Raw genomic sequence first — 66,266 nt, forward strand, 5'->3', positions numbered from 1 at the left:
GCGCTGTCAGAGGGACCAGGGGTTGAATTGGGTAAAAATGAGTTCAAAATTGACTTTCACTGTCTCATAGGGAGATAGAGGTTTAGTCACGGAACTCTCAATCAAAAATCATCATGTATGGTACCCATATTAGGGCAGCCTCAGTCTCAGCAGGATGTCCTACTATGGACACCGTAATGCCTAGAGCTACATTTTGAGGGAATTTGCAACACTTATAATCAATGTAATCCCTTAATTGTAATAGAGCACTTAAGTCCCAGTCCTTCATCAAACATATAGTAAAAGGAAATGGTTTAATCAGACATATACTGTTGTTGGTCATCAATGTTGGACAACTGCTGCAATTTTGCCTTCTGCAACCTCTTAAAGGGATATATTTAGTCCACATATGACACATGCAAGTGAGTAAGTCTATGATGTCCTTGAAGGGTCAGGGGGACTAAATGATGAAACACACTGTACCAACAAACAATTAAATGCTGTGGGTGTTCGTCCTATTGCTTCTGACCAGAACATCGGCCATCATTTTCTGTTCATTCATTGACGATTCTACATGTTGAGTAGCACCCTGCATGTGGACACTTTACAAAGAGTCATCCTGCCACCTGTAATCGGACCCTCAAACTTAACTGTTACACTCAAATTGTTACCTATACACCCATAATGATTAGGTGCACGTTAGGACACGTCTGCCAACACCTCTTGTAGTTAAACCCAGACAGCACGGGCCTCCTAAAATGGCCTCCATTAACTAACGACTAACCAGTCAAATAGTGGACTGTCTCTCAGTATCTGATGCTGCTCCCTCATTTGGAAAAGTCCACAAAGTGCCTGTCTTCCTCTGCACAGCAATACCATTAACTCATTGTCAGGGTGGACCTTTACAGCACCTTTCAGATTGAGGCGTAGTCTCGTCTACAGTACAACCATGCATTATCACTAATGCAATTTGGCTTGAGTCTACTTACTGTAGTCTAGCCTCCTATTATAACCAATCACCTGTTCTCACTATTCTTGATGACTGATCAAGTTTTCTAGCACTGGCCAGTGGAGGCTGGTGGAGGGAGAAATTGGGAGGAGGTGCTCCCTAATTTTCCCCTCCCCCAGCCTCCACTGGAGTAGGAATGGTACAACACTTTTGAATTTTATTTATTAAAGGTGCAACATGCAGAAATCGCTCCGCCATTTCGTGGTTGCTAAAATTCTAATAGTTTTCTTAATTTCATTTTATGTGACAAAACAAGCAGTCATTGTGTAGAGAATCATTGTACCATCTATACCGCTGTGAAATATATTTTCCTAATTCGAATCCCCGAGCTGACAAGGTGAAAAATCTGTTGATCTGCCCTTGAGGAAAGCACTTAATCCTAAATGCTCCAGGATCGCTGATCACTGGCCGTGAACCCACTCAGGGAGAATTGGATATGCAAAAAAAAAAACATTTTTTATGTCATGTCTCACACCCGTACAGGTTACCTGCTTGTACATGCAGTAAAGCAGGACAAATATAAGCACTACCCTATTTGACCATTGAGGTCACAAGCGAGACCTGGCCAAAATGGGTAGCTCAATGGATGATCCATGATGTGTGTGTCATTCAATGAAAAAGAGGGTGCTATTTCTCACTGTCTGTCAAACATGTTAACAAAGCAGGACTGAAGCCTTGTGATAAAAAAGAGCCAGTGCTGTCGTCCGTATACATGGGATCCTACACGGAGCTCACTGAGCCCATTGAGTCATTCTAACACGCCGGCTTTTTTTGAAACTTTTATGGCGTTCATAAAAGACTTGAACATCCACCTCCATGGGTATCCGTGGGTATTGCCTGTTTTGTTCCCACCAGCCACTGCATCAATTTGTTATCAGCGGTGGAGGATGGGGTGCGCATTAAAGTTTCAGATAGACTTAATCAGTAAGGTGAGGTATGACCTTTTTGGTGACAATGAAGCGAAGGCATAAATTATTGAACCATTGCCTGTGAGGCAAGCAAGGACTGTATAGGTTGTGTCAGAGTCGGACCAAGTCTCTACAGACCTACGTTCAGGCCTAATGCATTGTGTCAAGTCCAGGGCCTGTGTGTGCTCGGTAGACCAACTTATCCCATCCCATCTCGTAAATTTTATTTATTTATTTATTTTATTTCACCTTTATTTAACCAGGTAGGCAAATTGAGAACACGTTCTCATTTACAATTGCGACCTGGCCAAGATAAAGCAAAGCAGTTCGACACATACAACAACACATAGTTACACATGGAGTAAAACAAACATACAGTCAATAATACAGTGAAAAATAAGTCTATATACAATGTGAGCAAGTGAGGTGAGATAAGGGAGGTGAAGGCAAACAAAATATATATATAAATAAATAATAATATTAAAAAGGCCATGGTGGCGAAGTAAATACAATATAGCAAGTAAAAAAAAAACACTGGAATGGTTGGTTTGCAGTGGAAGAAAGTGCAAAGTAGAGATAGAAATAATGGGGTGCAAAGGAGCAAAATAAATAAATAAATACAGTAGGTAAAGAGGTAGTTGTTTGGGCTAAATTATAGATGGGCTATGTACAGGTGCAGTAATCTATGAGCTGCTCTGACAGCTGGTGCTTAAAGCTAGTGAGGGAGATAAGTGTTTCCAGTTTCAGAGATTTTTGTAGTTCGTTCCAGTCATTGGCAGCAGAGAACTGGAAGGAGAGGCGGCCAAAGGAAGAATTGGTTTTGGGGGTGACCAGAGAGATATACCTGCTGGAGCGCGTGCTACAGGTAGGTGCTGCTATGGTGACCAGCGAGCTGAGATAAGGGGGGACTTTACCTAGCAGGGTTTTGTAGATGACCTGGAGCCAGTGGGTTTGGCGACGAGTATGAAGCGAGGGCCAGCCAACGAGAGTGTACAGGTCGCAGTGGTGGGTAGTATATGGGGCTTTGGTGACAAAACGGATGGCACTGTGATAGACTGCATCCAATTTATTGAGTAGGGTTTTGGAGGCTATTTTGTAAATGACATCACCGAAGTCGAGGATTGGTAGGATGGTCAGTTTTACAAGGGTATGTTTGGCAGCATGAGTGAAGGATGCTTTGTTGCGGAATAGGAAGCCAATTCTAGATTTAACTTTGGATTGGAGATGTTTGATGTGAGTCTGGAAGGAGAGTTTACAGTCTAACCAGACCCCTAGGTATTTGTAGTTGTCCACATATTCTAAGTCAGAGCTGTCCAGAGTAGTGATGTTGGACAGGCGGGCAGGAGCAGGCAGCGATCGGTTGAAGAGCATGCATTTAGTTTTACTTGTATTTAAGAGCAATTGGAGGCCACGGAAGGAGAGTTGTATGGCATTGAAGCTCACCTGGAGGGTTGTTAACACAGTGTCAAAAGAAGGCCCAGAAGTATACAGAATAGTGTCGTCTGCGTAGAGGTGGATCAGAGACTCACCAGCAGCAAGAGCGACATCATTGATGTATACAGAGAAGAGAGTCGGTCCAAGAATTGAACCCTGTGGCACCCCCATAGAGACTGCCAGAGGTCCAGACAACAGACCCTCCGATTTGACACACTGAACTCGATCAGAGAAGTAGTTGGTGAACCAGGCGAGGCAATCATTAGAGAAACCAAGGCTGTCGAGTCTGCCAATGAGGATGTGGTGATTGACAGAGTCAAAAGCCTTGGCCAGGTCAATGAATACGGCTGCACAGTATTGTTTCCTATCGATGGCGGTTAAGATATCGTTTATGACCTTGAGCGTGGCTGAGGTGCACCCATGACCAGCTCTGAAACCAGATTGCATAGCGGAGAAGGTATGGTGGGATTCGAAATGGTCGGTAATCTGTTTGTTGACTTGGCTTTCGAAGACCTTAGAAAGGCAGGGTAGGATAGATATAGGTCTGTAGCTGTTTGGGTCAAGAGTGTCCCCCCCTTTGAAGAGGGGGATACCCGCAGCTGCTTTCCAATCTTTGGGAATCTCAGACGACACGAAAGAGAGGTTGAAAAGGCTAGTAATAGGGGTGGCAACAATTTCAGCAGATAGTTTTAGAAAGAAAGTAGCAGCAGAGGGGAGGGCAGTGCTGTTGACCGGGGTAGGGGTAGCCAGGTGGAAAGCATGGCCAGCCGTAGAAAAATGCTTATTGAAATTCTCAATTATAGTGGATTTGTCGGTGGTGACAGTGTTTCCTATCTTCAGTGCAGTTGGAAGCTGGGAGGAGGTGTTCTTATTCTCCATGGACTTTACAGTGTCCCAGAACTTTTTTGAGTTTGTGTTGCAGGAAGCAAATTTCTGCTTGAAAAAGCTAGCCTTGGCTTTTCTAACTGCCTGTGTATATTGGTTTCTAGCTTCCCTGAAAAGTTGCATATCACGGGGGCTGTTCGATGCTAATGCAGAACGCCATAGGATGTTTTTCTGTTGGTTAAGGGCAGTCAGGTCAGGAGAGAACCAAGGGCTATATCTGTTCCTGGTTCTAAATTTCTTGAATGGGGCATGCTTATTCAAGATGGTGAGGAAGGCATTTTAAAAAAATATCCAGGCATCCTCTACTGACGGGATGAGATCAATATCCTTCCAGGATACCTCGGCCAGGTCGATTAGAAAGGCCTGCTCGCTGAAGTGTTTCAGGGAGCGTTTGACAGTGATGAGTGGAGGTCGTTTGACCGCTGACCCATTACGGATGCAGGCAATGAGGCAGTGATCGCTGAGATCTTGGTTGAAAACAGCAGAGGTGTATTTGGAGGGCAAGTTGGTTAGGATGATATCTATGAGGGTACCCGTGTTTACGGAATTGGGGTGGTACCTGGTAGGTTCCTTGATAATTTGTGTGAGATTGAGGGCATCAAGCTTAGATTGTAGGATGGCTGGGGTGTTAAGCATGTTCGTTCCAATTTAGGTCGCCTAGCAGCACGAGCTCTGAAGATAGATGGGGGGCAATCAGTTCACATATGGTGTCCAGAGCACAGCTGGGGGCAGAGGGTGGTCTATAGCAGGCGGCAACGGTGAGAGACTTGTTTTTAGAGAGGTGGATTTTTAAAAGTAGAAGTTCAAATTGTTTGGGAACAGACCTGGATAGTAAAACAGAACTCTGCAGGCAATCTTTGCAGTAGATTGCAACACCGCCCCCTTTGGCCGTTCTATCTTGTCTGAAAATCTTGTAGTTAGGGATGAAAATGTCAGAATTTTTGGTGGTCTTCCTAAGCCAGGATTCAGACACAGCTAAAACATCCGGGTTGGCAGAGTGTGCTAAAGCAGTGAACAAAACAAACTTAGGGAGGAGGCTTCTAATGTTAACATGCATGAAACCAAGGCTATTACGGTTACAGAAGTCATCAAAAGAGAGCGCCTGGGGAATAGGAGTGGAGCTAGGTACTGCAGGGCCTGGATTCACCTCTACATCACCAGAGGAACAGAGGAGGAGTAGGATAAGGGTACGGCTAAAAGCTATGAGAATTGGTCGTCTAGAACGTCTAGAACAGAGAGTAAAAGGAAGTTTCTGGGGGCGATAAAATAGCTTCAAGGAATAATGTACAGACAAAGGTATGGTAGGATGTGAATACAGTGGAGGTAAACCTAGGTATTGAGTGATGATGAGAGAGATATTGTCTCTAGAAACATCATTGAAACCAGGTGATGTCATCGCATATGTGGGTGGTGGAACTGAAAGGTTGGATATGGTATAGTGAGCAGGGCTAGAGGCTCTACAGTGAAATAAGCCAATAAACACTAACCAGAACAGCAATGGACAAGGCATATTTACATTAAGGAGAGGCATGCTTAATCGAGTGATCATAAGGGTCCAGTGAGTAGAGGTTGGTTGGGGTCACGGCGATCCAGACAGCTGGCCGGGTAGCTGGCTATCGGTAGCAAGATAGCATAGGATGGAGGTCTATTTTTTTTAGTCACCTCGTGCGTTTCCGTCGGTAGATTAGTGGGGTTCCGTGTGGTAGAGGGGATCAATCCAATTGGCAAAATAGATATAGTGACCCAAGAAAAATTGTCCGATATACTTATTCAGATAGCAGCCGATAAGACAGCTAACGATTAGCGGGCCCCAGATGAGCGTTCAGGTAACGTCGCGACGGAGGTGCCAGTTGGATAACTCCCTCGGGCAGATAACGTCGGTAGTCAGTCGTGAAGGCCCGGTGGGGCTCCGCATTTGTAGTAAAAAAAAACGGGTCCGGATAGGTGATTGTAGCCCAGGAATGGCTGGTGGAACTCTTCAGCTGGCTAGCTCCGGAATAATTTAAGTTTGCTCCGGGATCGACGTAAGCCAATAGTCACACGGTTTGCAGCTAGCTAGCTGCGAAATCAAGGTGTAAATGTCCAGAGCTTGCGGTTGAAATCCGGGGATATTGAGAAAAAATAGGTCCGGTATGTTCTGGTCTGAGTCGCGTTGTACAAAAGTGCCGATAGATTATCGAGCTAAAGGAATAGTTGATGACCACAAAACGTGGGTAGCTGAAATACTAACGTTAACCAGTAAACCGGCTAACTTCTGGGTAGTTTCAGGTTAGCTTCTGGCTAGTTTCTGGTTAGCTTCTGGCTAGCTTCTGGTTAGCTTCTGGCTAGCTTCTGGTTAGCTTCTGGCTAGCTTCTGGTTAGCTTCTGGCTAGCTTCTGGTTAGCTTCAGGCTAGCTTCTGGCTAGCTTCTGGTTAGCTTCTGGCTAGCTTCTGGCTAGCTTCTGGCTAGCTTCAATTGTGAATTTTCAGATTTGAGGTAAATAATACTTTTTTTTCTGTAATTGGTGAGGCGGGTTGCAGGAAAGCTTTTTGTAGTTGAGTTCTTGGATAATAAAATATATAAAAGATATGCGAAGAAAGGTGTAAATATATATATATACAGGACACGACAATACGAGGGCAAAATGACGTCTGAACTGCTATGCCATCTAGAAGAAAAGAATGTATTGTAAATGTATGTATTAAATGTATTTTGGTCAACATTAACCTACATTTCCCAGCATCATTGGAGAAGCCAGTCACATCTCCCTGGAGGGCAGGCTCTAGTTTCAACCTACTAACTCTAGACAGGGAATCAGGCACATGGATCGTAGGGGTCAGGACAGATGAATGCTGTTTGGTAGTGTTGCTTTTCAGATTCACAACTTTCAGGTAGAAATTATATCATTTGATATTGTGCCTCATAACCCTACAATAATATAGATCGCATCACAATATCAAATGATACATTTTCTTTAAAGTTCCCCTTTAACTTGAAGCACATAGAAACGTGTAACTTCAAATCAGTAACCTGAACCAATTAAACATTTCAGCTGTAAAAGCTGCATGTGCAGCAGACACAATTCAAACTTGGCCGTTTTCAAAAGTTTCAGTCTCTGTTTTTATGGGGGAATTGAAAGCATCTTTCAGCCTATAAATACACATACAACTCAAGACTTCATTCCCCTTTATAAACCATATTTCTTGGATCTTCACAGAAATCCCCTCAGTGCTGCTATGTGATCCAAGGGCCTTCAAAAACGGGGCTGCCGCCAGTTGCCCATCCCTGGCCTAGATTTAGCCAAAATTACGTTATCTAAGAAACAAACAATAATCTAGTTGCTGTTTTAATACTGTACAACTGAACACATGTAGGATATGTGTAGATTACCCTTTTCTTTCATTTGTCTCTGCAAAATATTGTAGGAAAGGCCCAGTGTAAACTGAATACACTAAAGTCCAAATAACATTTCATGTCATGATTTTGAATCTAAAGTCAAACAAACATCGTTCAGTGAGCCACATCCATCCACCTTTGTATCAGCAAAGGATCTTGTTTGCTGACTGACATTTTCTCCACATTTGCACTGTGTCTACGTAGTCCTGGGCATTATCTCACCATCACAGTTGCCTCTCTCTCTCCCTCCCGCTGCCCTTGAGCCATGATAATCGGCAGAGGATGGGGTGCACATTAAAGTTTCAGACAGACTTAATCAGTAAGGTGAGCCTGACACTCTTTTCTTGGTATGAAATTTTGGTGACAATGAAGCGAAGGCATCAATTATTGAACTGTTCCCTGTGAGGCAAGCAAGGACTGTATAGGCTGAGTCAGAGACGGACCAGGCCTCTTCAGTCCTAGGTCCAGGCCTAATGCATGGTGTCAAGTCCCCGGGACTATATGTGTCCTCCCAGTAGACCCACTTATCTCATCTCCTAAATGTCTTTTGGTCAACAACATTAGCCTACATTTCCCAGCATCATTGGAGGAGCCAGACACATCTCCCTGGAGGGCAGACTTTGAGTTTCAACCTACTAACCCTTGACAGGGGGCTTGTTCAACATTGCAGCTGACAGTGCAGGTGACTGCCGACTGACTAATCTACAAATCCCCAATTGCATCATAAATAACTAGTCATTATTATTTGTAGATCAGTCAGTCACCATTTACCCACAATGCATTATGGATTTGATGCTCTCGAACACGGCCACTGTCTTTTGGTCAACATTAACCTACATTTCACAGCATCATTGGAGAAGCCAGTCAAATCTCCCTGGAGGGCAGGCTCTAGTTTCAACCTACTAACTCTAGACAGGGAATCAGGCACATGGATCGTAGGGGTCAGGACAGATGAATGCTGTTTGGTAGTGTTGCTTTTCAGATTCACAACTTTCAGGTAGAAATTATATCATTTGATATTGTGCCTCATAACCCTACAATAATATAGATCGCATCAGAATATCAAATGATACATTTTCTTTAAAGTTCCCCTTTAACTTGAAGCACATTGAAATCTGTAACTTCAAGTTAGTAACTTGAACCAATGAAACATTTCAGCTGTAAAAGCTGCATGTGCAGCAGACACAATTCAAACTTGGCCGTTTTCAAGCGCTTCAGTTCGTCTGTGCTTTTATACGGGAATTGATATCATCTTTCACAGCCAATGAAGATGAATAAAACTCAAGGGTTCATAACCTTTTGTTAACCATATTGCTTGGATCTTCACAGAAATCCCCTCAGTGATGCTACAAGTGGCTTTAACCTATTAGCCTTTTGGTGCGTTGTATTGAATACTTAAAGAGATACTTCAGGATTTTGGCAATGAGGCCCAATGACCACTTCCACAGAGTCAGATACCATAACAAAATCCCAAAGTATCCCTTTAAATCTGTCCTTACAGTGTGTGCACACATACAGACACAAAACCCCCTCTTTAGCCTGTCATAATCACAGACTACTGACCAAAATGTGTACCTGGAACAAAAACATGAATGAATCCTAGGTCAGTGTTTTACATAAACATTTTTGGCCTCGGCCAGTGAGAGAGTCTACAGTCTTCTATAATGTAGGACAGAGGGCTATACTTTTGTTGAAGATATTTAAGAATGATTACCCTAGATTTAACCACAATTACATTATCTGAGAACAAACAATAATCTAATTGCTGTGTTAATACAACTAAAGGTGCGTAGGACATGATCCAACTACATGTGTGGATTAGCCTTTTATGTCATTTGTCTCCGCAATATATTGTAGAAAATATATTTATTGTCATGCTTTTGAATCTAAAGTCAAACAACCATCGTTCAGTGAGCCACATCCATCACCCTTTGTATCAGCAAAGGATCTTGTTTGCTGACTGACATTTCCCCCACATTTTTCACTGTCTGTGTCTACTGAGTATTATCTCACCATCACAGTTGCCTCTCTCTCTCTCTCTCTCTCTCTCTCTCTCTCTCTCTCTCTCTCTCTCTCTCTCTCTCTCTCTCTCTCTCTCTCTCTCTCTCTCCCGCTGCCCTTGAGCCAGGATCATCTGCCTGTCACATGATCTTGTTCCCCTGTCCCCATGCAGCAGGCAGAGCAGGTCTAGGTCCTGTTCATTGTGGCATGCAAAGGAAAACATTTTTGCAACGGAAAAGGGAACGAAGCATTTACCATTGGGCAGGTTCAGTCTGTTTTCTTCTGTTTGGTGATTAATGACCATGACCCTGTTGTGTTCCATTTCCTTTCTGTTTATCAGTCATGGCTGCTGACCCAACATGGGTCACCGCTCGGGTCCATTGTGTTCCCCACCCGGCAGCTTGTGTTACCCACTGGCTTCCCCAACCTTGTCCCCCTCCCCCCGACCTGCAATTCCCCGGGACTTACAGTATAGGGTCGCAGATTGAAAGGCAAGTCACAGAAGATGACTCTATTGCTGTCTCTCTTTCTTTCTTTCACACTGCACGCTTGTATGCACACACACACACACACACACACACACACACACACACACACACACACACACACACACACACACACACACACACACACACACACACACACACACACACACACCATTCTTTTCTTCTCTGTGTGCGTCTCCTGTGGTCCTGGAGAGCAGATTCCCTCTGATAAGGTGGTGTGATCTTCTGAAATAAAGAGTACAGCTCACTGTCCTACTGTAAGTGATGTACTGTATGTCATAGACTGTTCTCTCTGTTACCGCATGGCAAGCGGTACCGGAGAGCACCAAGTCTAGGTCCAAAAGGCTTCTTAACAGCTTCTACCCCCAAGCCATAAGACTCATGGACAGCTAATCAAAGTGCCCCCTCTTTTATGCTGCTGCTACTCTCTGTGTATTATCTATGCATAGTCACTTCAACTCTACCTACATGTACATATTGCCTCAATTACCTCCACTAACCGGTACCCTCGCACCTTAACTCTGTACCCCCTGTATATAGCCTCGTTATTGTTATTTTATTGCTGCTGTTTAATCATTTGTTACTTTTTTTCTTAAAACTTCTTAAAGCATTGTTAGTTAAGGGCTTGTAAGTAGGCATTTCACTGTAAGGTCTACACCTGTTCTATTCGCCGCATGTGACAAATAAAATGTTATTTGATTCAATTTTTTATTTGATTTGATGTTTGGACTGATTGACATGTATCAGGCTTATATACTGTAGTTGTAGTAGTAACTTCCTGGTCAAATCTAGCCTACAACTAGAAATGTCTGGCTTGGTCCCATTGCTGCACTCTAATTACAGTACAGTGTAGTGGCATGCCCATAATTTCATTAGAGATTAAATACAGTTTGAGAGGGCAGCAGCTGGCGAATGAGTAGCCAGGTGTGGGTTTGTAGGGTTTGGTGTTATGGTGCTCCCGTGTCCTTAGAAGCCAATCAAAACAGACTGCTGGGAACAGGACAGGGATGGGATGGGCAGACAACACAGAAACAGACTGTTGGGAACAGGTCAGGAATGGGATGGGTAGAGAACACAGAGACAGACTGTTGGGAACAGGTCAGGAATGGGATGGGTAGAGAACACAGAGACAGACTGTTGAGAACAGGTCAGGAATGGGATGGGTAGAGAACACAGAGACAGACTGTTGGGAACAGGTCAGGAATGGGATGGGTAGAGAACACAGAGACAGACTGTTGGGAACAGGTCAGGAATGGGATGGGTAGAGAACACAGAGACAGACTGTTGAGAACAGGTCATGAATGGGATGGGTAGAGAACACGTGTGTTATAACATGATGTGGTAGTACTCTCTTTTCCTGAAGGTTCTTTATTATTTTACTGTACAAGTTATTGTTATTATTATTTTATGCCATTCTACAGTCTACCAGAACATTGTGAGTTATTTTAATATTACTGTATTTGAGATAAGATCCATAAATTATCCATTATTACCACATACTGTACTTTTGTATATATCAGGCAAATTACAGGACTGAAAAAGCATTAACCATGTTTTCTTGCATCTGCGAATTAGTTATATGTACAGTCACAGGATCTAACAGATACTCCCCGTATAAAGCAGGTTCCCAGCAGGTAATGGGAGCATGGTTGGAATGCCAAGGCAAATTGCCAGCAGGAATGAAGTCTGATGAAGCATGGTGCCCAAGCCAGTGTCTGTTGTAGCCCACATGCAGAATACCACGGCGTGTCTGGCACTGGCTCTCTAATGGTCTGGTACTCTGGTTGTCTCAGTACAAGGGTGTGAACTATGTTCGGTCAACGGCTGCTCTCTATAATGGCCAGGTTCTTGCCTCAATGTTTAGGTTTCTGAGCAAAAAGGTGTCATTTAATGGCGAGGCTCTAGTATTTGGGTGTCTGCTTTACTGTCATACAGGGTGTTGCTTCTTTGTGGTTACTAGTTCTAATCCAATGTGCCTCTTAAATGCAGAGATTAAGTTAAATGCATGCAGGTGCACAGAGCAGTGACAAGTTCTCACAAGTAATAATTTATCTTTGAGTGTCAACACTGCTTGTAGGTACAAACCTAATCAAAGAGCGTCTCATGCCTACTGTATCTGTTAAGCAAATGATACACAATAACATAGAATTGAACTGTCTCACACCGTGTCAATACAATTTTGGGCCAAATCCTAACAATTCAACACAAATCATGTATTGAGGTCAGGGGGAGATTGACGTGAAGCCTGTGCACATACAGGATCTTCAAGGATTCGGTCCTGTGTGCATTGCCCTCCTATCTGTGGCCCTACAAATCAAATCAAATCAAATCACATTTTATTGGTCACATACACATGGTTAGCAGATGTTATTGCGAGTGTAGCAAAATGCTTGTGCTTCTAGTTCCAACTGTTCAGCAATATCTAACATTTAATCTAACAATTCCACAACAACGACCTAATACACACAATCTAAGTAAAGGGATGGAGTAAGAAAATATACATATAAATATATTGATGAGCAATGACCGAGCGGCATAGGCAAGAAGCGGTAGATGGTATAAAATGCAGTATATACATATGAGATGAGTAATGCATATATACCATTCTATTACACTAAGTATGTCAGACAGCTTTATCACAAAGCTTAGGTCAGGTGTCACACGATCCTGCCATGGTGACCCTCAGGTGTCTATCAAGGTCACCTCCTCAGGTTTCCCCCCTTAATCACACACACACACACACACACACACACACACACACACACACACACACACACACACACACACACACACACACACACACACACACACACACACACACACACACACACACACACACACACACACACACACACACACAGTCCCACTTCTCCTCACATCTGACACCAACTTGTCTGTCAATCAACCCACTGCTGATTGTTACTGAATTAGATAAGGTGAAGAGAAGCCTAAATGAAATGTTTTAGACAGGTGTCATGACGTTGCCCTGTTGGGTGAGGTTTATGACCCGTCAGACACGACACAGGTAAGGATGTTGCTCAGATGGCTTACCAAGAGGAACGATTTGCTGTGTGCAAGATTAAAATCAGTATGTGAATTTACATTTCAAAATGTTCCCACTGAGATTTTAACTTGGGAACACCCATCCTAAGGATTCCCCCCAATTCTAGCGCCAGTCTGTTTGTATTATCATACCAGCTTCGTGTCACCTACTGTGATGCCAAACCGTTTGGCTTGACAAGGACAGAAATGGAGTAGGCAACAGCACAAATAGATCTGGGACCAGGCTACCATAATTCCACCTGTGATTATGCTGTCATTGGCTATTGTTACACTTTCTCACTGAGATCCAATTCAATCTTATATTTCAAGAGCTTCTGTTAGGCAGGAATTATGTTTTGTATAGATATAATGAAATGCTTTGAGGCTGTGAACTTAAGTAAAATAATAAATAATTATTATATTTTATATAAGTTCACAATCTCAAGGCATTTCATTACATCTGTACAAAACAAGAGACACTGAGACTGAAACCACCCTTGCCGAGACTGTCCTAATATGGACACTGTACTGTACAATACTGTGCACACTGTCCAATAGGGTTATCACTTTGTATGGCATTTTATAGCAACACTGTGTGGCATTATTTCTGGACAATTCATAGTTGAGTAACAAGTCAATAACCAAGGAGGAGATTTTAGAATGCATTTTATTATTTTATTTTCTCAGTAATTTGGTAAGTGATACATTTTGGGCAATAATATAATGACCTGTCTAAAACATATGCAAAAAGCAAAAATAAAAATCGGTGAGTTGTAGGTAGTCTGAACCGGAGGCTTGCAAAAAAAGAATAAATGTTTCCAAATAGATTGACAGATGGAAAACTAAAGTTATAAATCCTAGCGCTGGAGTGGGGCGAGGAGAAAGAGGTATGGAGGGTGTTGTACAGGTATTCAGGATAGGACCATGGCCTGGAACTCTGTGGGGAGAAAGGAAAGACAGGAAGATAAATAATTAGCCAGAACATGAGAGAGAAAAGACACGTTAGGTTTGGCTCTTTGGTTTGGGACATAGTGACATCTCAACTAACTCAATGAATTTGGGACATAGTGACATCTCAACTAACTCAATGAATTTGGGACATAGTGACATCTCAACTAACTCAATGAATTTGGGACATAGTGACATCTCAACTAACTCAATGAATTTGGGACATAGTGACATCTCAACTAACTCAATGAATTTGGGACATAGTGACATCTCAACTAACTCAATGAATTTAGGACATAGTGACATCTCAACTAACTCAATGAATTTGGGACATAGTGACATCTCAACTAACTCAATGAATTTGGGACATAGTGACATCTCAACTAACTCAATGAATTTGGGACATAGTGACATCTCAACTAACTCAATGAATTTGGGACATAGTGACATCTCAACTAACTCAATGAATTTGGGACATAGTGACATCTCAACCAACTCAATGAATCATTGCAAGGATGCACATTTGAGAATATTTTACCAAGATACTACACTATATATTGTAATTGAGACTGCAATTGACAGAGGAGGTTCAATGTAGAACTGTAAAAAGTATTTATATTATCCATTGGCAATTACCATTCTGTAATCTGCTTACTATCATAATGCAACCAGATTCAGACCTGTATAATCTCAACTGATTTGGTATCGAATGAGATCACTCCTTCAAACTTCCATCGAAATAATCAAACATCACTCTCTTCCACCTCTTCATCGCCGTCATCATCAACAACAACAACAACATCATTGTGATCATCACCATCGTTATAATTTTCATTATCATCATCACCAAACTAGTGTAAGATACACACCATCTGCTCCAATCATGCCGTCGCTGTCATCATCAGCAGCAGACATGAAGGCCTTGGTCTCTTTTTCAGTCAGGACACGGGCCCCGGGGTTGAACCTCTGGAGGAAGAATCTGAGACGCACACACACACACCGAGACCACTAACATACCGTGCTTACTTTGACGGGGCTATTCTACACAGTTGCCATGACCGGCAACTCTGCAGCAGAACCCTTCAGATATTGAGGAAGTAGTATTGTCTGGGTAACAAAGAAAAACCAATCAGACATTAATGATGAATGGACGAATGGATATTGTTTTATCCATATATCTTAGACAGACTATGGTGATCACCCTTTTAAAATAGGATTTTAACCTCAAAAAAGAACAAATAAAACAACTTTAGGAGTTGTAGAGGACATGCTTACTGAAAGCAGGCTTAATATGCCATCATTACAGTGCAAAAGGCTATGACCTATGACCCCCAGGACTCATGAATGAACAAAATAATGACAATTGACCATCTCTTGATGGGGGCGCACTAGTAAAGATGTGCTAGTTTACAAAGCCTATCTTCAAGAAGTACCCTACTTTCGAGCAAAGTTAGGTTGACGTTTATTGGGATAAGTCCTTGAGGCAGAACTGAGCAATTTCCGCTAGATGGGCCAGCTGCAAAGTCAAAATTGTCTATATTGTAAAAATGCATAAAAACAAATATTTGCTTTTAGGGCCTCCCAAGTGGCGCAGCGGTCTAAGGCACTGCATCGCAGTGCTAGCTGCATTACTACAGATCCTGGATCGATACCGGGCTGTGTCGCAGCCGGTCGCAACCGGGAGACCCATGAGGGCGACGCACAATTGGCCCAGCGTCATCCGGTTAGGGGAAGGTTTGGCCGGCCGGGATGTCCTTGTCCCATCTCGCTCTAGTGACTCCTGTGGTGGGCCGGGTGCATGCACGCTGACACGGTCGCCAGGTGTACGGTGTTTCCTCCGACACATTGGTGTGGCTGGCCTCTGAGTTAAGCGTGCATTGTGTCAAGAAACAGTGCGGCTTGACAGCTCTTGACCTTTGCCTCTCGCAAGTCCGTACGGGAGTTGCAGCAATCTGACAAGACTTTAACTACCAATTGAATATGACGAAATTGGGGAGAAAAAGGGGTAAAAAATAATAATAATAAAGAAAAAGAAAAATGAATTGATTTTTGTCTTGATTTAAGGTTAGGGTTAGGCATTAGGGTTAGCAGTGTGGTAGGGTAAAGGTTAGAGTTAGGTTTAAAATCCGATTTTATGACTTTGTGGCTGTGCAAGCTAGTGACCACTGCAGAGCTGTCTCCAGAACAAGATTCGTGACAAAAAACACTAACCTGTGCAAAATGACAGGTAGCCTAACACGTTTAGTGCCTACAGAGGATACATTTTGATTTAGGCCTTTGCGGCATCAAGAACAATATATAGGCTATTTTCTTTAGGCCTAAATATTGTAGTAGAAAAAACACAAAGATTGTAGTTTATCACTAACTAAAAGTCCAACAATTGTAGCCGACTCACTTGAGTTCCTCCTCCTCAATGAAGCCGCTGGCGTCGTTGTCCAGGATCCCGAAGACTTTCTTCACCTCCGCGGGACTCTTTTTGGTCAAGCCACACTGCTGGAAGAACTTCTTGCAGTTGAAGGAGTCCGGTGCTGATGGGGAAAGGATGACATGAGAAAACATTAATAGGCGTGTTCGGCCTTAGCTCTGGTACAGGTCGTTAACGAGGAAGTGGGGGTAGGAAGTGGAGGTAGAGCTTGTGGAAGAACGCGGACACCAACCCTAACCTTTACCCCTTTTAGCCACCTATCCACCTAGCTAGAATTCATTACATATCATATGTTTTGCGAATTCGTAACATATTGTACATTTTGCAAGTTCGTAACATAATGCACGTTTTGCAAATTCATAACATATAACATGAATTGCAATTAGTAACATATCATATGAAATAGTTGATGGACATCCACAAATGAATGCATACAAAACGAAACGTAACACATCACTCTAAATGGAGTCTCAGATTTACACACAGAATAATATGAAATGCTCTGAGACCATGTTGCAGCTGATTCAAATAACCAACTCATCTGTTTAGTCTAGTTCACTCATAGGCACATCACATTTTGATTTATTCAAAAACTCAATTTAAATTAAGACAATTGTTTGCATTATAATTCCTCCTGATACATTTAGGGACAAAAAAAACTGACAGAGACAACTGCTATCTATTCTGTCCTAAATGCTTTTGCAGGGTTTCGTGTGAGTCTACGTAGCCTAAATGCGTTTTCTCTAAAATAGGCCTCATTTTGATCCTATACTTCTGTTTTTTGTTTGACATCAACAATGGACTACCTTATTTTACTTGATTTAGTATAGTGGATCTGCCCATCGCCTAGGCTACCACTAATGCGGTGAAGGAATCTAATGAAGAAAGCAATAATGATATGAGTGGAAGATGATACCTTGGCAGTCCTTCATAGCAGCGTCTATGGCATCAGCGGAAAGGATAGATGAGAGCGACATTTTAATCCTGTCGAATGAACAAAAGTGGTGAATTATTAACACATTTAGTCAGGTAGGCTAAACAGCAATGCATGCTTCTTCTTTGAAGACAAGGCGTTGGTTTGACTGGTGCAGAATATTATAATTATTTAGATAGCATATTTTAAGCACAGTTTCAGAGGCCTATAAAACATAGCCAATAATTGTGACACGCATATAGCCTAAGGTCTATTGATTCAGCTCATGCACATAACAGTTGTGTTGACATAATTTCTCAGTAATTTCCCTGAGCCCATTGCTTGATCTGAGCTAGGTAGGCCTACTCCAAATACCACTACTGGCAAATTATCTTTAGTCTGCCCTCAGACTCATCTTGGTCGGAATCAACATACTGAAACCCTGTAAAAGTATTTGCTAAAACGGATAGCAAAGAATGAATTAGATACTTCCTTAAAAGAAAATATGGCACAACTTTGTCTAATACGCTGTTACCGCATCCTTTGTCTAAACATTAAAGCCAAGTAAACTTCTAATTATAAACACAAACGAAGCAAATGATAAAAAAGACAAAAGTCTATATCCCTCAAAGTGGCAGAAAATGACTCCTCTGAGTTAAGTTCAGAGCGCAAAGTCAACTTACCGCGTTGAGGTTCTTGCCCGGTCGTTGATCCAAAAGAGACGAGTAAGGCTGTGCGGTGACTCTTGTCCGTCAGAGACGATTTATATAGGTCTGATTGAGGTGACAATAGGGAATGCTTGAATTACCTGTCTGAGTATCAAATTTTAACTGCCCGCCCCTGATCAAATTTCTTCGCTAACTAATTAACCTTTACCCTTTATAACGCCCATGGGCAGGAGACTGACTACTGTGAACATCAGTAACGCCCTTGTAAATGGCAAATTAAGACATCAGTGCATTATTCTATATCCCCTCCTCCCACCCACACCTAACCCAGTCCTCCTGCCCCTCTCCTTCCCTTCTCGAATTATAATACAGTACTATGGTACAAAAATGTGCAGTCTCTCTAGCCCTGTTTATACCTGGTGCCAACATGCGCCCTTTGTCCTGATCTTGTCCACATTCCGATTTTGCCCACATTTTTACACAGGATGATTAAAAGACAGGGTCTGGATATCAATCAAGTATAAACAGATCTACATGGTCAAATAATTTAATTCAGCATTGTACTGGCCTCTAAAATCCTTGACAGGTAGCACCATTGACATATTGCATCAGTAAATAAATCCATATTATTTTGAAAGAATATCTGTCAAATAATTTCCAAACAGGGAGGCACCAGCTAGTCTGTTCACAATGCAAACACAGTGGAGGGTGCTGCGTAAGGAAGAAGGGATAAGAGACACATTTGAATAAAATGTGTAGACGCGACAAACTTTGATCAGATAGTTATTGGATCATATTGATCAGATCACGAAACTCACATGTTAGCGCAAGATGTAAACAAGGCTAATCTCTGTCTGTCTGTCTCTCTCTCTCCCTCTCTCTCTCTCTCTCTCTCTCTCTCTCTCTCTCTCTCTCTCTCTCTCTCTCTCTCTCTCTCTCTCTCTCTCTCTCTCTCTATATATATATATATATATATATATATATATATATATATCCCCCTCTCTCTCTCTCTCCCTCTCTCTCTCTCCCTCTACAAACAGTCCCAGAGCTGGTATTTGTGTCACACATACAGTATATTGTCCTCCGTGAAAAGGGTCATTCAGTGAGAAAGCAAACTGCATTCAGAGAGAAGTTAAGTTCCAATAAACCAGATTCAATTATAAAGTGTATAACTGGGTATGTGGATATTGGATGTTGAAATCGTTGTGGAGGGATACAGTGTGGCCATTGTGTGGTATAGTAGCCCACAGCCCCCTGAGAATGAACCCTCTGGTCCAAATCCCCTGCAAATCTGTCAAAAAATGTGCCCTCATTTGGACTTAAACAGACCAAATTTTTCATTCCCTGCTACTCTGTTGGACCCACCAGATGGGGTTAGATTATCCCCTCCAAATCTAATAATACTAAACTCAACAGATACACACACACAACAGGGGTTGTCTATCACGAAATGTCATCATGACAATTTATTTAACCTTCTCTCACACTATAGGCCGGACAGGGGTAAATATTGAACTATCATGGAACTGTCCAGCGTTCTGATTAAAGGACACAAGGTCACCCTGTTTTTCAATGTCCCACTTGATTCTGCATGATGATTTAATGTCAATTAGGGTCCATACACACATGCACGCACGCACGCATAAACTCACATACACACACATTTGCCTATGTCATCTGTGTTGGAAAAGAGTTTTGGGAAATGGAGAGAGAGAGCAAGAGAGAGATTGCATCTTTTCTATTGAGGTCACCTAGGCCATCCCTCAGATATAAATGATCACACTTCTTCAGTATCATCACTGTAGCTGCTGGCGACCCATAGCGATAGGAGATCTAACAGAGTGATCCATTTAGAACAATGCTTATCTTTGCAATTCTTCACAGTGTTATTGAAGCAGTGAAATTAAATACTGCATTTGGGCAGCCTGTAAAATGTGACCATTGGCAGAATGCCTATACTTTCAGAGGACAACCCTGAAACAATGTCAGTGTATGTGGAAGTGAACGGAGAGGTATGCAGAGAGTGCATTAACCCTATCCCTTGGAGGATACCCTGCTTCTGGACTGTGGAGAACAGCTATTATTCATCATTGGACAAGGGGAAAGTTGAAGGTGTACAACCTGCATGTGGGCTCACTTCTCACTGTAAAGATGTGCATGTGTTAGTGTTAGGGAGAGAGTGCACTGCATAGGATGTCATCCGTGATAGAGATGGCATCTGATTTGTGTCCTTTTAAATACAAAATCTGCATAAAACGAATTATTTATCAAATTCATATCCTGTTATGATTCTCATCATTAACGTTTTAAAACAAAGTCTGACATTTAGCCTTGACAATTCCCTCGGCGTGTTTAATAACAAGTGGCACCACTCAACCAGAAATATGACACCCTTTGAGGTAGGGATATCGCTAAATATCCCCTATAGCCGGAGGCAGACAACAATCATAGACCAGCTCCAGCTTGCAAGCAGTTCAATTCAGTGAAGAACCACGGCGCGCGCGTGGGGATTTAAAGACTAGAGTACTTGGCACCTGCCCACCACAGCTTCAGCAGCGGAAGCAGGGAGCGGTCGAGCGCATCAGCTAGCGACCGCGCGAGCCCTACCCAGACCGCAGGCGTTAGTGTGTTGTGCAAAGTAGGTGGGTAAAGGTCGCTCAAGGACAGGTCAAGTGAACCTTATTTAAACGTACCATGCATATATAGGCTGAATATTCCAAGTAAAATGCACCTTTAGACTGAGTGTTCTAGCCCCACGGTTATTACATTTGCATGTATTGTACTTTTTGTGCACAAATTAATTGCATGACTGCTGAAATGATCGAGTGGGCACGTGCGCTTAAAGAGTAGGAGTAGTAGTAGGCTGGATCACTGATCCTTTAGGACATATTAGGCTTGTATTTTCACTGTTTAATATTGCTGTTTTATTCTGGTACATATTTGGTGGGAGAGATGGTGTGGATAGTGTGTAGGCTATATTCTGCGTTTCCACTAACTCTCCAAACATGTACGCATGAGGAGAAAACATTTCCCTTGGGACCACTTTATGGTCATTTTAATATAAATGTAGTTAATTGATTCAAGGTTTGTAATTAAAATAATTAGAACTACTCCTGCAGGTCGCTCACTCACAGCCTGACCTCTCAAATAAGATTTTGTGCCTGGGCGCACGAACGAGAAATCGTGCGTCTAAGGTCTCCATGTCCAATGTCCGAAACCTCTTTCTAGGATTTGGGGCTCCAGCGTCAGATGCATGAGGGGAACTTAATAGGCTCCTGTCCCTGGTCGTATGTGAAAGAGAGACTGAGGAGGACACCGGATCGAGCGGTGCGCTTTACCGACAGGCGGTGATGTCATGCGCCATTCTGATACCTCATCGCCTATACGGTTACTGGCCGGTAATTTATTCATTTACATGTGCTAATTTTCCTTACAAGTTTACGTACGGACATGGGTTGGCTGCAGGAGCAAGCCTTCTCATTGTCCCAGGGCGATAGTCGTAATTTGTTTTGGCTAATCAGGTGTCGAACAGAAACGGATTAGAGATGCTCGGTTGCCACGGAAGAAACGGTTGTGTGTTGCTTGTTGGGTTTAATCATATAGCAAATTGTGTAGACATATCATATGCAGTTCTAGATAATAGGCTAACTGCATTAATTCTCTGACTTCAGTGTATTATGATTACATGACATTACATGGTCCTGAAACTTCTGGTCGCAGGGGGTTCCGATAGCCGCTGTCCGTGGTGCTAAATCATATTTCAATGTTATTGGCGCTATTTTATGTTTGTTTGCACTGGCTTTTTCCTCGTGACAGTGTAACTATATCGCCAAATGTCCAATACCAAAAGTCAATGACTAAATCAGACAGCTCTGCCTGACATGGTTATAGTAGCCTAAGTCAATGGCAGTTAGTGTTCCCGTTTTGTGGGTGTATGGTTTAAAAAGTTGCACGAGATGTTGTTTCATGGTTCGTTCTCCGTTTTAATGTGACTCTTCAAACATACATCAGGGGCCGGTGTTATATAGTATGCCTACTGATGGTTTGTCGGGACTGATGGTTTATACGGTTGTGGCTAGATGGAGTACAGCTTCATCTAGTTGTAGCGTCGGGGATCACAGTTGTTGACAAGTAGCATTTTAGCTAAGCCTAACCCACACCCTTTAATGACGTTCATTCTCCTAACCTGATGTATTCATTATCTTAACCTGCTGCGTTAGTTCTCCTAACCTCCTACGCGAAGTCACTTCTTTCCGTAGTTGGGTTAGGTTTAGCTAAAATGTTACAGTTGTCAATGAATCATCAGTCCCGACAAACCATCAGTATCACAGTACCTGTTCAGGAGAGTGTAACATTACAGTTAACGTTCAGATAGAAATGTAACCTATCGAGGGAATCACATCAGCTTTCATGATTATTATATTAATTATATTATATTTCACTACCCTGAATACACCTCAGTACGCACCTCTGGCTCTATTTAGGGGAAACGCTGCGCTGGGAAGATTACTCACTGTCTTTGGGTTTGCCACCATCTAGTGGACTCATAACGCCGACGCATGGACTATACTCCCATGTGTGGCTGCTAAGTAATGTCAGTAGGCCAACTGTAATACCGCACATCAAGCCATAGAGACGCATTTGATGAGGGCTTTATACATACATTTGATTGACTAAAAACATTATAAAACATATTGAAGCATGTGTTTTGTCCATATATACTGTATGTATGCAGACTCTAAGGCAATGGTTCCTAACTTTTTTCGGTTAATGTACCACTAACTGAATTTAGCTCTGCCCGTAGTACCCCTGGAGTACCCCCTCATGTGCATTTTACCAGTAGGCCTATGGTCTGATGAGTCTTCTCAAGTACCCCCTGTAGATAGGCCAAGTACCCCCAGGGGTCCTAGTACCCCTGGTTGGGAACCACTGCTCTACGGTTCTGTATCAAACATAATTGGAATCACTTGAACCCCCAATCCTTGTCTCTAGTCTAGGATAGGATGTAAATTATAGATGAATCTATTGTTTAAGTAGAACATTTATGTTACCTATTTTCATATGAGGGCGGAAAAACTAAATTGGTGCTTCACCATGCTGTTATTTATTTGATTGACTTTTATTGTCCTTCTCTCTCTCTGTCTTTCTCTCGCTCTCGCTTTCTCTCGCTCTCTCTTTCTCTCTCTCTCTCTCTCTCTCTCTCTCTCTCTCTCTCTCTCTCTCTCTCTCTCTCTCTCTCTCTCTCACACACCTCGGTTTGTGTGTGCCTGTGCGCCTTTGTGCGTAAACTTGTACTTGCACAATGATCATCGTGTTTTTTTTATCAGCAAAACATGACAAATAGACTATGTGTTATGAATTATTATGTATAATTTATAGCGAATAAAATGGCATGCGTTTTCTCAATTACAGTTCATATAATCCGGTTCCTTTTATGGGTGTGAAGTTAAACTAATGGCATCTGAACTCAGATAAACACATTTGATTAATTAAATAGGAAATAATACAAAGACCTTTTATTCCAAAAGAATATTGATTATTTTTTATCTATCGTCCTTTCCTGAAAAGTGCATCATAGATTTTACAGTAAGCAAAATTCATATAAGACATGAACACATCTGCGCTACATTCACAATCATCATTTTGGACAGTGTGCCGCACAGGAGGAAACTTCTTGCAAGCAAATGTATAAAAAGTATTTATATTCAGATGAAATGGGGAGGTCTTGGGCAATATTGTTCCTTCAGGTGAGTTCTTGGTCAGTTGCTCTTTACTGCTTAACCAATACAGCGAACTCTGCAAAAGAAAAAGACAAACATTAACCCTTTCCAGTGTCTTATAACATTAATTTACTTTCATATCTTAGGCCTTAATATAGATTGACACCAGATCATAAACATCGTTATTAATATTCAAGCAGTGGTGGAAAAAGTACCCAATTGTCATACTTGAGTAAAAGTACAGATACCTTAATAGAAAGTTACTCAAGTAAAAGTGAAAGTCACCCAGTAAAATACTACTTGAGTGAAAGTCTAAAAGTATTTGGTTCTAAGTATACTTAAGTATCAAAAGTAAATGGAATTTGTAAAATATACTTAAGTACCAAAAGTAAAAGTATAAATCATTTCAAATTCCTTATATTAAGCAAAGCAGATGGTACCATGTTCTTGTATTTAAAATGTACAGACAGCCAGGGGTACACTCCAACACTCAGACATCAATTTGACAAAATATGAATTTGTGTTTAGTGAGTCTGCCAGATCAGAGGCCGTAGTGATGACCATGTATTCTCTTGATAAGTGTGTAAATTGGACAATTGTCCTGTCCTGCTAAGCACTCAACATGTAACGAGTTATTTTGGGTGTCAGGGAAAATGTATGGAGTAAAAAGTACATTATTTTCTTTAGGAATGTAGTGAAGTAAAAGTAAAAGATGTCAAAAATATAAATAGTAAAGTAAAGTACAGATACCCCCAGAAAACTACTTATTAGTACTTTAAAGTTGTTTTACTTAAGTACTTTACACCACTGTATGCAAGTGACATTGGTTTACGCATTGATTATCCCATGCATGCTATGTTTCGTACCATCAATTCCAATCATGCCATCACCATCGGCATCACCAGCCTTGAGGAAAGCCTTTGTCTCTGCATCGGTAAGTACCCTGGCCTTGGGGCAAAAGTTCTGAAGGAACAGCCTAGAGAAAGAGAAACAAATATTCGTTTAGTTTCATTTGAATGTATGCAGACCAATGCACCAATGCGCACTGCCTTTTAGAATGCCTGCGCACCGATACAATTGGGTAAAGTGGACAGTCTCCTGCATTGATTTAATCAATTGTCTGTTATTTGTACTGTAATGGTGCATGGCTCTTACTTCAGCTCCTCCACCTCAATAAAGCCACTTGCATCCTGGTCAATGACCTTGAAAGCCTTCTTGACGTCGTCGGAGGACTTCGAGGCAAAGCCAATCGTATGGAAGAAGGTCTTGAAGTTGAAGGAGTCGGCGGCTGTAACGCAAATATGAAGGATATATGCCTAATGTGTAACCTGCGAGTAACACACAATGCAACTACAGTCTAGAGAGGTAATCGTGTGTTCATATTGCTAATTTCACATTTATCATACAACATAATTGGGTTGAAAGGGCTTTTTAGGTGGAGGGGGAAGTAAACAAACTAGGGCCTACCTTTGCACGCTTCCAATGCGGTTTTGATGTCAGCCTCCTTGCACAGATGGGCACAGGCCATTTTGAGCTGAATGTTGAAAAAAGGGAGAAATTGTTACTTTAATACAACTTTGATTTGGCATGCAACGTTCGGTATTGAGCATTGCATTTAATCTACAACATGTTTTGAGAGGTTATTACCAGGTAAGTACTAAACTATGATTATATTGTGCAATACCAGGGCACAAAAATAATGATTACAAATATTAACAAATCACCAAACACTCAGACTTTCTACCAAACAAAATTTCAGCACGACTCAACCCATCTTATTTCATTTCAAATAGATAATCCACTTCATTACGCAGGATGTCAAACAAATATTTCAAACCGACCAGCCACTGTTTACCAGCATTTGGCTGGTGGTCTTTTGATAATAGCAGAGCCCCTTTCACCATCCGTGGGATTATAACGCAATGAGACAGATCAAATCAAATGTGTCAAGCTGCCCTTAAATCTGTCTGTCTCAACCAATGGGTGTAATTTGGGAATTCATATCAAATCCAATTGAAACGTTTTTAGTGGTTCCCAAAAGGAAAGCCCTGATAGTTAAGGCAGCCCACTGCACATGTGGGTATTTGATAAAGATGTTGATGTTGCATTCCAAACGTTCCATCTGAGAAACTGATTTGCAATTGTCAAAATCCATCCCGCTCCGGGGTGCGTCCATATAAAGCCAAAAAATACAGAAACAAAATCTCAGCCTTTGGGTGTTTTGGATGACACAACGGCTTGCAGTCCCACGTAAATTGTAAAGTGCGCATATGATCAAATGTACAGCAAAAGCCTGGATGCTGTTGCAATGTTCTGGATCTTGGGTTCCTGTACTTCCTTCGCACCGCACTGAAACTCACCTCTGGACGTCTTTGGCGAACGGTTGAAAGAGAAGACTTCAGGCGACTGCAGCGAGTGATGTTCCCATCGATACTGCTGACCTTATATACTTTCACTCAACCGAAATTCGAGGCATAATGTAACCGACACCGGAGGGGGTGGGGGGATTGTCCACTGGCAAGAGATCCGATCTATTTTAAGTTTCTTAAATGAAGATGCTTAAAAGGTGCGTTTGAAAAAAGTCCATAATATCCCCTATTGCTAAGAATATGTTCTGCTGAGTGATAGGGATGGAATCGACGGTTGCTAAAAAGATTCCGACAGTTTATATTGAGAGGTTCGTTTAGCCTATGGATATCAACGCGGTCATTGGTGAGGTTTCTACTGAGGGTTGTAGTCTTCGTGTAATATGCTGGACTTGAGAGGTCTGTTTAAAACGATTTTGTGTTACTCTGAATGTCTTTGTAAGAGATTCCAGTCATTCATTGCATTAAGGTGAAGTATTGGATGTGCGTAAACCGTGTTGGTTTAGAGACAATATGATGCTTTTATGATTTTATATTTATGAGGCTACACTAAACTTTTTATATTTTACATGAGAGCAATTTACTTGCAACATTCTTATGATTGCCTAAGATTTTATCATGCAATGTCTCGTGAAAGCAAATTTACGTATGATCCCAATAATCTTCCACATTCATTGGTGTATCCCGGACTAATGTACATAGCCAAAAAGTGTCTGCCGCTTCTGTAAGCCTATAAAGGTAATGCGATCATGTGGAGTAGCCTACAGTAAGTTGTACTATACTTCATGTCTAGCCTATACTGCACGCTCAAGTCCTTTGCATTTGTATCTTTTTGTTACCCTTTATATCGCTCAGAGTACTTGGAAAATAAAGGAAAATATGACCCAAAACAAACGTCGACATACTGTTTATTACTTTCACATGGTTTGGCTATTGAACAGAAAGCAATGCACCATTCCACCATAATGTTGAACTGTTCATTACGCAATTTTACAGCAAATGTATGTTAAAGTTTATAGCGAACATTGTGTTTTTTTCTGCAGGTGGCATCATTGTCCTATCTCTGACTGGAGGTGGGGGCGGGGATAAACTATCACGACACCTATTTTTCTGTCTGGAAAATGAATTGATTGCGGCACGCTTATGTCGCAAAAGTGTTGCGTGTTGTATTACGGATCCATTTCTTAGTTGGGTAGTTACTATGTTGCACTAATGGGGTCAGTGATACACTGATTGGCTGAACACAGTCTGTGTACATGTTTTGACTGTTAAATGAGAGGATATGGAATTAATTATCTCAGATAAGCTATAATAGGACAATTGTTAGTTAGCTACTTTAAATTATTTACTGTAAGTAACTTTGAAGTATATGTAAAATAAACAACCTACAAATACATTGCAAGATGTGCCACAAGTTTTCACAGATTATGCAGATAAACACAATCTGACATGACTGAAAATATCACCATCTCCTTAAGTATTTATAAGGGAACCCCACACACTGGTTACACTGTATTTAACATGTATTTAAAATGTCCCGCTGATTCAACATAATGACACAAGGCTATTCTTGGCCATTCTGTTGCAGTGTCAGTTTTCTCCAGCACGTTGTCCCGTTCACCAAAGAGGAAGTGCCATCCAGAGAGGGAGAATCCATGAGGGGGCAGCAGGCGGGCAGACCTGCAAGGCTCTATCAGAGTAATGTGAAATATATCCCCTGCAAATCCCTTAGGAAGTATACCAGTGAGGCCCAAGGACTTCCCCCACACTAGAAGCATGCCAGGACCTGGTCCAAATCCTACAGGACTCCACTCTCCGATCTGGGCATTATTAAAACAGGTGCATGTCTCTCTCTCTCCCCTCGTAACCCCACACACTAGCAATGACCTCATAGATAAACACACAGGATACATTTGAAATCTCCTCAAATGTTCCCCAAAACACTGAGTCCCAGATCTGTTTGTACTGTCTTGGTGTGATAGTGACATAGGAGTTCACAAGACAGCACATACAGTATAAATCTGGAACTCAGCCTTATTTCTCACCACATTGGTTTCCAAAGCATCAAGAGGCTAAGCTGGAAAGACAATGTTTACACCAAAATAGTATTTATTACTGGGTTTTCACTATTCCTCGAAAGTGTAGATACGATTGTACAATTTGCACAAGCCATTTTCAGATCATTATAACACATCCAAATAACACTAACAATACACTATAAGGACATTGTGCTCCATGTTGAGAAATATAGTCAGCAGGCAGTTGATAAATTAAAATATAAATTTAGCTGAAAGTTAGTGATTCTTGCTAGGAGTTCTGGTTCCATGAAAAGCGGTGGATCTTGGTCAATGGACAATTATGCCTTTACAAGGGCAAGAAACTCTGTGAAAAGTGGATAGAGTAAAATTATCATTAGTATTGTGCAAAATATGCTCAACCAAGAATATTGACCTTATAGTTCATGTTTGAATAATACGATGCAGTCAACGAATCAGAAAATCAGTGTCCACCTGCTGCAGTAGTACTGAAAAAAAGACAAAAACCTCTTGCTCTTATACACACAAGGCAGTCAATGTAGCAAATCTCCTCTAGTGTTGTTTTTCCTTGTTAACGTCATGTGGTCAGTAAAAACTCTGGGTCCTAGCTATATGTCCAATTTATTTGTTACCAGTACACCAACATATCATCCCTGCAGTGTCCCTCAACCATGATGAGCTGGGTTAAAGTTCTCTTACCGTCAACTCCAATCTTGCCATCACCATCCTCGTCCCCAGCTACCAGGAAAACCTTGGTCGCTTTGTCTGTGAGTACTCTGGCGCCGGCAGAGAAGTTCTGCAGGAACAGCCTGAGAGAGAGAGATGATGGAGGGAGGGATGAGGAACAGCCTGAGAGAGAGAGATGATGGAGGGAGGGATGAGGAACAGCCTGAGAGAGAGAGATGATGGAGGGAGGGATGTTGGTTTAGTGTAGCTTATAAAACAGACCATTACTACTGTTCCAGCTGGCTGATTGTTACTTAGTGTAATGCATTGGACAGAGAATTTTCAACCAACATTTTCTTGGTGATACTTCCTCAATTCCCGACCATGAAGACAATGCATGTCTTTTAAACTTCCATGTCTAGTTGCAGGTGATTCGTTTGAATTTTGAAAATGCTCCATTATTAAACTAAATCATTTTTTTGCCTCATAAAGTAATTCAGCAATGTGTAAGACGCCACCTTTTTCAAATTTTCTCTCGGGTGCCGCATGTCATGAGCGCAACTCAGAAATCAAGCGTTGCGTTGAATGACACTCACCTGTCTGGATCAATGAGAAGATTTGAAATAAACAAGATGGCGGCACACACATTGTTGAATTACTTCATAGAGAAAAACGTGAAACGTTTTATTTAAAAACATATCCAAACATCTGGGACGCCTACAGAGTCATTCCCCACCCCCACTTCGCCCAATCAGATCATGTCTCCCTGATTCTACTCCCTGCATACAAAAACCTACTAAAGAGGGAGCCACCAACAGAGAGAATGGTGAGACAAAGGATGGACGGAGCAGACTCAATTCTCCAGGAGTGTTTCGAAACCACAAACTGGAATTACAATGTGACACACAATGAAAGCGGCAAGGACTACAGGCTATTACAAACTACAAAGGCAAAGCCAGCTGTGTGATTCCCACCAATGCCTCTCTCCCCGATGAGCTCAACAAATTCTATGCTCGCTTTGAGGCCACCAACACTGAGCCATCCAAGAGGGCCCCTGCTGCTCCGGACGACAAGGTGCTTATGCTCTCCGAGGCTGACATGAGAAAAACTCTCCAGAGAGGGAATACTCAAAAATCTGCAGGACCAGACAGCATCCCCGGCCACATCCTCAGAGCATGCTCTGATCAGCTGGCAGGCATCTTCACAGACATCTTCAACATGTCCCTATCCCAGGCTGTAGTCACCACATGCTTCAAGTCAACCACCATCATTCCAGTGCCCAAGAAAACCAAGGTGACATGCCTAAATGACTACCGTCCTGTTGCACTCACCCCATCATGATGAGGTACATCAAGAGGTTGGTCATGGCCCACATAAAGGCCAGGCCCACTGGACCCACTCCAATTTGCCTACTGATCCAACAGATCCACGGAAGATGCCATTGCTATCCACATGGCCCTCTCCCACCTGGACAAAAGGAACACCTACAGTATGTGAGAATGCTGTTCATTGACTACAATTCAGCATTCAACACAATTGTTCCCTCCAAGCTCATCACCAAACTCAGGGCCCTGGGTCTGGAAACAACCCTCTGCAACTGGATCCTGGGAGGTCTGATATGGAAACTGCTCCGCTCTTGACTGCAATGCCCTTCAGCAGGTGTTGAAGACGGCCCAGTACATCACAGGTACTGTACTCCCACCCATACAGGACATCTACTCCAAGCGATGCCTGAGGAAGGCCCTCAACATCATCAAGGACCCCTCACAACATCATCAAGTACTACTATTCAAATTTTATTGTTTTAAAGTTTTATTGTTTTAAAGTTTTGTAAATATTTGTATTACTGTTTCTTTAGCCATTTACTTTCTGCTATGTTTGCTGCAGTGTTGAGAGGTGAACCTGCAGGTCAGCATTTAATTCGCTGTGGACTCAATGTATATCAGTTGTACGGTATGATGATGAATAAACCAACTATAACGCCTCAAATGTGTACCAAATATACAAATGTGTTATTGGACAATGTAACTAGTCCGGTGGCCATTTGATGAATTGTTCAGCAGTCTTACGGCTTGGGGGTAGAAGCTGTTAAGGAGCCTTTTGGTCCTAGACTTGGTGCTCCGGTTCCGCTTGCCGTGCGGTAGCAGAGAGAACTGTCTATGACTAGGGTGGCTGGAGTCTTTGAACATTTTTAGGGCCTTTCTCTGACACCGCCTGGTTATAGAGGTCCTGGATGGCAGGAAGCTTGGCCCCAGGGATGTACTGGGCCGTACGCACTACCCTCTGTAGCGCCCTACGGTCAGATGCGGAGCAGTTGTCATACCAGGCGGTGATGCAACCGGTCAGGATGCTCTCAATGGTGCAGCTGTAGAACTTTTTGAGGATCTGGGGACCCATGCTAAATCTTTTCAGTCTCCTGAGGGGGAAAAGGTTTTGTCGTGCCCTCTTCACGACTGTCTTGGTGTGTTTGGATCATGATAGTTCATTGGTGATGTGGACAAGGAATTTGAAACTCTCGACCCGCTCCACTACACCACAGCCCCGTCGATGTTAATGGGGGCCTGTTCGGCCCTCCTTTTCCTGTAGTCCACGATCAGCTCCTTTGTCTTGCTCACATTGAGGAAGAGGTTGTTGTCCTGGCACCACACTGCCATTTATCTGACCTCCCTATAGGTTATCTCATCGTTGTTGGTGATCAGGCCTACCATTGTTGTGTCGTCAGCAAACTTAATGATGGTGTTGGAGTCGTGTTTGGCCCCGTAGTCGTGGGTAAATAGGGAGTACAGGAGGGGACTAATTCCCCCCCCCGAGGGGCCCCAGTGTTGGGGATCAGCATGGCAGACGTGTTGTTGCCTACCCTTACCACCTGGGTCGCCCATCGGGAAGTCCAGGATCCAGTTGCAGAGAGAGGTGTTTAGTCCCAGGGTCCTTAGCTTAGTGATGAGCTTCATGGGCACTATGGTGTTATCTGCCTATGCTGGTGATATATTGAGCATCTTTTCTGGCTCTATTATGCACCGTAGAAAGTATACTATACAACGAGTACTTTGTGAAACACACAAGTGAAACACAATCTGACATAGTAGGTTTGAAGTGAAGAAAAATTGGACCTGCTGATTTCTGTTGACAAACTGGTATAATTCTTACCTGAGCATGTAGCCAGAGCTGCGGAGAGATCTTGCCTTGTCTGGGAAATCATAATGTTCTTACATTTAACTGTTAACACTGTCAACACTATAGGGGTCACATTTAGACGTTGTTTTCAAGAGTGAATAACCCACAAGGTTACATTAAGGTTAAAATTAAGATGAATAGAAAGACAAGATATAGATTTTTAACGTTTTTAAATGAGTTTTTTATATTTTATTTGCCACTGTGGGGAAGAAACAGATGCCAACTGTAAATCGATCCAAACGTGTGCGTCATGCGCACAACTTCAACTTGGCGCAAAACATGCAGTGCTAGTTAAACAGGCTTCACAGTCGGTTCGGCCACAGATTTGGTTTGACTAATTACCAATTTCTCAATCTTTTCAGCGTGTAGAAGCATTTATAATGTAATCTTTTTTTCATCATCACTTTGCCAAATTCGTGACATGTGGGGAAAAAATGTTTTTAAGGCTACATTACATTGTAGCCCTTTACATTCACACCTATACGGATTGAAAATTGCACATTTGGGCACTGTTAACCCCCTAAATTGGAAAGCAGTGGCTGTACAACATGCTATACATGACGTCAAAGTTCTGGCTCTGCGCTTCACAGCACTGTATGTTTTTATTTTATTTTTACTGACAGCTGAACTTGTGTTGGAACTTGAACACCTCATACGACAGTTGTAGCCTGGCCCCATCACTCCCGCTAATTGGGAAACTTTTGCAAATGTTTTGTGGTCTGATTGAGGAAAATTCTGTAAATTAAGAAGACTCTATGTATTTTTGAAAGATGAGACGTTGGAAGATTATAATAAATACCTCTTTGATGTCATATAAGCAAGCCAAACACCCATGAGTCCAAATGTGCACTTCACATTTCCATATCCTAAAACCCATGTCACAAACAGTGTCAGCGTTTATGATCACTTTGTTTGATGTACAGTTAGAATATGAGATGTCGTCATACCCTGGGTTGTTCTGAACACAATGAGCCTATGTTTGTCTTTTGTGAAGAAAATTAGCTGCGGAACATGCACCAGAATGCACTAATGACTCATTTCAAAGCGCACCAAAATTATGATCTGTTTCCCTGAATTGCATTGTGAAAGCCTAAAACTGTAATAACGTGTTGGCAACAGAACATGCTTTTAAATCATGCCCACCTGACCCAGATTGCAATTTATAATGGACTGTTTTTTGATTGCGTAAACAACAACAGTAATTGTGTGATGGCCGGGATGCAGGGTTGTGTTCCTCACCAAATAACTATAAGTGTACTTGCTCTAGGAGGGCTAAAAAAAGCACCTTATAGTTGAAGACTCTTCTTTGAGTAAAATTACTTAGGAACTGTGCACAATTTGGAGAGGTGTGTGGCCACTTGGAGACACCAGTTAGTCCTCTCACTCAAACCTTGTCATTTATTTGTCATATTTTGCACCAAACCCGCATTTCCCAGGAATTTTCGTGTCATGTTACTGAATGTATCCATAGTATTTTCAGATTTCGTTCTCAACAAATGCCGCGAGAAGGTCAGTACATGTAAAATGCACATAAAATCAACAACGTAATGATTGGATTCAGTCTTGTGTCAGGTGAACCGTTGTGTCTAATCATTTCCCCATAATTTCCAAACTGTTCCCTTTCAATTGCTACCATTGTTATGCATATGGTTTTCATATTTCTTCTGCAAGAAACATTTCAATTTATCCCTATCCATATAAGCCAATTTCCACGAGTGTAAAAGGTTAAATAGACCATTTAAAATAATTATAGGCATACTGTTTATGAGGTAAATATAGGCTACTATTTTTGGGGTTTGTTTGTAATACGAGTGTGTGATATGATTCAGTAAATTGAATGACATTCACTGCATCTGTAACATAATCACCCTCTCTTTCACGCCTATCAGAGGCAGCTAGACAATGACCCCCATCTCAGGAAACCCAACTTTTCGAGGCATAGCTTTTGGTGATTCTCTCTTTTGCATAACATCTGGCATTTGTACAAATAAAACTATTAGTTATTCCATTCCATTCCTCTTTATTTTTCTCTATTTGAAAGGAGGTGCTTTACAAGCCCCGTTTTGTTGTTTTACCTCTCCATACACGCTGCACATCTACTTTTCTTTTGTCTTCTAATTATCATAATCTGATTGTTTTTCAAATAAATAAAATAAAAGAGGAGAACAAATCAGTGACTAATGATTATAACGGTTGGTAAGAAGCTCAAATTGTTATCCACCTCCACAACTGCTGTCCATAAATGAACAAGTTTGCCTCTGCTGAAAATTGTCCCAAAAATGTTTTTAATCCATTTTTACTGAGAGGTCCGGTGCTCCATGTAAGATTTTGGTTCCATATTCACTATTCTGATGTATTCCAATTCAATGCCCCCATCTGAGATCCCTTTGCGCACTGAAGTTCCTTCGGAGAGCGCACATCCTACTCACCATTGCGCTGCGTCAAGGCGAGTGAAAATCAGTGGATAACTCGAGTTGGCTGACCCTAACCCCTTTCCTTCTGTTTTGTATTCCCGTGACCCGGTGCGGTGACCCACACCATTTATAGGAGTTTGAGTCACAGTTACTATATCAGCATCGGTTTTGCAAAAAAACGGCTATTTTTAACGTAACAAATGAGGTTGTTCAGGGGCTCAGAGTTAGAGCCATGTTTGTGAGGGCCTAAAGACGTGGCAAGGTCATAGCCGCCTTGAAACCAAAGTAGGCTAGGGAGTGACTTCATTGACCAACTATTCACGCATCTGGGCAGATAAAAGAACATCGGTTGTTTGGGGGTATCAATTCTCAGTATCAGGCCAGCCCTATTGATAGAATGTAAAAACATTTTAAACTCATAAAGTCACAACATATTAGGTTTCTGTTTCCAGGGTAGAATGTAAATATCATGATAGCCTATTAAGATATGTTGCTAAGGGTAGACCCATGGTGGAAAGGAACACTTCAGCTCTTCATGACTTCATGCTTTTTCGTGATTGATCTAATTGATTTATTAATTGACACAAACACAGCTAGGCATATTACGCACAAAATATTTTGATATAGTCACTGTAATACGCATTCTACCCTTCTGCGACTCCCCTGCATAGAGGACCTTTAACAATTCCACAGAATCAGTAAATACGTTTTTAAAATGAAGCCTCTTACCACCTAATCCTTCTTCTTTATAGGCAATGAGTTTAAATAATGCCGGCAACCTTTACGCCCATGTGTGTGAAGTAGGCCTGGCTACAAAGGTTGAATGCTATGCTCCTATACCAGCTATATAGCCACTCCAAGCAGTTTATTAGCTCTCAAACAACTTCACCATGACATTGTGTTTACACCAGGATGGAATGGTAGAAAGAACGCCTTCCTTTCTCAATGCGACACTGCACTAACGGGAATAGCATGTCACCTGTGTGGTGTTGGATATAGAGTATCCGTCAGTCAGTTGGGAGACAAAGACGGATGGAGAGGGTATGAATGCAATTCGACGTGAGTGTCCTCCATCACCTTTTACCGCCTGAGAAAGAAAAGCCTTCGATCAATACAACTATTTACGAAACTGGGATGCCATGCAGAGCCATCCCACAGGACACAGACATCATTAAACAGCTAGTTTGGATTTACATTTGGTTGAGTTGTCAACTAAAGTGGAAATCTGTCCTTTGGTCTGATGAGTCCAAATTTGAGATTTTTGGTTCCAAACGCCATGTCTTTGTGAGACACAGAGGATGTGAACGGATTATCTCCGCATGTGTGGTTCCCACCGTGAAACATGGAGGAGGAGGTGAGATGGTGCTTTGCTGGTGACACCGATGGTGATTTATTTATAATTGAAGGCATACTTAACCAGCAGGCTACCACAGCATTCTGCAGTGATACGCCATCCCATCTGGTTTGTGCTTAGTGGGACTATAATTTGTTTTTCCAACAGGACAATGACACAACACACCTCCAGGCTGTGTAAGGGCTATTTGACCAATAAAGAGAGTGATGGAGTGCTGCATCAGATGACCTGGCCTCCACAATCACCCGACCTCAACCCAATTGAGATGGTTTGGGATGAGTTGGACCGCAGAGTGAAGGAAAATCAGCCAACAAGTGCCCAGCATATGTGGGAACTCCTTCAAGACGGTTGGAAAATAATTCCAGGTGAAGCTGGTTGAGAGAATGCCAAAAGTGTGCAAAGCATAGATCAAGACAAAGGGTGGCTACTTTGAAGAATCTAAAATATATTTTGATTTGTTTAACACTTTTTTGGTTACTACATGATTCCATATGTGTTATTTTACTAGTTTTGATTTCTTCACTATTATTCTACAATGTAGAAAATAGTAAAAATAAAGAAAAACCCTTGAATGAGTAGGTGTGTCCAAACTTTTGACTGTTACTGTATATCTCCCACAAAGTATGTGTGGGAATACTTTGGAACAGATTTCGGCCCGCGGGATGCCAGTTGGGGAACACTGTTATAGGCTACAGCCTACTCAAATGACCTTATGTAGACTATAAGTGTAGCCTATAGGCTACAGCCTACTCAAATGACCTTATGTAGACTATAAGTGTAGCCTATAGGCTATAGCCTACCCAAACATTACGCATAATTGTATGCATATATCAAAATGAATGCTCTCGGCTTTTTCGTTTACAATAGATAATACAATGTTATATATTTTATTCACATGATTCTTCATGGGCAAAGGCAGATGTTAACCCATCTATCGAAATAAGCATGTTTAGGTCTGAAAAGTATTCATTTGAATTATCTCCAGCAGAAGGCGGTGTTAGTCCTGATATGGACACGCCATACGGGGAACACAACACTGAATGAGTTAATCAAATGTTTTTATCATTTTTCCGAAATATTTTGTTTTGCCCACATCTAACCATATTTAACCTGTCTGGCCTCATTGCAGACTGACGTATCGCTGTCAGTACAGTAGAAGTAAATTAAGATGGATTTAACTGATGCTTACAATAGGCTACTCATCTCATTGTCTTGATGAATGATCTCTCTCGTCGTCATCTACTCAAGAGGTTTCCGTCACTCTGTGATGTACTGTAGTTGGCATCGTCCGGGCTCCGGGGCTTGTCCATGGTTGCGTGCTGTAGGCACGCAGCCTCTCGCTTGCTTTATACTGCATCGGAAATGCAGCCTGCACAGGCCGTGGGCACTTTGCTTATATCATCACATTTAGAGCTGCGTTGTCTCTTGTAGGCCCATGCAGAACACACAATTAAAATGCACTGGGGTAATCAGGCTAATAGCTTAGACCCAAATACGCACTGAAACGCCAACATAACCTTCGGGACTGTAGTAAGACACACGGACATCATATCTACGTTTTAAATCCTTTATTAAACCGTACCAGTTACCCAATGGATAGACTGATACTGACTTATACACCTAATATCCACGGCTACGAACTTATGTGCCAAGATGCACCATCAACCGGGGAGAGGACCAGCAGGCATGTAAATCGAGTCGCTGAGGTGGGCATTTCCCTCCAGACTTGCTGAATCTGGACGTTTTGGGTTCCAGACGTTGTAAAAAGTACCAAAAGAAAGAAAAAAAAGACAGCCCTGATGAGGAGTGAAAGCTTCATTTCAGCAAAGCGCAGAACTCTGCAAGAGAACAGAGAAACAGAGCGATGACACAGAGATATAGTGATCACCTGACGTGTGACCTCACAGCCAAGTCACAGTGAATATCGCATATGTTGAAAAAGCTTGCATTTATTTACTGGTTCTTCCACTATGCCTTTGCAGCGTTCCTTCCTTCCTTCAGATGCAATATCCCCTATCATCTGGAATAATATCAAATATAATTATATAAAACTGTTATCAAGTGATATTTCGTGTCAGCATTGGACAGTCCCTCTGTTGCTCTCCTGTCAGGTGTGTGTAGTGCTGATGTGAGTGTACTGTAATCTGTACCTTCCATCCCTATCTTTCCATCCCCGTCTCTGTCTCCTGCCGCTAGGAGAGTTCTGGTCTCAGCATCAGTCAGCTCCCTGGCCCCTGAGGAGAAGTTCTGCAGGAATAATCTGGGGATAGACAAACAAAGAGAGGAGAGAGGAGTGAAGAACTACACCTACATCTCATGTGTCAATGCTGCTTCATTGTATTGATATGTAATGTATAGTTTATTTCAGCTTGAATACATCAGGCTCTTTCTATGAGCATGACAAACACACACACACACACACACACACACACACACACACACACACACACACACACACACACACACACACACACACACACACACACACACACACACACACACACACACACACACACACACACACACACTGCACTGAACAAAAATATAAACTTAACATGCAACAATTTCAAAGATCTTACTGAGTTACAGTTCATATAAGGAAATCAGTTAACTGAAATTAATTCATTAAGCCCTAAACTATGTATTTCACATGACTGGGAATACAGATATGCATCTGTTGGTCACATATACCTTAAAAATAAAGGTAGGGGCGTGGATCAGAAAACCAGTCAGTATCTGGTGTGACCACCATTTGCCTCATGCAGCGCGACACATCTCCTTTACATAGAGGTGATCAGGCTGTTGATTGTGGCTAGTGAAAAATTGTCCAACTTCTTTTCAATGGCTGTGCGAAGTTGCTGGATATTGGCGAGAACTGGAACACAATGTCGTACATGTCGATCCAAAGCATCCCAAACATGCTCAATGGGTGACATATCTGGTGAGTATGTAGGCTATTGAAGAACTGGGACACTTTCAGCTTCCAGGAATTGTGTACAGATCCTTGCAACATGGGGCCATGCATTATCATGCTGAAACATGACGTGATGGCGGCGGATGAATGGCATGACAATGGGCCTCAGGATCTCGTCACAGTATCTCTGTCCATTCAAATTGTCATCGATAAAATGCAATTGTGTTATCATCAGCAAACCGCTTGCCAACATGACGCCATACACGCTGTCTACCATCTGCCCGGTACAGTTAAAACCGTGATTCATCAGTGAAGAGCACACTTCTCCAGCGTGCCAGTGGCCATAGAAGATGAGCATTTGCCCACTGAAGTCGGTTTTGACGACAAACTGCAGTCAGGTCAAGACCCTGGTGAGGACGACAAGCACGCACCTGAGCCTCCCTGAAACGGTTTCTGACAGGTTTTGCAGAAATTCTTCAGTTGTGCAAACCCACAGTTTCATCAGCTGTCCAGGTGGTTGTTCTCAGACAATCCCACAGGTGAAGAAGCTGGATGTGGAGGTCCTGGGCTGGCATGGTTATACGTGGTCTGCTGTTGTGAGGCTGGTTGGACATACTGCCAAATGTTCTAAAACGACATTGGAGGTGGCTTATGGTAGATAAAGGAAAATTAAATTCTCTGGCAACAACTCTGGTGGACATTCCTGCAGTCACCAGGCCAATTGCATGCTCCCTCAAAACTTGAGACATCTGTGGCATTGTGTTGTGTGACAAAACTGCACATTTTAGAGTGGCCTTTTATTGCCCCAGCACAAGGTGCAACTGTCTAATGATAATTCTGTTTAATCAGCTTCTTGATATGCCACACCTGTCAGGTGGATGGATTATCTTGGCAAAGAAGAAATGCTCACTGACAGGGGTGTAAAGAATTGTGTACACAACATTTGAGCTAAATAAGCTTTTTGTGCATATGGAACATTTCTGGGACCAACCCCTTCACGTGCACCCCCCTCCCTCCACACACACACCCTCCCTCCCTACCTCCCTCCACACACAGCCACCCTCCCCAACTCATATCATACTTCAGCTCCTCCTCCTCTATGTATCCACTCTGGTCTTGGTCCAGGACTCTGAACACCCGTTGGCCCTCTGCCTCTGGCTTGCCGGTCAGTCCCACTTGTGCAAAGAACAACTTGAAGTTGAATGTGCCTGGAGCTAATGGAGAGATGGGGGAAGTGATCAAGAGAAATGTAGAGAGATGTCGAGAGGAAGTGAGAGAGTGTGAGGAAAGAGAGATCCGCCAGCATGACAAGGAGAGAGAATGGAGAGGGGGATGAATAGAGAGCTGTAACATTCTCTCATGCGCTCAAATTACTTTAATTTGACTACTACAGACATTCACAATCACAAACACAAACCCTCTAGCATTTTAATGCCACTGAGCTCTGACAATAATATGGTAGTTAAGGACATTATTATCCAATCTAAACACACAGATTCACAGAACAACTCAGGGAACCCATTCTAATGTGAACGTGTGACATTATGCTACAGATCAAATGTTTATATCAAAACATTTTTATTCACAGTTTATGCAGTTACAGAGAGTCACTCAGGTCATTATGAAAACCAAATGTCTCATAAAGAACAGAGAAAGAGAATGATGGATCAAGTCTGTTTTGAATAATATATTATACACCACAAACAGTTATGCTGATGATATACTGAAACGTGAGTATACAAGCATTTACATGTGGGTGTATTCTGGATGGTGTGCTTTAGTCTGCCCTCTGAAGCAGATGTAATGTGTAGCTAAATAATTAAATGCTGGTGGGCTGCAAATGAAGCCTGCTTGACTGGCTTGATTTAGTCTTCTCTTCAATGCTCAGCATAAACACTGGTATCTGGGTGGTAACTGCTCTGCTGCTCCCCAGCCCCCTGGCTGCCTGGTTACCTGGATCCACCCTCCAACCTTCCCCCAATATAGGACCGCCCTTGGGAGTGGGACTCTTGAGCGTGTGTGTGTGTGTGTGTGTGTGTGTGTGTGTGTGTGTGTGTGTGTGTGTGTGTGTGTGTGTGTGTGCGTGTGCGTGTGCGTGTGTGTGCGTGTGCGTGTGCGTGTGCGTGTGTGTGTGTGTGTGTGCGTGTGTGCGTGTGTGTGTGTGTGTGTTCACGTGTTTGACTCACCTTGACAAGCCTTGACGGCAGCCCTGATGTCCTCCTCTCTCAGCAACCCTGTAAACACCATGGTTCTCTGTGCCTGAGGGACACGTGCTTGCAATAGGGAAACACATCACAATAAATGAAAGTGACACAGTGTGTTTTCCTGACACAAACAGTCAGGGTGTGTTTTTCTTAAAGCATCAGACAAATCCCTCATCAGCCTATCCTCCTTCAGCTTCGAGGTACTATATAGCTACTGTTTCTGTGGAATTTATTCAATGACAATTGCTTGACTTTTCAAGCTGTGGCTCTATGAATAAAACACTAAATACATTTTGCAAAACAATTACAAATTTGTCCAAAGTCTTGACGATGCAACTTTAAGGACAATTGTTTGTCTCCAAGCGAGACCTTGAGAGGTCTGCGTCTGCACATGTCCTATTTTTTGTGGAATTAAACCAAATTACATTTGATCCCATTTAAAAACCCTGAGATGCACAAAACACTCATGAATACACAGAAAGATACATCAATCCCTACAGAACTGAAACAAAAGATCAACGCATAATATATCTTTAAAGCCTGGCTGGTACTAACCGTTATCTGGGTGAGGTGGTGTCCGCGCTGTAAGCCAGTGATGTGCAGATCTCTGCCTCTCTTGATTTTTGCCTATTACCCAACACCACTCTCCTCCTGCAGCTTTGTGATCCAGAAAGCAAACATGACGTTTCTCTGTCCTCAAACCCTAGGAGATAACATCGCAATTGGAACTCCTCCTCCCCCTTCATTAACTAATCAGAGCAGAACATTTTTCACAACTATTGTCAACTAACTTGCAGGGGGTAGAGCTTACAACCCAGCCTGTTAATTGGCTTGATAGGATTAAACAATGCCAAACTATCCCATAGTCCATTATTGCATAATGGGGGTTTTCCATGTAGAAATATTAAGCGTTGACTATGATCCACAATGATGAGCAAAGATGCTAGGATATATTTGGCTCTTTGGGGAGATAAAAGTCCCAGTCAGAATTTCACATTTTCTATAGCTGTGAATGGACAGAACCTTGGTGACTCTGCAGAGTACAGTCCTCTTCAGAGTCAACATCTACTCCATGTTATGCATTTTGTATGGATTATTAATAACCACAAATGATACATCTGAGTGAGTGTAAAGTAACAAACATGACATGGAATGAAAACACAGCAGTACAATTAGGGTCTTCAAATACTTACTTAATGTGTACAGTCCATAAACCAGCATGTACACTGAATACTGTCAACACAGGATGTGTCATTAATAACAGATTTTAAAACTCCCATCACACCCTCTTACTATAGGCTATAAAAGCAGAGTTTCTAAGGTTCAGTCAAAAGTAATGAATGTTATCCCTTTGCTTGGGTATGAAGGATGTGTCCAACTCCTTACCTGGCTCCTCCTGCCATATTTGACATAGATGCAAAACAAATTGATGCGTATAACATAATGTAGGTCTACTTAGCTATATTGTGGCTTATCTCATGTCAACTGGTTTCAGTTCAAATTGTTGGTATTGACCCCCTTTATTAGTTATTTATTGCAGTTCTTTTGCACTGGTTCTATGCACACTCAATTGACTCCACCCACAAGCTCACACACGGGGGCGGCAGGTAGCCTAGTGGTTAGAGCATTGGACTAGTAACCGAAAAGTTGCAAGATCGAATCGCCGAGCTGACAAGGTAAAAATCTGTCGTTCTGCCCCTGAACAAGGCAGTTAACCCACTGTTCCTAGTGTAACGGATGTGAAATGGCTGGCTAGTTGGCGGTGGTGCACGCTGGTAGCCTTTCGATCGGTGACGTCGCTTGCTCTGAGACCTTGAGGTGGTGGTTCCCCTTGCTCTGCAAGGGCCGCGGCCTTTGTGGAGCGATAGGTAGCGATGCTTCGTGGGTGTCAGTTGTTGATGTGTGCAGAGGGTCCCTGGTTTGTGCCCGGGGCGAAGGGACGGACTAAAGTTAAAACTGTTACACTAGGCCGTCATTGAAAATAAGAATTTGTTCTTAACTGACTTGCCTAGTTAAATTAAAAGATACTACACTGACACTCCAACACACACATACTACACTGACACTCCAACACACACATACTACATAAACTCACACACATGCATAATGATGACATACCCTCACACATAGGCACACTTTCACACACACACACACACACACACACACACACACACACACACACACACACACACACACACACACACACACACACACACACACACACACACACACACACACACACACACACACACACACACACACACACACACACACACACTGCTGCTACGCTGTTATATATCCTGATTGCCTAGTCACTTTTATCACTAGCTACCTACCAGTACATACTGTGTTACCTCAACTACCTCGTACCCATGCACATTGACTCGGTACAGGCACTCCTTGTATATACCCTCGTTATTGTTTTTATTGTGTTACTATCTACTTTTTTATTTAGCAAATGTTGTTCTTACTTTTTAAATCTGCATTGTCAGGTATAGGCTCGTAAGTAAGCATATCACTCTAAAGTCTACACCTGTTGTATTCGGCGCATGTGACCAATAAAATTTGATATGATAAGCATACCTTTCCAAGACCTTTGCACCCCCTAAGAAATAACAATTATAGGGGAAACACTGGATGTATAGCCTACAAGTCCATTAAATCAGGCAGGTAGAGTAGTTCATCTTTCATAAAGCACTGGAACATTGCTTGAATACCTCACATGTCAAGTGACTGGTCTTAAAACGCATCTAGCTTTACGTTTGACACAAAGCAATGGATGTGGACAGGGAATTCGAAGAATGATAGTGATTGGTCATATCGGTACATTATTAATACAGATTAATGGGTTGTGATTCGCTATTGTATATGTCTCAATATGCACGCCCCCATGCTATGACGTTGTAGGAACATGGCGCCTCTGAGGAGAGGTGGTCCCTGACAGTTTGGACTAGTGATAAAATATTACGTATGAATAAATGTAGAGCACTGCCGGCAAAGCGTATTTATCTAAATATTATTGTTCTAGAAAGGTAATATACCTTTTCTATTTTTCATGGATAATGAAACGGCATTGTTTGAGGCATTGATAGCTCATGTTAGCTTGTCGTTGCTATTGACGCTAGCCAACGCGTTTAGTCATAATACAATGTTTGCGGTGCGGGCATTTTCATTTAGCCTGTAGATCTAGCTATATATTTAACTTATTATCAATGAAATGTAAATTTTATTTAGTTTATTAGTATTTAGTTATAATTTGACGATTTTGGATTCTCATTAGCTAGTTAGCTAGCTAAGCTAAAAAGGATGGGGAACCGTCATGGATTTGTGTTGTTGTTGGCGACTGGAATTTTTCTGTCGGCGTTATTTCTGGCCGAAGGTGCTCCGCTTCCGTATTCTGACACAACAGGTAAGATGACTCTAAATATATTTTGTTTACCATGTCACTGAATGAACTGTTACCAACAGTTATTTCCAATTAGTTTCAGGCCAATGCCATTATGCTAGTTAGTTAATTAGTAAGAGGAATAGTGTAACAAGCTAGTTAACTAGTAAGCCATATCGCGCTAGCGACTCGCTCAAGAAGCTAACGCCAGAAGGATAGGCAGCTATTTAAATAACTAGCTAGTTAGCTTGCCAATGCTAACTTACGTTCAACATAGCCAGACAGCAACCGCTGAGGGACACGAAGGGGGTATTTTGTTGCTTGTTATAGATTTGAGACGCGTTGAGCTAACGTTAGTATGTCAATGCAATGTAGATGAGCTATTTGAACTGACTTGCTAGATTTTAAGGGTAGTAAACTCAGTACTCATACACCTGGCCAGTCCATTTACAACAGTTAGTTTTATCCAGTGCAGTTGTGCTTAGTAGTAGTATCCGTTCATAACACTATTTGCCTTCAACAGTTCACTCTTGCTTTGATAGTTTGACAACTGTAACACTGGTTCTGATGAAGTGATTCACGTAATGACAATGTGTGTTGACAACCATAACATCTGAAGTTGAACTGGAACACCATTTAAAGTTTTGTCTGATGAACCAAACTAGCCTTATCAAAGAAATACAGTGCATTCGGAAAGTATTCAGACCCCTTGACTTATTCCATATTTTGTTACATTACAGCCGTGTTCTAAAATGTATTACATGTTTTCCCACAACAATCTACACACAATACCCCATAATGACAAAGCAAAAACATTTTTTAGAAATGGTTGCAAATTTATAAAACATTCAAAACAAATACCTTATTTACATAAGTATTCAGAGCTTTTGCTATGAGACTCAAAATTGAACTCCGATGCATCCTTTTTCCATTGATCATCCATGAGATGTTTCTACAGCTTGATTGGAGTCCACCTGTGGTAAATTCAATTGATTGGACATGATTTGGAAAGACACACATCTGTCTATATAAGGTCCCACAGTTGACAGTGCATGTCAGAGCAAAACCCAAGCCACGAGGTTGAAGGAATTATCCGTAGAGCTCCGAGACAGGATAGTGTTGAGGCACAGATCTGGGGAAGGTTACCAAAAAATGTCTGCAGCATTGAATGTCCCCAAGAACAGTGGTCTCCTTCATTTTTAAATGGAAAAAGTTTGGAACCATCAAGACTGTTCCTAGAGCTGGCCGCCTGGCCAAACAGAGCAATTGGGGGAGAAGGGCCTTGCTCAGGGAGTTGACCAAGAACCTGATGGTCACTCTGAAAGAGCTCCAGACTTCCTCTGTGGAGATGGTTGTCCTTCTGGAAGGTTCTCCCATCTCTGCAGCACCACCAATCAGGCCTTTATGGTAGAGTGGCTAAACGGAAGCCACAGTAAAAGGCACAAAAGCCAAAAGGCACCTGAAGAACTTTCAGACCATGAGAAACAAGATTCTCTGGTCTGATGAAATCAAGATTGAACTCTTTGGCCTGAATGCCAAGCATCACGTCAGGAGGAAACCTGGCACCATCCCTACGGTGAAACATGGTGATGGCAACATCATACTGTGGGGATGTTTTTCAGTGGCAGGGACTGGGAGTCAGGATTGAGGCAAAGATGAACGGAGAAAAGTATAGCGATCCTTAATGAAAACCTGCTCAGGACCTCAGACTGGGGCGAACGTTCACCTTCCAACAGGACAACGACCCTAAGCACACAGCCAAGAAAACACAGGAGTGGATTTGAAACAAGTCTCTGAATGTCCTTGAGTGGCCCGGACTTGAACCCGATATCTCTGGAGAGACCAGAAAATAGCTGTGCAGCAACGCTCCCCATTCAAGTTGACAGAGCCTGAGAGGATCTGCAGCGAAGAATGGGAGAAACTCCCCAAATTAAATTTAGTTAGTCACATGCGCTGAGTACACTTTGAAGGAGAGGTTGTTGTCCTGGCACCACATGGCCAGGTCTCTGACCTCCTCCCTATAGGCTGTCTCGTCGGTGATCAGGCCTACCGCTCATCGGCAAACTTAATGATGGTGTTTGAGTCGTGCCTGGCCGTGCAGTCATGAGTGAACAGGGAGTACAGTAGGGGACTGAGCATGCACCCCTGAGGGGTACCTGTGTTAACCTTTCTAGGACACACGTTCCGCTAGCGGAACCCCCCCCCCCCCGCCCCACAACATTCCGCTGAAAAGGCAGCGCGGGAAATTCAAAAATATTTTAGAAATATGTAGCTTTCACACATTAACAAGTCCAATACAGCAAATGAAAGATAAACATCTTGTTAATCTACCCATCGTGTCCGATTTAAAAAATGCTTTACAACGAAAACACAACATATGATTATGTTAGATCACCAAGTTCAGAAAACACACAGCCATTTTCCCAGCCAAAGATAGGAGTCACAAAAACAGAAATAGAGAGAAAATGAATCACTAACCTTTGATCTTCATCAGATGACACTCATAGGACATCATGTTACACAATACATGTATTTTTTGTTCGATAATGTGCATATTTATATACAAAAATCTTAGTTTACATTGGCGCCATGTTCAGAAATGCCTCCAAAATATCCAGAGAAATTGCTGAGAGCCACGTCAAATAACAGAAATACTCATCATAAACTTTGATGAAAGATACATGTTTTACATAGAATTAAAGATGCACTTGTTCTTAATGCAACCGCTGTGTCAGATTTCAAAAACTTTACGGAAAAAGCAAACCATGTAATAATCTGAGACGGCACTCAGAAAGAAAATAAAAAATTCTCCGCCATGTTGGAGTCAACAAAAATCAGAAATTACATTATAAATATTCCCTTTGATGATCTTCATCAGAATGCACTCCCAGGAATCCTAGTTCCACAATAAATTGTTGTTTTGTTGGATAATGTCCATTATTTATGTCCAAGTAGCTACTTTTGTTAGCACGTTTAGTACACATATCCAAACGCTCGTGCAGGTCCAGCCGAACGTCGGACGAAAACTTCAAAAAGTTATATTACAGGTCGAAGAAACTTGTCAAACTAAGTATAGAATCAATCTTTAGGATGTTATCATAAATATTCAATAACGTTCCAACCCGAGAATTCCTTTGTCTGTAGAGAAGCAATGGAACACAGGTCGCTATCATGTGAAATGCGCGTGACCAGGACCTGGCTCTCTGCCAGACCACTGACTCAAACAGCTCCCATCCGGCTCCACATCACAGTAGAAGCCTCATTTAAGGTTCTACAGACTGTTGACATCTAGTGGAAGCCGTAGGAAGTGCAAACAGATCCAAATCCTACTGTGCATTCAATAGGGGCTGATTTGAAAATCGACCAACCTCAAATCCAACCAGGAAGTGGGATATCTTTCTCAGGTTTTCGCCTGCCATATGAGTTCTGTTATACTCACAGACATCATTCAAACAGTTTTAGAAACTTCAGAGTGTTTTCTATCCAATAGTTATAATAATATGCATATATTAGCATCTGGGACAGAGTAGGAGGCAGTTCACTCTGGGCACGCTATTCATCCAAAAGTGAAAATGCTGCCCCCTATCCCCAAAAAGCTTTAACTTCCTGACTGATGTCTTGAGATGTTGCTTCAATATATCCACATAATTTTCCTGCCTCATGATGCAATCTATTTTGTGAAGTGCACCAGTCCCTCCTGCAGCAGAGCACCCCCCACAACATGATGCTGCTGCCACCCCAGTGCTTCACGGTTGGGATGGTGTTCTTCGGTTTGCAAGCCTCCCCCTTTTTCCTTCAAATGTAACAATGGTGATTATGGCCAAACAGTTCTATTTTTGTTTCATCAGACCAGAGGACATTTCTCCAAAAAGTACGATCTTTGTCCCCATGTGCAGTTGTAAACCGTAGTCTGGCTTTTTTATGGCGGTTTTGGAGCAGTGGCTTCTTCCTTGCCGAGCGGCCTTTCAGGTTATGTCGATATATAGGACTTGTTTTACTGTGTATATAGATACTTTTGTTCCTGTTTCCTCCAGTATCATCACATGGTCCTTTGTTGTTGATCTGGGATTGATTTGCACTTTTCACACCAAAGTACGTTCATCTCTAGGAGACAGAACGCATCTCTTTCCTGAGCAGTATAACAGCTGCGTGGTCCCATGGTGTTTATAATAGCATACTATTGTTAGTACAGATGAACGTGGTACCTTCAGGCATTTGGAAATTGCTCCCAAGGATGAACCAGACTTGTGGAGGTTTACAACTTTTTTCTGAGGTCTTGGCTGATTTCTTTTGATTTTCCCATGATGTCAAGCAAAGAGGCACAGAGTTTGAAGGTAGGCCTTGAAATACATCCACATGTACACTTCCAATTGACTCAAAGTATGTCAATTAGCCTATCAGAAGAGGAGCTTCTAAAGCCATGAAATCATTTTCTGGAATTTTCCAAGCTGTTTAACTTATGGGCAGGTGGGACGGTAGCGTCACAGGCACAGTCAACTTCTGACCCACTGGAATTGTGATGCAGTGAATTATAAGTGAAATAATCTGTCTGTAAACAATTGTTGGGAAAATGACTTGCGTCATTCACAAAGTAGATGTCCTAACTGACTTGCCAAAACTATAGTTTGTTAACAAGACATTTGTGGAGTGGTTGAAAAACGAGTTTTAATGACTCCAATCTAAGTGTATGTAAACTTCCGACTTCAACTGTAATACTTCTTGAGCTCCTGTCCGTCTTATAGAATATTAGCTCAAAAGTATGGTGGAGCGCCTATACTTATATGTAAACAGTACCTGCACCCAAAATGAGTACCGGCACCTATTGCAGTCCAAGTCAAGCACTGGTCATTACCATCTGATAGACAAGCATTTATCAGTCACACATACACTCCCAATAGCCCCTACACCCCAAACACAGGTTTCAGTATGTGAGGCTTTGATAGGAATCACTATGCTCTCTATCTATCCACGTTTTCATTGACTAGGCCTAACTGAAAATAGGCTTTAATATTGATAGAGGTTCCTTGTTTCGTTGTTTTATCTAAAGCAGAGTATACGTTTAACCGATCACCAGACAAGACTGTGTTGACCCATGGCTTGGGTGTTCACCTGGCCTTTAGCCACCCAATATTGTAGTGCCTATTGTCATGGGTGATCTCTGTGACAGGTGATAATTTGGCACAGGGAGTCTAATTGCTTTTATTGAGTAGGTTACATTGGCTACATTGGCCATTGATGTGCCTCTGCACAGTTCCGCAGGGATTTGCTTAGTATCGTGTTTTAACTAAACACATATCCTCTGCTCTGTCATGCAAGCGCTATTTAGACTGGATGCTTTGATTTGGTTTGACTGTCCCTGACAATGGAAGAAAGCAATACTTTACAATAAATAGTAGGGCTGTACGATTAATCGAATTCAGATCGAAATTGACATGTTCAATATCCATATCACAAGAGGCTGAGATGTTCTCCTTTGACTCCATTATCACACCAACTAGACTACAATACCTCCTCCAATGAGATGCGCTAGACTCTTTAACTCTCTACATGCACAGAGGATGCTGACCAATCACAAGCAGGCTTTCTCACTCTCTGCATGGCATGCATGTTGGCCAATCATAAGCGTCCCCGTTTAAAGCACACAGTTAGGTTCTGGTGAGGAGAGAAAGGGCTTTACCAAAGACGGTAGAGTATGAGGTTTAGAAACTCTGTGGCTTTACCTCAGCATGTGTGGCGGAAACATGGGTGCTGCTAGTGCTAACGAGAATGTCGATTTGGTGCCAAAGAAGGGCGCATTTTCAGTGGTATTGCATTATTTCAGCTACAGGCAAACCGATGTCAACCAAATGCAAGTGTTGTGCACAACCTGTCTCAGAGTTGTGGCGACAGAGGCAACACGACACATTTATTAATACATTTGAAGAATAGCCATCATATTCTTTTGAAAGCGCCCGACAGCAGCAAAGCTCCTCTGCCACAAGCAGCCACCTACATTAAACCGGCATTGATTGCTGATGTGTTTTCAAGTGTAACTCCCTACGAAAGAACAACCACCGCAGACACAGAAATCAGAAGCTAACACCTATCACATAGCCAAAGACATGGTTCCTATTTACACAGTCAGCAAAGATGGCTTCAAGAAGATGATAAACAAGCTGGACAGGAGATACAAGATTCCATCTCACATATATTTCTCCCAAGTTGCCATCCCAACACTCTATAACAAAATTACGGGAGAAGTTGAAACATGTCGAGTTGAATTACTGGACCAGACTCCAATGAGTTGGACACAGGCTGCACCTTGCAATCGGTAGGCTACATGTTACATGTTTTTAAGGCACTTTGACTTATAATTTAAATTAGAATAACGATTGAGCCTACTTATCATACGCTTCCTATTCCATTTGCAGCCTATGGCTGCCTGAATAAATAATTAACTTAGGTTATTTAAGAACTCATAATGGTGAAATCAGGAACTCATAATGTTATTCTTTAAGTCATGCGCTTATAGCACACTACATGTTGATGATCATGTTAAAAATGTATGTTAATATGTAGGTGTAATAAACCCTATATAATGTTGGAGTAGGGCTGAGTGATATGGCAAATAAATTATCACGATCTATATATTTTTTTTCATTCGATAACGATAATTATCACTATATTAATCAAATAATGTTTAAAAGGTGCATATCTGCTTCAAACTCAAGAATGCCTTAACCTCACTAGGGTATTTGGGACGGTAGCGTCCCACCTCGTCAACAGCCAGTGAAACTGCAGGGCGCCAAATTCAAAACAACAGAAATCACATAATTTTAATTCCTCAAACATACAAGTATTTTACACGATTTTAAAGATACACTTGTTGTAAATCCAGCCAAAGTGTCCGATTTCAAAAAGTCTTTATGACGAAAGCACACCAAACGATTATGTTAGGTTGGAGCCAAGTCACAGAAAAAGACAGCCATTTTTCCAGCCAAAGAGAGGAGTAACAAAAAGCAGAAATAGAGATAAAATTAATCACTAACCTTTGATGATCTTCATCAGATGACACTCATAGGACTTCATGTTCACAATACATCTATGTTTTGTTCGGTAAAGTTCATATTTATATCCAAAAATCTGAGTTTAGGCGGGACGCTACTGTCTCACTTGGCAAAAAGCCAGAGAAAATGCAGAGCGCCAAATTCAAATGAATTACTATAAAAATTACTATAAAAATCTAATTTTCATTAAATCACACATGAAAGATACCAAATTAAAGCTACACTGGTTGTGAATCCAGCCAACATGTCAGAATTCAAATAGGCTTTTCCGCGAAAGCTAACGATGCTATTATCTGAGGATAGCACCATTTGTAAACAAAGAGAGAAGCATATTTCAACCCTGCAGGCGCGACACAAAACGCAGAATTATAAATATAATTCATGCTTTACCTTTGACGAGTTTCTGTTGTTGGCACTCCAATATGTCCCATAAACATCACAAATGGTCCTTTTATTCGATTAATTCCGTCGATATATATCCAAAATGTCCATTTATTTGGCGCGTTTGATCCAGAAAAACACCTGTTCCAATTTGTGAAACGTGACTACAAAATATCTCAAAGGTTACCTGTAAACTTTGCCAAAAAATGTCAAACTACTTTTGTAATACAACTTTAGGTATTTTTTAACGTAAATAATCGATAAAATTGAAGACAGGATGATCTGTGTTCAATACAGGATTAAAACCAACTGTAGCTAGCTTTCTGGTCACGCGCTTCTAACAAAAAGGACCCTCCTTCAAGATGGCCCTCCTTCAAGATGGCCGTACTTCTTCATTACACAAAGGAATAACTTCAACCAATTTCTAAAGACTGTTGACATCCAGTGGAAGCGGTAGGAACTGCAAGAAGGTCCCTTGGAAATCTGGTTTCCCAATGAAAACTTATTGAAAAGAGAGTGACCTCAAAAAAATAAATCTGAATGGTTTGTCCTCGGGGTTTCGCCTGCTTAAATAAGTTCTGTCATACTCAGACATGATTCAAACAGTTTTAGAAACTTCAGAGTGTTTTCTATCCAAATCTACTAATAATATGCATATCTTATCTTCTGGGGATGAGTAGCTGGCAGTTTAATTTGGGCATGCTTTTCATCCAAAATTCCGAATGCTGCCCCCTACCCAAGAGAAGTTAACAAACCGTGGTTAGAGTGTTGGGCCAGTAACCGAAAGGTTGCTAGATCGAATCCCCGAGCTGACAAGGTAAAAATCTGTCGTTCTACCCCTGAACAAGGCAGTTAACCCACTGTTCACCGATAGGCCGTCATTGTAAATTAGAAGTTGTTCTTAACTGACTTGCCTAGTTAAATAAAGGCTACATTTTTAAAATGATGTTAGCTACATATAAAAATATACTTGAAGGAAAATTGTTCCATGTTTGCGGCCAGGGAGCACGTACCTGGGGTCAATTAAATTGATAAGCCTCTTGAAACCTTCCTTTTCGACTGTGCTAATGTCCTTAGCGATGCAATGCATAATAGCATTTGTGATGTCTTTTGTCTTTTCAATGTTTGCTTGAAGGGCATAAACGCTGTCAGTGTTGACTGCTTCGTGCAAACATCCCTAGATTGGCTGGTGCTTGAGGGGCATTTATCAATACTGTGCTGCAAACTCAAACTTCCTGCATGTTCCAAAGAGTGATTTTGTTTCAGATGTTGAAAAAAGTTTGTTGTATTATCAGACTTTGTAGCCACCTGTCTACGGCACAATTTGCACCGAACATTGCTCTGCTCTTTGTCGGACTTCAAAAGCCAAACCACTTCCAAATTACTGAAACAGTTTAACCCTTTTTATCAATAATTTCTTTGTTGGAAGTTGCTCCTTCTCCATGGCTATCACTGCCGCTGTTTTCGCCTACATCACTAATTTTTCATTGGTTAATAGTGCCTACTCCATCACTCGAGGTGCTATGTGGTTTTTAGTGGGCGTATACCTCTCCATGTGCATATTGTCACTTCTCCGCACATTCCTGCTGCATCACAGAGGTGAAATGGACTGCTGTACCTAATTATTCTATATCGACATTATCGAAAATGAATAAACGTTTTTATATCGTTATTGAGGGAAGTAATTTACCTCTAATTATTGATATTGATTCATCACCCAGCCCTATGTTGGAGATATGTTTCATTTGGTTTTGTATTCAGTTAGCACAGTATGTATTCATTGTTTCATATGACCTCATTTTAGAAGTGATGTCCTCTACCTTGACACTTGTTTTAACAATGCCTGGTGAAATTACCAAGTTTTCACCGAAGCGTTTGAAAGTTGTGATTCATAAATGCAAAATCTGGCCCCAAAAAAATCACAATTAGAGATTTTGTCCAAAGCGTGCAGCTCAAATAAATAGGCTAAACTATTGTCATTTCAACAACCATTAGGCCTCACAATGTAGTAACAAATGATTGATCACTTGTGTTGTGATGACATATTGGTAATTTCCATTGTTGTAAAGAATTCACACAATTCACTTGATGTAAGAATTCAACAGTACAGATCTTGCTATGTAGCACAATATGCATTAGCACCGCTTGCGCATTTATGACATAACTGAGTGAGAGTGGTATGGACGTGATAAACAACCACACAGAGGAGAGCAGAAGAATGGCCTCCCTTTTAAACCTTGCATTGTGCTTTCCTAGAGTACTGGACTCACTGACAATGATTAGGCTATGAGTAGCCATATGGGAAAGATGAATGGTGTGTGCATTGCATTCTAGTGATTCCCTTTTAAGGCTAATATGTAACCTAAAACATTCCATTATCAGCACAGGTGAATCATTTACCTTGGCGTTGTTTTATTACAGTTCACCACACAACGCACAGTAAGATGTGGAGCAGCATTGGTTTTACTGATGGAGACAAGGAAACTGATAAAATGAACTCTTATGGTTTGCACAAAACAATTTAAGCAACAGAGTTCTTGTTCCAGGAGGGTGTTGAATGTGTCTGCTGTAACCAAGAAGCTTGATCTAGTCACTTAGCTAGCCAGTTAGCAAACCAAATGCATAGCTGGAGCCCTGAGCTAGAGGTCTTCACAGCTCCAAAAAGTTGGACCCATTCCGAAATGGACCTGGGGCTTTCCCACCCGGACCTGATATGCATAAATATATTTTAAATATAGAGACCTGTTCCGAATAAACCCAAAGACAACTAGACCTGTTCCTTATAGACCTGGTCAGATCCAGACCCGGTTCGATGAGTTCTGAGTGAGGGACGTAGCAGAAAAGCCTTAAAAAAAAAAAAAAAAAAGCTACTTTATTAACTGGAGTTGATGAAGTGCGAGGGGGGGAGAGGCAAGTCAGTTAAGAACAAATTCAACAAAAGGCCTCCTGCGGGGACGGGGGCTGGGATTAAATATAAAATAAAAATATAGGACAAAACACACATCACAACAAGAGATACAACACTCGTGAGCAAAACATTTCAACTTCCCCCCCTCTTGACAGCAGAGAGAGAAACTAACATTTCAGTTTCTTGGCAATTTTTTTGCATGGAATAGCCTTAATTTCTCAGAACAAGAATAGACTGATGAGTTTCAGAAGAAAGTTCTTTGTTTCTGGCCATTTTGAGCCTGTAATCGAACCCACAAATGTTGATGCTCCAGATACTCAACTAGTCTAAAGAAGGACAGTTTTATTGCTTCTTTAATTAGGACAACCGTTTTAAGCTGTGCTAACATAATTGCAAAAGGGTTTTCTAATGATCAATTAGCCTTTTAAACTGATAACTTGGATTAGCTAACACAACGTGCCATTGGAACACAGGAGTGATGGTTGCTGATAATGGGCCTCTGTACGCTTATGTAGATATTCTATTAAAAATCAGCTGTTTCCAGCTACAATTGTCATTTACAACATTAACAATGTCTACACTGTATTTCGGATCAACTTGAGGTTATTTTAATGGACAAAAAATGTGCTTTTCTTTCAAAAACAAGGACATTTCTAAGTGACCCCAAACTTTTGAATGGTTGTGTGTATGTATGTATGAGACACACAGTTTTTTGGGGTTGGGCTTCCCACGGGCTGCCTTTTGCCCCTCCCTGCTCTATCGCAATCAGAAATGGTCTCCCTGTAGGCCTAGGACTGTGGCCGTGCTGGCCATGGCCTTCCACCCGACTGAGCACTGATTTACTGCCCATAGATAACCTGGGACGCTAGGGGGATCCTACAGCTGCCTGTACAATATCCTCTACTCACCAATGTTTCTGGAGCTACACCTGGGGTTTTAGTCAGGCTTTGCTCAACTGCTACTATGTCACAGGCATTTAAAATCGAGAGATGCTTAAATTTCACCTCAGTTTACAGCCAATTACATGGGGTGACCAGAGTAGGCTACATTTAAGAGCTACTGTTATGGTCCCTGCACAACACTGAACAGCTTTACAAAGCTACATGTTTAAAGTGGTGTATTAATTTGTTTTAGATTGACATTGACACAATAACCTGCCAGCCAAGCTGAAAACATTATGTGCTGTAGCCAACCATGTGATTGCAATCGTTGTCATGCCATAGCCTACATGTTACATGCATGTGTCTTTGGTGTGATGCCATTGCCGATTTTAAATGTGCCAGAGCAGAGTACCACACGGAGACGGCAAATGTTTTCTTTCTTTAATGGGAGTTGTCTAGTCCTGTTTTGCACCAGTGAAATTGTACATAGAGAAGCCCCACCTGCACTGAGTCATGCTTCTGTGTATCTAGTTGGAAGAGGATCACCACACCAATCTCTATGTGCAACACACCGGTCTCTCATTGATGGCCAACAGGGCTGGGCGATATCAATTTTATGATTGTATTTGACAGTATTTTATTATTTAAAAAAAATAAAAGTTCTACATTTGCTTTGAGTAATGAGACCCTAGGGTGACAACACATACATTCTAAGTGATTTCAATGAGGCCTTCTCCATTCTGATTGTTTTATACTGTTCAATGAAACTTCAACCCAAAATATTTTTCATACATTTCTGCATTTCCTGCACTCATTTGCGATCATTTCCACATTGTTATGTAGGGCTGCACGATATGGGCAACAAATCTAGGCCAAATTTGTAACCAAATATTGCAGTTGCGATATGACTTAGGATTTAGATCAAAACATTTGGCTGAACTGTTAGAAATAGAATGATTATTCTAATTCTGTAGTTAGAATTTAATAGTGGGCACTTTGAATAAAGCATTGTTTGACATGACAACTAATGAAAAAGCCAGGGAAGAGTTATTATGACAGGGCAGGAACCAAAGTGTTGGTTAGTGTTTCCTAAAGGACCCTATACCCTTTGGCTACATGTCACTAACGTATTCATGCTTTGCCAATTCTAATTTGATTTAGTAGGCCTACACCATCACTGGTATCAGTCTGTATTAGCTATGTTTGCTCTGTACATTTATTAGCATTAGTGGCTAACAAGATTTAGCCACAACTTGCTAAGAAAAGACAAACTAGCTGTTTGCAGCCAATAAAATCAAACTAGTAGTATAATTGTGTAACACTTGTGGATTTATATTAAGAAGCAAAGTGGAAACAGCATCGTTGTCGTGAACATCTTGTTGCATGTGCTGCATTGACCATGCAGACTGAACGCAAGTGGTCTCGTGGTCAAGCAACAACTGCGCTCCTTGAGTGACGGGGCAGGGCTAGGTCTCTGTGGAAAGCGGCATGTAGAGAGAGAGAGATGGGGAGCGGAGAGAGACGACTCAAGTAGACGTTACACAAGGGAGAGTAGTGTATCACATTTAACAAACCAAACATTGAAACACTTTTATAGAAGATAAAGTAAAAACCCAAACCGGTCCGTGTAGCAATATGGGTATATAGTAAATTACGGTATACCGCCCAGCCCTAATAGGACATATGGTAACAGGTGTTAAACAGGTGTTTCACTAGTCTTTTGTAATTATTTAGGCATAGCCTTTCCATATTGTCTATGCAGTACAAATAGTACGCATACAGGCAAATTAGATTGAGATTGAGCCTAAAACATGAATGTGCATAATGTATGGTCCTATTTAGTCTTGATGTTATAATGGAGGTTATTAGGATGTGGTGCATTCCTTCCAAACAAATGATCATACTTGTACCATGATGACATCGGGAGAGCAGGGGACCTGTCATCAAGGGAGATGTAATTTGTTGTGAAGCAAATCTGGTCTAAATGGGAAATGACCTAGGTTAACATCATGCATGGTCTGGTGGTCACACTAACCTAAGTAAGTGGTTTGATGCATTGCCTTGTAGTGCAGTACGTCACATGATAATAGTTGGGTTGGGCTACTTCACCATAGACAGTTTGTGACGTAGGCCTAAAGCAGACAAAACCATCCTCTTTAGTGCAGGAACCCAAATCATGTTGCGTCATCAGCTGTAGGGACTGAGTGCATTGGAGAGTTATACCACCTGTGAAAATGGGTCAGCCCCTCTGTGTGAATAAAGATCACTAAAATATGCAGGGAACCGAAATAAGATCTGTCAGCTCCCTGCGTACGGGACTACGGGCCCTACTGAGAAGCAGTTTAAAAATTTGGTGGCGGTGCCAAGTCATAATATAAACCCATGACTCTAAGGCTAACGGAGGGAGAGCTGATCCCTACGCTGCCGCCAGTGTAGCGATGCCTGGGCTCTCTCTCTGCTCCTCTGTCATCACACGCGTACAACAGGCCAGGGAGACATACACGGCCTGGAACCCCCTAAAGCGTACGTGGTTGGTGGGGGGTTGCACCGTGACTGCACACTGGCTGTAGTTTGTGGGTGACACACCACACCAAACATGCTCGCCATAAGGATTTTGCGATAGTGGATTAGACATGGGGGATGACATTTTATGGGCTAATAGTAAACAAGCCGTACTTGGGCTTCCAATAACGTAATCACACTTTGAACCTTAAGTCAAGGTGTAGGCCCCTGACTCTGATTGGTTAGACTGTAAACCAGGAAGAAGAAAATAGTTTGAAACATTCCTTGACATATTAAACAACTGTTTTTGTTCTGGTTTATCATTAGCCAACGTGGTGTTTTAAAGGGGAAAAGTACAGTGCATTCGGAAAGAATTCAGACCCCTTGACTTTTCAGACCCCCCCCCCCCAAATCTACACACATTACCCCATAAGCAAACACAGATTTTAGAAATGTTGGCATATATATCACACACACACCTAAGTATTCAGATCCTTTACTCTGTACTTTGTTGAAGCACCTTTGGCAGTGATTACAGCCTCGAGTCATCTTGGGTGTGATGCTACAAGCTTGGCACACCTGTATTTGTGGAGTGTCTCCCATTTACTCTCTGCAGATACTCTCTGCAGATCCTCTCAAGCTCTGTCAGGTTGGATGGGGATGGTCTCTGCTCAGCTATTTTCAGGTCTCCAGAGATGTTAGATCGGGTTCAAGTCCTGGCTCTGGCTGGGCCACTCAAGGACATTCAGAGATTTGTCCTGAAGCCACTCCTGCATTGTCTTGGCAAAGTACTAAGGTTCCTTGTCCTGTTAGGTGAACCTTCACCCTAGTCTGAGGTCCTGAATCCTCTGGAGCAGGTTTTCATCAAGGATCTCTGTACTTTGCTTTGTTTGTCTTTTCAGTCCCTGCCACTGAAAACATCCCTACAGCATGATGCTGCCACCACCATGCTTCACCGTAGGGATGGTTCCAGGTGTTCTCCAGATGTGACGCTTGTCATTCAAGCCAAAGAGTTCAATCTTGGTTTCATCAGACCAGATAATCTTGTTTTTATGGTCTGAGAGTCCTTTAGGTGCCTTTTGGCAAACTCCAAGCGGGCTCTCGTGTGCCTTTTAGTGAGGAGTGGCTTCCATCAGGCTAGAAAACGGACTATGGTTACTGTCAGAGAAACTTGATGACATTCTTGAGTGAGGCAGCCAAATTCTGGTGTTTCCAAAGACAAAGGCCTATGACTCAAATGAAATAGCAAGAAACAGTCTGAAAGCTAGATCAACCAAACAAAGCTGAACTTTCTCACTATTCATTCATCAATTCTAGTCACTCTGATTTTGCGCACGCAATGCGTAGCCTGGTCCCAGATCTGTTTGTGCTATCATGCCACTGGAGTTGACATGATAACACAAACAGATCTGGGACAAGGCTAAGAAAAGGTCAGCATCGCCTTTTACAGATTCTGGGACAAATCTCTCTTTTGCAGCACCCTTCTCCTCCAGCCCTGGCAGCTAGGCTACACCTTTTCCTCTCACTTCATTGCACTGACTAGCCTACAAACTGTATTTGTCAGGTGGGGGAAACACTTGTGTTGTTGACCTATACTCAGGATGTATGTAGATGTAGAGCAACATCACCAGGGCCACTGTTTGGATGGCAGGCCCCTGAATCTTTTATTCACCACTCATAAATGTTTCACTGCTTCCTCGTGGCTGTCTTTTAGCACTGTACCACAAACGTGTCTTTTTCTCTGTGGATTATATAAGACACTAAGACATATTCAATTGTTTAGTGCAGTGTGGAAAATCACTGTCACTGACCGACAGAGTGGTGTTCTTCTGTAAGATATTTTGTATGTAGCTACGACTCAACTCCGGTGGGACTACTGGGGTTCGGACCGGAGTGTCACCTCTTGTTTCTGTGACCTATAAATGTGAGATTAGATGGGAAGAGGCTGTGTTCGTTGATAGGCCTGCGTACAGTCGTGCACTGCTAGAGCTACTAGCTTCCTGTGCCAGGCTCATGCCATGCTAGATCTGAGAGGAAATTATCAATAGACACTGCCCAGGAGGTTTATGACTAGGTGGCGTCAATAGTCTGTGGCTCACTCAATGTCCTTGTCACATGCAGAAGGAAAGGAAGCCACTCAAGACAGCATCTGTAGATCGGATTGGTACCTGACCACTGCCTCCGCCTCTGTCATTGAGGTGGATCTCCAACTGGCGTGCCGGCAAAACACAACAAGATGAATCTGAAGCTTAAACCAATCTATTGTCAATGGCTTTGTAACTGAGATGCCTTTGCTTTATCATGTGCTTTCAGTTGTAAATGAAAGTATAGTTAACAAGATTACACATGTACTAGAAGTGAAGTTCTGTCATTTGTATTAGCAATGTATACTGAACAAAAATATAAAGGCAACATTCAACAATTTCAAAGATTTTACTGAGGTAAAGTTCAGTTAAGGAAATCGGTCAATTGAAATCAATTCATTAGGCCCTAATCTATGGATTTCACATGACTGGGAATACAGATAGGCATCTGATGGTCACAAAAACCTTAAAGTGGGTGTGTATCAGAGAACCAGTCAGTATCTGGTGTGACCACCATTTGCCTCATACAGCGCGACATATTTCCTTTGCATAGTTAGTTGATCAGGTTGTTGATTGTGGCCTTTGGAATGTTGGCCCACTCCTCTTTAATGGCTGTGCGAATTTGCTGGATATTGTCAGGAACTGGAACACGCTGTCATACACGTCGAACCAGAGCATCCCGAACATGCTCAATGGGTGACATGTCTGATTTATGCAGGCCATGGAAGAACTGGGACATTTTCAGCTCCAGGAATTGTGTACAGAACCTTACGACATGGGGTCGTGCATTATCATGCTGAAACATGAGGTAATGGTGGCGGATGAATAGCACGACAATGTATCTTGTCACGGGAATTCTGTGCATTACAATTGCCATCGATAAAATGCAATTGTGTTCATTGTCCGTAGCTTATGCCTGCCCATAACATAACCCCACCATGGGCCACTCTGTTCACAAAGTTGATATCATCAAACAACTCGCCCACATGACACCATACACGCTGTCTGCCATCTGCCCAGGATAGCTGAAACTGGGTTTCATCCGTGAAGAGCACCCTTCTCCAGCGTGCCAGTGGCCATCGAAGGTGAGCATTTTCCCACTAAAGTTGTTTACGACGCCGAACTGCAGTGAAGTGAACACCATGGTGAGGACAACGAGCACGCAGATGAGCTTCCTTGAGACGGTTTCTGACCATTTGTGCAGAAGTTCTTCGGTTGTGCAAACTCATAGTTTCATCAGCTGTCCGGGTGGCTGGTTTCAGACGATCGTGCAGTTAAAGAAGCCGGATGTGTAGGTCGTGTGCTGGTGTGGAGTTATATGTGGCCTGCTGTTGTGAGAAAGGTTGGACGTACTGACAAATTCCCTAAAACAACATTGGAAGCGGCTTATGGTAGAAATTCAATTCTCGGGAAATAGTTCTGGTGGACATTCCTGCAGTCAGCATGCCAATTGCAAGCTCCCTCAACTTGAGTCATCTGTGGCATTGTTGTGACAACTGCAAATTTTAGTGGCCTTTTATCATCCCCAGCACAAGGTGCACCTGTAATGACCTGCTGTTTAATCATTTTCTTGATATCCACACCTGTTGGATGGATTATCTTGGCAAAGAAGAAATGCTTACTAACATATAAACAAATTTTTTGATTAATAAGCTTTTTGTGCCCTTGAAACATTTCTGGGCTCTTATTTTAGCTCATTAAACATGGGACCAAATCTCCATGTTGGATTTTAATTTCTGTTCATTATAAAATGCTTCACTTCCTGCTGTTTGACAAATAAGCTTACACAGTCGCTTCAGAGTGGAAGGACACATTAAACAAACACTGATTTGCATAGAACTCACGCCCAGTGTTTGCATGTTTCGTTTTGCCTGTGGTTTAGTCTACTTGCATTCATACAAGGTACCCTTAACACATGTCTGTTGGCCTACTGGGCAATTACATGGTAACTGAATTATGCGTTGACTCAGATTTTTCACTTTGAACTCAATGGTTTTTGTTTAAAGTTTACAAACCATACAACTCTATGCACAAGGACTACTTTGAACAATTTCACAGACCATTTAAAAAAACACTGCAAAAGCTGTGGAGATGCAAAGTTTGTTACAATTACGTGTAAAACGTCCAGTTTTTTTATGCGACCACGTTTTCCAAAACCCTTTTAATATCTGCTCAGAATTTAGATTGAAAGACTTCTGCAGAGACTGGGGTGTCAGCTATGACATGGCACCTTGAGTTTGAAAACATGCATATTGGTTATTCAAGAAGTAGATTTACATAATTGAATTCCAGTATAGGAATTACATCATGGGCCCCTGATCTGTAGTATACAGAAATGCTAATTATGGATATGAATTTCATTCTCTTCATGGTTGAATAGGTACAAAAAGGTAGAAATATGTATTTGGGTGTTATTCTACACATTGTATTGTAATGAGCTCCGTCCCCAAACGACACCACATTTGGTTGATCCAGACCAAATCTGAAACAATCAGACATCTGTTTCACAGTTTGGACATCACAGTAGAAATCAAGTTTTTTTTAGCTCTGTAAGTTCTGTACTGTTCTCTACTGTGCTGTCCAAACTTCTGAAACATAGACTCTATGATTGGTTCAGATTTGGTCCGGTCAGAGCGAACTGACCAAATTTCAACTACTTTTCAACGTCCATGGACGTCCGGTGTCGGTCGGTGCTTAGTGGGTGAGGATGCTTGTTCAGTAATGGAACTGGGTAGGTGGTAGATGTCAGTAAGAGCTGTGAGAGAGCGGTAGAGAGAGAGAGGGAGCATGAGAGGGATGGTCGTTTTCAGAACTGCTATGAGCTGAACATAACAGTATGCCATTAAAGGAAGACAGTAGCTGGTGACACTATGAGCTGAACATAACAGTATGCCAGTTGAAGGAAGACAGTAGCTGGTGACCCTATGAGCTGAACATAACAGTATGCCAGTTGAAGGAAGACAGTAGCTGGTGACCCTATGAGCTGACATAACAGTATGCCAGTTGAAAGAAGACAGTAGCTGGTGACCCTATGAGCTGACATAACAGTATGCCAGTTGAAAGGAAGACCGTAGCTGGTGACCCTATGAGCTGAACATAACAGTATGCCAGTTGAAAGGAAGACAGTAGCTGGTGACCCTATGAGCTGAACATAACAGTATGCCAGTTGAAAGGAAGACAGTAGCTGGTGACCCTATGAGCTGAACATAACAGTGTGCCAGTTGAAGGAAGACGTATGGTGACCCTATGAGCTGAACATAACAGTATGCCAGTTGAAAGGAAGACAGTAGCTGGTGACCCTAGAGCTAACATAACAGTATGCCAGTTGAAAGGAAGACCGTAGCTGGTGACCCTATGAGCTGAACATAACAGTATGCCAGTTGAAAGAAGACAGTAGCTGGTGCCCTATGAGCTGAACATAACAGTATGCCGTTGAAAGGAAGACAGTAGCTGGTGACCCTATGAGCTGAACATAACAGTATGCCAGTTGAAAGGAAGACAGTAGCTGGTGACCCAACATTTTGTGACTACTATGATTTCCCATTGTAGCCAATTGAATTGCATAATTCCGTTATATTTCGGTAATTAGGTTACCGATTTGGTACCAGAATTAGGAATTGTAATAACTTAATAAGGAATACAAACTTGATAAAAGTTATCACTAACTATTGGTAGGTTTCCTTTTACTTGTTACTTCTGCAAACTTTCATTATCCTCAGAGAGAGAATTGAAATATCTTAATATATGTAGTTTTTTTGTAACAAAATTACAAGGCAATGTTTCTTAAACTTACAGAAGGAAACTAATTAGTCCAAAACGAAATATGTGTTAATATTAGTTGTCAGGGGTCTTAATGATTGTGTTATGTTGTTTCTGTTACCTTTTTAAGACTTCTGGATATGGTTGTAATTCTTCCTTTTGAAAAGGCACTGTTGGTGCCGATAGATGGAGAGGGTATGTATTGGTTTCCACGAGACTGGCTGCTGCTAGTGCGAGTAGCCTATAGCTAAGGCTACTGTAGTATCAGTTGCAGCGCGTTGAAGTGAAATTATGCTGACACATTGAATCATATCTAATGCTCCCCAAGGCGCTGCACTGATGAGTCTGACTGCCTGATTGAGTGCTCTGTGTACTGCAGCACCAGTTGTTTGACCACAGTGATGCTACTAGGGCTTCTGTTGGCCGCTCTCCCAGCTATTTCCTCCGGCTTATTAAAGCTCTAGGGCTCACTTCATTTAAAATAGTAGTGTGTAGTTAAACACGGAACCATGACAATCCTACCTAAACTAAGTGCATAGGCTATCCATGGTCAAAGTGGACTCTTATGTTCCCTTCCTCATCTAATTTCCTCAATCTACTGATGTAAAAGGACTGGAGAGTGAAGGCAAATACCCAGTAGGCATCCTCCATATTGCTTTCACCTGTCCTGTGTATATAGTGCTATATCATCATGACAGGTAGGTGATGAGATGATGAAGCCACTTCAGGATATTTACTACAGTGAGACAGGAGTATCTGACACAGGGCTGGGGCAGCAGTCAGTCAGAGGGTAGCCTTGTTTCAGATAGAATGTGTGGAGAATCAGATTACTGACATAGATCATTAGCCTATATCTAGGCCTGTATCTGGGCTCTCGAGTGGCGCAGCTGTCTAAGGCACTGCATCTCAGCGCAAGAGGCGTCACTACAGTCCCTGGTTCGAATCCAGGCTGTATCACATCCGGCTGTGATTGGGAGTCCCATAGAGTTGGCCCAGCGTCGTCCGGGTTTGTCCCGAGTAGGCCATCATTGAAAATAAGAATTTGTTCTTAACTGACTTGCCTAGTTAAATAAAGGTTACATTTAAATCATTTTAACAAAAAATTATTTAACCTTTAACTATCATGCTGGTGTGGTACTGGTTACTGAGATTGTAAACACTTCTCCATCTTATATGATAGTGCAGATCTGTATCAGCCTAGATGAATGTAGCAGGGATGAATGAGTTGGAGTGTCCGTAGTCGATTGTGAGTGGTTTGTTGTGTAAACATGTATTTTTGGGAGGAGGAGGAGGATGGTGGTGGTGATAGGGTCAGTCAGTCCAGCCTCTGTTGATAGGGCTGTGGTGACGGAGTGGTGAGGGGGTGGAGAGAGGATCTTGTCAGCACACTTGACATCTAAACTGCTGGCCCAGCATCTCCAGCATCTAACACGTTTTACTGCTCTGTGTGGACCCCGTCACCCAGTTGATGTACTAATGGGAAGGAGGGTGAGTGGGGGAGGGTTCGAGATGGCAATGAAATGGTCAAAGAGAAATGGACCTCTCAAGCCTCAGCTTGTTCTGTCCTCTGAGTTGTTGAGAACGTGACACCAGAAACAGGATGTGATCATCATAAGGAAACACCTAGGCCTAATGAATACCAGTCATCACAATTGAATGTACATTTCGCTTTTTTTGTTAATGTCCATTACTGGCGAGGAACATTAGCCTATCAAATAGAGGCATATCTTGGCTTGCAGTGCTGCATTACACCGTTCACTGTCCCAGTGGCATGTACAATACTTGTTCTTGATACAGCTTGAACTATGGCAGAACTAATATTCTTTGACCTGTCTGTTTTCAGGGGAGACTCGGGTGGCCAGCCGTCTGTCTCTCTACACCTCTCTGTGGTTGTTTCACTGATTGCCCTGCTGGCCCTGGTGGCCCTGCTGGTGAACTGTGTGACCTGCTGCAAGGAGCGGGAAGCCAATTTCAAGGTGAGACTCTCAAGGCACTTGACAACAACACGTAGTAGGCTTAAGTCACTGTTGGGACATTCTATGCATATCAATTTGCTCCAAAGGGAAGCTAAATAAAGCCATGGTATCGTTTGGTGGCCTAATTTACACAGACCTGTCTTGCAGTACTCTGTAGGCCATTGAATTCAATTTATTCGGTTAAGTCGGTTAAGAACAAATTCTTTTTTACAATAATGTCCTACCAGGGAACGTGGGTTAACTGTCTTGTTTGGTTCCCAGGCAGAACGACAGATTTTTACCTTGTCAGTTCGGGGATTCGATCCAGCAACCTTTCGGTTACTGGTCCAACGCTCTACCACTAGGATACCTGCCGTGACCCAGGATTTTAGAACCCTGCTTTGAGATATTGGCTATGATTAA

General features: G+C 42.0%; 3 protein-coding genes across 4 annotated transcripts; all 3 read right to left on the minus strand.

Annotated features, from left to right (window-relative positions):
- Positions 1-14,051: 14,051 nt before the first annotated feature.
- On the minus strand, positions 14,052-17,490 carry pvalb8 (parvalbumin 8). The gene is made up of 4 exons (XM_038989396.1): positions 17,430-17,490; positions 16,484-16,616; positions 14,958-15,067; positions 14,052-14,077 (listed from the first exon to the last, which is right to left on the minus strand). The coding sequence occupies exons 1-4, from the start codon at positions 17,488-17,490 to the stop codon at positions 14,052-14,054; spliced, it is 330 nt and encodes a 109-aa protein (XP_038845324.1).
- Positions 17,491-23,588: 6,098 nt separating this feature from the next.
- On the minus strand, positions 23,589-26,247 carry LOC120043022 (parvalbumin beta 1). The gene is made up of 5 exons (XM_038987758.1): positions 26,175-26,247; positions 25,282-25,348; positions 24,970-25,102; positions 24,681-24,790; positions 23,589-23,890 (listed from the first exon to the last, which is right to left on the minus strand). Exons 2-5 carry the CDS (start codon positions 25,340-25,342, stop codon positions 23,865-23,867), a joined length of 330 nt encoding a protein of 109 aa, XP_038843686.1. The 5' UTR covers positions 25,343-25,348; positions 26,175-26,247; the 3' UTR covers positions 23,589-23,864.
- An 11,130-nt stretch (positions 26,248-37,377) lies between these two features.
- On the minus strand, positions 37,378-41,612 carry LOC120044719 (parvalbumin beta-like). 2 transcript variants are annotated; one of them, XM_038989398.1, is made up of 5 exons: positions 41,498-41,612; positions 40,925-40,997; positions 39,820-39,952; positions 37,975-38,084; positions 37,378-37,662 (listed from the first exon to the last, which is right to left on the minus strand). In XM_038989398.1, exons 2-5 carry the CDS (start codon positions 40,983-40,985, stop codon positions 37,640-37,642), a joined length of 327 nt encoding a protein of 108 aa, XP_038845326.1. In that variant the 5' UTR covers positions 40,986-40,997; positions 41,498-41,612; the 3' UTR covers positions 37,378-37,639. The 2 variants fall into 2 exon arrangements, with proteins under 2 accessions (XP_038845326.1, XP_038845325.1); XM_038989397.1 differs by having other exon boundaries at positions 40,925-41,011.
- Positions 41,613-66,266: the final 24,654 nt, after the last annotated feature.

Source organism: Salvelinus namaycush, chromosome 3, assembly GCF_016432855.1.
Source record: "Salvelinus namaycush isolate Seneca chromosome 3, SaNama_1.0, whole genome shotgun sequence".
NCBI classification, from domain to species: domain Eukaryota; kingdom Metazoa; phylum Chordata; class Actinopteri; order Salmoniformes; family Salmonidae; genus Salvelinus; species Salvelinus namaycush.

Bases quoted from the DNA above. Each gene is read 5' to 3' on its own strand.
- pvalb8 (XM_038989396.1), bottom strand. From the start codon at position 17,490: ATGTCGCTCTCATCTATCCTTTCCGCTGATGCCATAGACGCTGCTATG. The intron at 16,617-17,429 runs GTATCATCTTCC...TTTCCCCATCAG, and splicing joins TGCTATGAAGGACTGCCAAG to CACCGGACTCCTTCAACTGC. The intron at 15,068-16,483 runs GTGAGTCGGCTA...TGTGCGTCTCAG, and splicing joins ATTGAGGAGGAGGAACTCAA to ATTCTTCCTCCAGAGGTTCA.
- LOC120043022 (XM_038987758.1), bottom strand. From the start codon at position 25,342: ATGGCCTGTGCCCATCTGTGCAAGGAGGCTGACATCAAAACCGCATTG. The intron at 25,103-25,281 runs GTAGGCCCTAGT...TTTGCGTTACAG, and splicing joins CGCATTGGAAGCGTGCAAAG to CCGCCGACTCCTTCAACTTC. The intron at 23,891-24,680 runs GTACGAAACATA...TTTCTTTTGCAG, and splicing joins TGGCATGATTGGAATTGATG to AGTTCGCTGTATTGGTTAAG.
- LOC120044719 (XM_038989398.1), bottom strand. From the start codon at position 40,985: ATGGTGTTTACAGGGTTGCTGAGAGAGGAGGACATCAGGGCTGCCGTC. The intron at 39,953-40,924 runs GTGAGTCAAACA...TCTCTCCATTAG, and splicing joins TGCCGTCAAGGCTTGTCAAG to CTCCAGGCACATTCAACTTC. The intron at 37,663-37,974 runs GTACAGATTACA...GTTCTCTTGCAG, and splicing joins TGGAAAGATAGGGATGGAAG to AGTTCTGCGCTTTGCTGAAA.